The sequence below is a fragment of the Suillus subalutaceus genome, assembly GCF_016647625.1.
Source record: "Suillus subalutaceus strain FC151 chromosome Unknown DFJ58scaffold_232, whole genome shotgun sequence".
NCBI classification, from domain to species: Eukaryota; Fungi; Basidiomycota; class Agaricomycetes; order Boletales; family Suillaceae; genus Suillus; species Suillus subalutaceus.
In genome coordinates, this window is record NW_024540481.1 from 1 (window position 1) to 64019 (window position 64019).

Genomic DNA, 64019 nt, shown 5'->3' on the forward strand with positions numbered 1-64019 from the left:
ATGGTGTGACACACCATACTTACGAAGCATATGCGGAATCAGCCCATAGCCACTGGTTCGCGCCGAAAAAATTGTTTGGGGTGCGTGCGACCCTGGTTCGCCCAAAAACATTAGAGTCATGAAGACTACCAGGTACGCCAATTACATAGTCGACAATACGGAGATTGTGCGGAAGAATGACAACCTTTTGAAAGCATGAGCTCATCCAATGAAAGGGAAAAATTAACGTACCTGAGCAGTGAGAGAGTAGTTTGAATTTTTGTCAAAAAACCCCTCACCATGCCACCCAGGCTTCCGAAATAAGTTGAACGGGGTGCCATCAACGCAGAGGAAGCCACCACGCCATTCCCGGCATGTCTTCCCCTCAACCCACTGCTGCGCTCTTTTCCGTTCCTCTTGATCTTCTCGATCAAGTGGATCGAAGTGGATCGCGTCGTCATGGTGCTTCAAAAGTGCGATCATAACTCTTTTGAAGCAGTTATACACAGTTCCGACGGATACCCCTGCCCATTCGGCCAAATCCTGCGTCGTAGCAGCATTTCCATAGTGGCCTATGCCATTGAGAAAAACCACGAGTTGAATGGGGATAGGAAGCTGTGGGTTGTTAGAGTTGTTGTAGAAAATTGCGTGTGGTTGGATACGTTCTGTTACGAACTAGGATGGTTCTGACGTATGGCTACTCGATAAGAGTAATCGGCCAAGGTCAGTTCAAGGCTTCGGCGTATACCAAAGTTCAGAGTTTCTAAGACAAGACAAGGAGAGTGTCCTCGACTTGAATAACGTTCTTAGACGACTTAAGATTGGAGGTCTTAAGCGAAGAAAGTCCAGGTAAAACCTAGTAAGATTAAAGTAAAGAACTACATAGTACAGGGCGAGTTTATATAGTAAATGGTAACGACTTTAGGGCCGGTATGATGAGTCAGAGATAAGACAAGTCAGAAATAAGATGAGTCAGAGATAACAAGAATAGGTCATCTAGCGACGGCAAGATGCGATCGTGATGTAATACAATGATGTAAGAGAAAGAAATGAATAGGGGCGTACTTGACTGTAACATTACCCCGTTGTTATCGTTAAAATCACCGATTTCAACAATCAAAGTTATCGTAAGCGTCATAGTTGTCACGATCACCTGCGCATTGAACGAACATTCTCTCATCTTCTTCGATAGAGATCTGTTCCAAGGCGGCGTCCTTGTCAGCCTCCCATTTAGCAAGAGCCTCATAGAAGCCTTCATCCGTCCATACCAGTGGGATGGGTTTCTCGCCTTTAAGGTCTTTACAAAAGACCGAAAGATGCCCTGGCGCGAGGTTACGACATACACGGCAGAAATACGTTGGGCAGTTCTTGTGGTGATGACCGAATTCTTTACAGTAGCGACATTTGAAATTGTCAATAGGTTCGGTTTTCACGATGGTGACGGAGGACGATTGCGGGGGCGGGGATGGTGTTTTAGAGCGTAAAGCGCTGTTACGCGGGGGAGGGGAGATGGAGATCTCTCGTTTGAAGGGTCATAGACGAGTGGGGCGTGGGCGAGGGGCGGTTGCCGCCGGGGCAGTTGCCGAAGCAGACGGTATGATCGGTACAACAGGAGGAGCGATAGTACCAGACGTATGCTCAACGGGAGATGATATCTCAACCGGAGGAGGGATGGGAATTGCGACGTCAGGGGATGGTGGTCTGGCGATTGGGTTGGTTGCAATTCGTTCGGTGACGATATGGATGGCCTCTCTAACAACTTCTTTGGTAGAGGTAGGCATGAGACGTATCGCAGAGTTGCGAATGCGAATATGGAGATGACGGAAAATGGCTTTAAAGCGTTGGTCATTTTCACTATCACTAAGGAGGCCTGCGGTACGTTTGATGAGGTTGGCGGCGCAAATGATGTTAATGAGGAGCGTGCTAGAGAGGGCTCCTTGTTCAGCAAGGAGGCGATCTATCTCGATAGCGTATTGTTCAGAAAGGAGAGCGGATTCAAATAGCGTGTTGGTTTCGATATCGTCGAGGATGGTGAAGTAATTTGGGGATTCGGTGGTTTCGGTCAAGGTGACGGTACGTTGTGGATGGGGATGTGGCAAGGGTTTCGGACATATTATCAATGGTTCTGACGAGGAATTTGAAGCTGCAAGAGGCAAATCTGGAGAGTGCGGAGTTCTAAGAAAGACATCTGTTCACAACGATTCTTATAACTGGTGAGCTTTCTTATAAGCAGCGAGGATTGCGGAGGCGTTGCCAAGATTTTCCGTGGGAATCCATTCGTTACTGGCGGATGAATATCCTTTCCAGGATACGAGATAGCGTCTTCGTTTACCCGTGCCTTGTGTGATAAGATTGCTTCGACTTCGTATTCTTCTTCGTTATCAATGATGTCAGGTGGAGGATCAGGGAAGTTAGGACCGTGGATTTCGGTTTCATGATAGGACGATAATTCGGAAGCATGGAACGTGGGGTGAACCTTCCATTGCTTTGGTAACTGGAGTGTGAACGTGATCGGTGATAGTACTGCGGTGATGGTAAAGGGGCCGTAGCGTTTTGGAGCGAGTTTTCGTGATGGTAACTGCGTGATAAGATTCTTTCCAGATAACCAAACCTTATCGCCAACCTTCCACGGTTGGTACTTCTTTCCGTACGATCGTGCAGCCATTCGCTGCATTGCAAGATTGTGGCAAGAGATAGCTTCTTCTCGTATCTTCTGAAGGAGACGAAGTCGTTCTTCTGCGGCGGGAACGGTGGAATCTGGGAGTACATGGGGGAGAGCCCGTGGCTCGTATCCCATCATAAGGAAGAATGGGGATGCGTTGCGAGAGTCATGTTTGCGATGGTTGTGGACGAATTCGGACATGGGGATATGTTCAACCCATTCTTCTGGGTTGTTGCGGCAATAGATTCGAAGGTAGGTTTCTAGTTCCTGATTCAAACGTTCGGTTTGACCGTCTGTTTGTGGATGATAAGCGGTGGAAGCAGCGATGTCGTATTTCAAAAGTTTTGCAAGGGCTTTAGAGAATTTGGATACGAACTGTGGGCCTCGATCTGAGATTACTTTCTCATGGAGCCCGAAGCGGCGGTAGACGTATTTGAAAAATTTCTTTGCTACGCCTTCTGAGGTGATAGTTTTCGTACAAGGGATGAGAATTACCCCCTTCGTAAGACCATGGTCTACCACGACCATGATAGAGTCGAAGCCGTTACATAGGGGAAGATCAGTGATGAGGTCGACAGAGACTTGGGAGAACGGAGTGGAACCGAAGAAGGGATAGGAACCAACAGGAGGAGTTGTAGGGATGGGTATCGGATTTCATTTGTTGACAAAGGGCGCAACCCTCAACGTATTTACGGATATAGGTTCCCATGGACGGCCACCAGAAGTCGCGTTTAACCAGTTCTTCGGTTTTAAAACGACCGGGATGTCCCGCTGTGGCGTGGTCATGGGTTCGTTCTAGAATAGAGTGGCATCCGGCTGGGTGGACGTAGGCACGATCTTTGTAGAACAGGACATCATCCTTAATCGTCCAGTCAGAGAGAGCCGATTTCATGGGCGGAAGGCAAAGGCCATTTAAGGCATCTGAGGCGGCTTGGAAGATGGGGTCGGTGTCATCAGGATCAGGGTTCGCAAGAGTAGTCATGAGCTCTTGGTCAAGAAGGTGAATGAACATGGAATCGGGGAGGAGTGTCATGTCTTCGTTATCGACGGTGTCTGGTGCATGATCAGGTCGTCGTGATAAGGCATCGGGTGCAGCAAGCTTGGTTCCTGGGACGTGGTGAAGTTCGATGTCGTAACAAGAAAGAAGGAGTTGCCATCTGGCTTGGCGACGGGTTAACTTTTGCGCGGTATGGAAATAAAGGAGGTTCTTATGATCGGTGAAAACAATAATTGGATGGGGGTTTCCTTCCAAATAATGACGCCATTCCTGGAGTGCACGGATGACAGCCAGGAGTTCTCGATCGAAGATCTGATAATTTCTTTCAGCGGGGTTAAGGGATTGGGAAAGGTATCCGCATGGATGATACACGCCATTCTCGTCGGTCTGTAGTAAGACAGCACCCGTTGCAACAAGGGATGCATCGGTGGCTACTGCGAATTGTCGGGATGGATCTGGGTTACGGAGGACAGGCTGTTTTAGGAAGCACTCTTTTAGTGTTGTAAATGCTTCTTGACACGGTGCGGACCAAAGGAAGATGTTATCTTTCTTTGTAAGATCGATAAGGGGTCGTGCGATATCAGAGTAATGAGGGATGAAGTTCCGGTAGAAGTTACAGAAGCCCAGGAACGACCTGGTTTCTTTAACAGTGGATGGAGTTGGCCAATCGCGGATTCCGTCAGTTTTAGCAACATCCATAGCTACGCATCCAGGGCGAATAATCATGCCGAGATATTCAACCTCTTGCGCATCAAAGGTACACTTCTCTGGTTTCAAGAAGAGTCGTTCTTCACGGATTTTCGTAAGAATTCGACGGGTACGAGCGTGATGTTCATCCAAGGTTATCCGAAAAGATGAGGATATCGTCCATGTAGATTACCAACCATCCTTCGTTTATTTCTTGTTGAAAAGTACGGTTCATGTAGGCTTGGAATGTGGCCGGGGAGTTGCAAAGCCCGAAAAAACATGACATTTGGCTCATAGAGTCCGAATTCCGTGGTGAACGCAGCTTTCCATCTATCATCAGGGTGAATGCGGATGTTATTATAACCGGATCGGACGTCCATCTTGGTGAAATACTTTGCTCCAGTGTAACCGTGCGACAAGGGATAAGGGAAGCGGCAAGGGGTAGGCGTTCTTGATCGTCCAATCGTTGATATATCGATAATCTTGACAGGGTCGGAGATCTCCGCTCTTCTTTCCTACGAAGAAGAAACCGCTGGCTTGTGGCGACTTGGATTCCGAGATAAAACCTTTCTTTACGTTTTCGTCAATGAATGCTTTGACAGCGGTTCGTTCGGCGATAGAGAGGGGATAGATTTTCGACGTTTTGGGGATGAATCCGGGTTTCGTTTCAATACGATGGTCAATACCGGGTCGTTCAGGAGGGAGTTGATTGAGACCGTCTTTAGCGAAGATATCAGCGAAGTCGTGGAGATAGGAGGGTACGAGTTCTTCGAAAGTTTTCTTCTTCTGTTCTAAGCCCGCAGCTAGAGCGAACTGCTGAGCTTTGTTACTAACTTTCGCGTATTCCGTAGGCCGTGGCAAAGGTTTGACCGTGGGTTTCTGTTCAGAACGACTGGTACCGTCCGGGGTCAATGGCGTATCCATGGTAGTATTTGAAATTACCCGGAGTTCGGATGCGTCAATGGAATATTCCACCAGAAATTCGTCATCATCTAGGTCATACATAGAGACTTCTCGCACTGGTGCGGCAAAGTTCTCTTGCGTCCAGACGTCTTCCTTGGTATCAAAGGTCTCATCGTCTTCGTCGGGGATGGGGAGTAGATCAGGGAGTGAATCAATGGTGGGATGGACGTGTGGTGCTTCTTCGTCAACGATTTCTTCAATGGTTGCCTTAGGATAAACGACAGGGGTTTCGACGATTGGTGCTTTCCTAAGTTTGGATTGCTTCCAAGTCCGATCTATGGGTTCTTGTCGAAATAGAAGTGGAAGATCGTTCTTCTTCCTTTCTTTGTCGACTTCTTCTTCAACTTGATTACTCTTTTCCGTTCGAGAAAGGATAAGAGTTTCGGCTGCCCAGTCAATAACCGGGTTCATAGCCCGTAGCCAGGGGATCCCTAGGAGAATCTGATCTCTTCTGCCAAGACGTGTGACGTTAAACTTCCCTATCATAGTTCGTTCGTCAATCTTGATGGTGAGAACGCAGTATCGGCGTATAGCTCCGCTTTTGGAATAGCTTCCATCGGCGGGTAGTAACCCGGAAAGGTTTACTAAGGGCGTGGGTTCGGATCTTGTGTTTCTTGACGAAGTCTTCTGAGATAAAGGTTCCGGCTGCTCCGGAATCAACAACTGCGGTGGTTTCAACGGTTTTCAGACGTGTTTTCGAAATGAGGGAAAGGGGAACCCGAAGTTCTTTTCAGTCACCAACTTTTCGTACAAGTCTTATGGGTACATTGAGAGATACTGACGTTGATCCAGTCTCCCATATCAAAAATCCTCGTTGAGACGGCGGACTTCTGCTTCTTCTTCTTCTTCATCGCTGCTTTCTACTTCTTTGCGGCGTACCGGAGTCTTTCCTTTCTTCTTCTCCGGACAGTTCTTAAAAGATGTCCGGTCTTGTGACAGGTGAAACATTTTCCGGTTCGGAAATGTTCCGCGCGTTCTTCTTCAGAAAGCCGATCAATTACCATGGCATTGGGGTCTTAGATGGCACGTATCGGTTGGATCCGAAGTTCTTCTTCTTCTGGGGTTGGTTGCGCGCCCTAATGGCGTTCAGGTGAAGGCGTGAGTTGTCGAGGTTGATACAGGTGGAGAGGACAACTTCGAAATCGTCAGAGACATCGCCCGTGCCGTAAAGGCGAGCGAGCAGTCCTGGGTGTAAGTCCGTCTAGGAAGAATTGCTTCTTGGCGACGTCACCTTGAATTCCTGCCCGTCGTGTGAGCATCAAGAACTCCGAGATATAATCTTGAAGTTCGGTTCCTTGTTTCAGGTTACGGAGCTTGGCTAACGCAGTTCCCGAGGGATCAAGCGGCCTAAACGCGCTTTTGAAGTCGGCAAGGAATTCGGCCCATGTACCGTATCCTTTGACAAGGCCTACAGTAGGTTTTATTGTTGGGGTCTTGCGCTTGTCTGAGGAAATCTTCCTTCCAGTAGCGTGCGTTCCCTTCGTTCATGAAGGAGGTTACGAAAAATGATCTTCTGCTTGTCATCGACATAGATTTTCTCGTTGATATCGAGAGTAAGACATGCATGACATCAAGAATCCTTCGGATTTATCTCTATCCCCGTCAAAGACCGGGGGAGATCCGATTTTGATTTCAATAGGTTTCGTGGAAGACATCGGGGGTTCAAAGGTGGTAGGGGTGGTACAGCACCTAGGTTCAAAGCGCCAAAGATTGGTGTTAATGACGTCAGCTTGTTTTCTTAGCTTCTGGGGACCTGGAGTTCTATCTGTCGTGATGACCAGGGTTTGTTCTGTTTCTGAGTTACAACGCGTGATAGCGATGTATTCGTAGAAAGACTTTAATCTTTTGTTACGAACTAGGATGGTTCTGACGTATGGCTACTCGATAAGAGTAATTGGCCAAGGTCGGTTCAAGGCTTCGGCGTATACCAAAGTTCAGAGTTTCTAAGACAAGACAAGGAGAGTGTCCTCGACTTGAATAACGTTCTTAGACGACTTAAGATTGGAGGTCTTAAGCGAAGAAAGTCCAGGTAAAACCTAGTAAGATTAAAGTAAAGAACTACATAGTACAGGGCGAGTTTATATAGTAAATGGTAACGACTTTAGGGCCGGTACGATGAGTCAGAGATAAGATGAGTCAGAGAATAAGATGAGTCAGAGATAACAAGAATAGGATCATCTAGCGACGGCAAGATGCGATCGTGATGTAATACAATGATGTAAGAGAAAGAAATGAATAGGGGCGTACTTGACTGTAACACGTTCGACGAGCTTGTCGAAAACAGCAGGGCACACACGAAGCTTTCGGCAGAATTTGTCGGGGGCATGCATCCCCCATTCCGGCAGCAGGTGCAGTTGTGGGGCGTGGCTAAGTTTGGGTCTTGCATTAAGGACACGGCTGATCTCTACTTCGTCGTGCAAAGCACGAACAGCATCTATAAACTCCGTAAACGCTTGACTGGCCATCTGTGGCACATCCAATGAGAACTGGGAGGATGTGAGTGAATAGGCGCTTGTTATGGTGATACCAGTCATCAGGGAGTCCAAAGATTCATCCGATGACTCTGAACAAACTGACATGCCAATGGATTCGGATCCACTGCTGTCATTAGAGGAAGTACTGTAACTGTCATCTTCGGAGTCTGGTTCTTCAAGGAGCTCATCAAGTGCGTGCTGCACAAGCTCTACATAGCGGGCTAATACAAGGTCATCATGTGCATTTTTTAGGGCTCGTAGTTGTTGTTTTCGAAGCGATATGCGAGGCATAAGTAGTGGGCTGATCGTATCAGCGTAGTACAGTGATGTGTAAGCCAGACGGAGTTATAATTCGGAGTTTTAATGGTGTCGTCCAAGTTTCCAAGCGTTGTCTGTTCCGTATCGGTTTTAACTTTGAATACCACTATTAGAGCCAGTTCGGTAACCCAAGGTAAGGTGAGTTTGCCACCTTGAAACGATTATATAATGTCGGCGTTGTAGATGCCGATGACTGAGTCTCAATTGAATATCAGTAGTACTAGACTCGTTATCGATGATCTATCAGACCATTGCTCACTGTATTGATGGATGCCATCAACCCATTAATCCAACAGCTGACTCTGGCTCAGGCTGCTCAGCCGCCAGGCGATCGGGCATCCAAGCAAGATCACGCATGAATTCTCCAACATATTGCACTGGTTGTCAGTGTCCTTCTTACTGCTACAGAGTCCTTGCTAGAAGACTCTATACCCGAGCCATATCACACATCGGCCCTCTCAGGTCAAGGGTGGGTCATGGAGCTCATTTTGGGCCACCCAGAGCGTATGCGCTGTGAACTTGGGATGCACACAGATGTATTTCACTCGCTTATAGCGGAACTTCACACCTTGGGTCATGCAAATTCGCGCTATGTTTCCCTCGAAGAACAACTCGCCATCTTCCTATACACATGTGTTACGGGACTGACCGTCCGCCATGTTGGTGAGCGCTTTCAACGGTCTAATGATACCATCTCAAAGTAAGTCAATTGTTATTGTTATATATGATACTAACGAGCTCACACTTAATTGTAGATATTTCCGCAAGATGTTGACCATTTTCGCATCTCCCCCATTCTACACCAATCATGTACGCTCTCCTGACGACACCTACCACGCCCCACACAAGATCCGTAATGACCCTAAGCTCTGGCCCTATTTTAAGGACACTGTTGGCGCGATTGACGGTAGTCACATCCACGCTCACCCCCCATCATTTGATCGTCCTGCATATCAGAATCGTAAAGGATTCCTTTCGCAAAATTGTCTCTTCGCCTGCGACTTCGACCTCACATTCTCTTACGCTCTCACTGGCTGGGAGGGATCTGTTACAGATGCACGCCTTTATGATGAGGCTCGTTCAGGTGGCTTGTATATCCCTCCCAGCAAGTATTTTCTGGCAGATGCGGGGTTCCCTTTGTGTCACGAGCTCTTAGTGCCCTACCGCAGTGTCCGGTATCATCTAGCTGAGTGGGGGCGTGCTAATACCAGGTATGTTTTATTTCTTTTTACTTGAAGCTTCCTAATATCTATTCTATTTTTGCAGACCAGTCAATAAAGAAGAGTTATTCAATTTGCGACACGCATCTGCTCGAAATGTGATCGAGCGCATCTTTGGCGTGTTAAAACACCATTTTCGCATTCTCTTACTGTCACCTGAGTATCCTATGACCATCCAGGCACGTATACCTGCCGCGTTATGCGCGATTCACAACTTTATATGCGCCCACAAACCTGATGAAGGAGAGTACGCGGATGACGATGAACACTTCGATTATGATAATTCTGAGCACCAAGGGATCCCTCAAGACGAGGAGGAGTTTGAAGAGGATGGAAGCATGAAGGAAGTGCGTGAACGTATCGCGCGCTGCATGTGGGAGGATTATCAAGGCATTTTGCAGCAGCGGGGTTCGTCAGACGATTCCTTTGATGACAGCGACAACGAGATGTAGTAGCACATACAATTCATTCATTTATTCATGCAACTAGTAAGACAATTGTACCGCTAAGAATTGGACCCAGGAGGCAGTATCATAGGTTGGATTCCCAACCGCTGGGCCGTTGAGATAATGAAAGCATGGCGCATCTCCTTGTCAGTGGTTTGTGTATATATGTCAGTAGCTGCAGGGTCCATAGCAAAAACTTGTTGCATCATAAGCCGCTCCGTGAATGGCAAGTCAGCATCATCAACCTGCAACATCTGCATGGCCCTTGAGCGCTGGTCCATCACCCGATCCTCGGGATAGACCATGTGCTCAGAAATCACATCTGTTAGGCGGTTAACGGAGCTCTGGAACCCCATCACAGCTACAGCAGTGGTGGTCTTCGACATCTTGACATCCGCTGTACCACTACCCCCAGTGGCACCGCTCCGAGTCTGTGCACGGCCTGATGTTGTCTTTGCTCTTTTGAGAGAGCCTGGCTTAGAGGGAGGCAGCGGCATCTGAGGGTCTTCGTCTCGCATAGAAACCGAGGTAGAAGGAAGTGAGGTAGTCGACTCTTGAACCATGTCAGAGTGAGAGCGTTTGGAGCTAGGCCGAGATACTAAGGATGTGGAAAGGGTGTTATTGCTGTCAATAGAGGCGGGACATCGAGAAGTAGGAATAGAAGTAGGGGCAACTACTGCAGGGGTGGCGCTGGGACCAGCAGGAGCGGCACTGACACTAGAAGTAGCAATGGTGGCGCCCATGGTATGATTTTCAGCTGCTGGTATGCTAGCGCTGGAGCTTGAGCTTAAGGGAGGGGGAGCTGTATGCGGTTGGTACCCGGTACGCCCTCGCGCGCCACTGTTTTTTGGTATGATATCATCCATTTGCTCAAAGTATCTCCATCCCGATACACGAAAAGGGCGCATGTGCGAATTTCCCTAGATATAAAACAGTAAGCTACCAGTACAAAATGTAGATGACACTGTGAACCGGACATACCTTCTTTGTAATATATTCGTTCCATACCGTGGTTGCACCCTCGCTCATGATATTGGCTCCTCTGACATTATCCCAGTGGACACCAGACGTCTGGCGATACTTCTGAATAGCGTTATAGATCTGTTTTAACTATACAATATCTAATCAGTCTATATCTAAGCGATATATTGGTATATGACTTACTGCTCCCCATTTCGTCTTGCACATCGTTCCAGTCTTCTGTGGACCCTGCTGCAGGTGCGCAGCAATAGCCTCTGCAGCACCATTGTATGTTACATCTTTGAAGTTACCGGTGTCAGCGACCTTCTCCCGATTGTCGTACAGGTATTGGACAAGCTGATCAGTCTCTGTGTCAGTCCAGACCGCCCTGTCTGCATGAGATGATTGCTGAGCCATAGAAAGAATGTGGACTTGAGCAGATAACACTATAGACACGACACTAGCCCAGATGTCGTTCCGATCTCGTAGATCTTTAGTCGTATACCGAGGTATGCATGCAGACATGTCAAAGGGAAGTTCAAGCTCCATCATCGGGCTTCAAACCGGGACCACCATGCCGACATTATATAATCGTTTCAAGGTGGCAAACTCACCTTACCTTGGGTTACCGAACTGGCTCTAACTTTGTTTTCTCGGGTCACATAATAATAGTCACGTTACTGTCACACAATATTTGCGAGACCCCTTTGACCAGGACCATCCAGCCACTCCACCAGTCAGGCTACCGGCCTTCTCCACCAGCACTACAAACGGTAAACAATAATATCATGCTTTGACCAGTGTGCTGTGCTCACCTTCGACATACTTTTTCCCTCTGTCAAAGAGAGCCATTCCGAAGAAACCGAGACAGCCATGAACCGTTATGGCCAGCCTTTCGAGTGGACACGAGTACTATAATAGCCTAGAGCGACCCTCAGCTAACGAACCCCTTTGCCAAGCAGTTCTTCTCGCCACGTAGTGTCATACGTCTCCCGCGTGTCAAAGATCAAGATCTAGGTGCGACCATGTAGCAGTATGTCGTACTACTCCAAACAAATCCAGTTTTATGTCCAGTTGGGGTAATCAACCATATGTCGGTCAGTACTATCTAGTCTAAAGGGTACCGATGCATTGTGTCATGTCTGATTGTAAGGTGCAAAACTCCCTCCGGAGGTCCGCCCTGTCGCACCAGCACAAACCTCAAGAATAATATAAATTCAACGCGGTTGAGTTTCAACAGCCTCAGAAACGAACACCTCGTTTCAAGTGAGTGGCTCTCTTGCGCTACAGTATCCGCATATCACTGAAACCGGCATAGAACTCTTCTAATACCTGCCATAGCAACTTTGCGTACCTCGCACGACAAGACTTTTGTTGGTGGGTATTTTTCCTAGTACTGAGCGCCATTACTAAAGCATGGTCATGACAGGTACCATGAAGCCTATTCAGTTCGTCTACCTCGCCGTTCTTGCCGCTTTCGCTGGGGTGAACGCAATTCCCGCCAATGATGCTCAGACCTGCTTGGAGGTTTGCGCTAATACCCCTCTTTCCTGCAAAAAGGGGATGCAGTCTGTCTACCGGCCGTCGAGATATGTGGAAGAGGTGCACCTTGCAACAGTGTACGTTTGCAGCTGTAGGAATGTGACATGTGATTCTACTGTCAATGCATGATGTTCTTCGACTCGTAACCGAGGACAAACAATCTTTTCCCTTTACCACGCCTTGAACATTCACTGGTGGATGGATTTTTCAAGGCCTATTTTTTTTTTTTTTTTTTTGGATCCTTGTTTATTGTCCGTTGGGGCGTAGCCCTATGTTAGACAATACATGCAGTTGCTAATCTATCTACTTATGTGCGTTTTTATGTATGGTGGGTCTTGTACAGTGGTCCTGGCCGGGGCGTGGACGATAACACCAGCTGAAGGTGAAACGATATTGGTTACAGTGGGGGGGAAGACATGGTTCGTTTTAGTTTCTTTTCTTGTTTTTCTCTTGGGGGGGTGATACATCTCCGAAGACTGGCTTGAATTTTCCTGTGCCGGCGATGAACTTGAATAACGGTTTGAGGCATTCGGTCTCGTTGAGGATGTGTTTCACGTGGTGCGCCTTTGTGCCCAGTTCCATTCTGAGAATGTTGCGTTGTCTGGTGTATGCTGGGCATTTAAAGAGGAAGTGATGTACCGATTCGTTTCCTTCTTCGCATTGGGAGCACGTTGGTGATTCTGACTTTGCGATTCGGTGGAGGTGCTTGTTGAGGGGAGCGTGGCCTGATTTGAGCTGGAAGAGGAGTGAACTGTGGCGACGCGGGAAGTCATCTATGATGTCTGCGAAATGTTTTGAGGGTGCGGAAGGATCTATGGTGTGCAGGGTGGCGTATCTGGGGGAATCGCGTAGGACTTTTGCTGCTTCTCTTTCGATCTTCGCCCTGAAATTTTGTAGTAGCTAACCGTTTGGCACCAGAACAGATTAGGAATGTGCTCTCTTGTGGTGCGGATTCGAAACCTGCGGACATGGACAGTTCTTCGGAGGTTCGTCTAAACTTGGCCAAGAAGCGTCCTGGTCCAAGTGGTTAACACAACAGAATCAAAATTTGTTTCTCTTGTACTTCGCAGGTTCGAAACCTGCCTAATAACAAGGTTTTTTTCTATTGGAACACACCTTGAAGATTCACTCATCTTCGGAGGTTCATCTCAACTTCGTCCTCGCCAAAGTGGTTACCACAACGGAATCAAAATCCGTTTCTCTTGGACCACACAGGTTCGCAACCTGCCGAATAACAGGGTTTTTTTTCTATCGGAACACGCCCAATTCCTCGGAGGTGCATCTCAACTTAGCCCTGACCGAGGTGGTTACTACAACATAATCAAAATCTGTCTCTTCGACTGTACCAGTGCAGGTTCAAAACCTTCCAATGAATTTTTTTTATCCGAACACGCCTTGAAGATTCACTGATGGACAGTTCCTCAGAGGCTCATCTCAACTTCGCCCTGGTCAAAGTGGTTACTACAACGGAATCGAAATCTGTCTTTTGGACTGTCACTACCAGTGCAGGTTCAAAACCTGCCGACGAGGTTTTTTCTATCCGAACGCGCCTTGAAGATTCGCTGATGGACAGTTCCTCAGAGGTTCATCTCAACTTCGCCTTAGCCAAAGTGATCACTCCAACAGAATCGAAATCTGTCTCTTGGACTGCATTAGCGCAGGTTCAAAACCTGCCGACGAGGTTTTTTTCTCTCAGAACACGCCTTGAAGATTCACCGATGGACACTTCGTCGGAGGTTCATTTCAACTTCGCCTGGCCAAAGTGGTTACTATAACAGAATCGAAATATGTTTCTGTCGGATTTGCGCAAGCTCGAAGCCTGCCAACCACAAGGTTTTTTTCTATCGGAACACACTTTGACATTCACACATGGATGGATTCCTCGGAGGCCCATCTTAACTGATCTTAACCGAGTGGTTACCCCAACAGAATCCAAATCTGTTTCTCTTGCAGTCGGTTCGAAACCTGCCGACAACATTTTTGCAGTGTATAGATCCTCAGAACCTCAGAGCTCCGTCTTAACTAGGCCCAGTCATTGCGCCGAAACCTCCTTTTTATGTGATAGTCTGTCCATGAAATAGAATTCACCTTCACGCCTCGTGCGGATCGTCTCAGAAACATAAGGTATATCCCTGAGATGTGTACGTGCCAACCTAGATTCTCGACGGACTAACCAAGGTCCAAAACTGTCGGGATTCACCACCAAATGAAACATTGATGGAGCTGGAGGCCAGAAGAATGCACGCAAACTAAGGACAAATTGAGTCTGATGGTCGGGCAGATGATGTAACCTCCTCAGCCTCGCTAAAGTCTCACCGATGAACACTCCTTCGGTCGTTGGCTCTTCCAATGCGACCGAGGATGATTCGAAAGCTAAAGGTGGGAGAATTGAAAGTGGCAGACCGAGCCATATCATTCTGATATGTGTAGTTTGCGTGCGCTCCTTGTATTTTGTGTTGATGCCGGGGCGGAACATACTTTCGATAGCCGCAGCAAGCCCCGGGCAACTGGACGGAGATATCAATAGAGAGGTCAACGCGAAACTCGTTCATGCGAAGCAGGCTTAGATACAACAGACACAGCATCGCCTGCGAGTTGCTGATCCATTGTGACAAACAAGACAGGAGGGACCAAAGCCAATGTGGAAGACAGAGCAGAAGACGGACCTATCGAAGATAGTCGTTCTTTATGATCAATCTATTCAATCGAAGGTGACTGCGAAAACACTAGAACAATCGTGAGTGATTCGAAGTTCAACATAATCAACTTGAAGAAGCCGAAGAACTTGAACATACCTCAGGAAGAGATATGAATGCGAAGTTGAAGCGGGTTGAGTTACGACAGTGTCATCGTTGGTCTGGTAATACTATAGCAGTGTTGATGGTAAAGTCAATGATCCACGACACCACATTTTGCACGAAATGTGCTGTCCTGAGTCGTTTCCCTTGAAAGAGTACTCAACGGTGTCTAATATGCAAGGACTACTGTGCTGCTAATTCGGGCCACTCTAAAAACTGTTAACGGACTTAACAAGAGACATAGCATATAAAAACTGACGATGCTCAAACCCATTCCCTTGTAGCTATACACAAGGTTGCTCAAGTATTCGCTAGCAGCTGATACTGATATCCGTTCTCGGTTTCTGAGTTTATGCAATCGACAATGCATGCCAAGGTATGTTTCCCAGTACTGACAATCAGCTGAAGAGGATGCGTCAAAGCCAATAAACAAAGAGGGTCAATTTCATACCAGCACCACCAGCCATCGTTCCCAGCAAGTAAGGGTTAATTTGACTGTTCCAGATGCTAATGACCGTGTTAAAAAAGCAACAATGCTCCCTAATATGTGCATACCGACATAGCTTCCAGCGGTAACACGCGAGTCGACAGCCATAATTACGGCGCCTTGGAATCTAAACGCAAGCGTGGTTGTTATGTGCTGAATTTTGATTCTGGTCTGCATGATTATCGGTGTAACCTCAAGAATGCAGCAGGCTGCGAGAGTTGCATGTAGTTTTATTTGTGCTGAGGACAACAATGGTAATATGGCATACCCGCGTCCAGAACAGATGGGACGACAAAGCCTGGCACACTCTTCGTCAAGGTGCCGAAGCCGGCCTCAGAGTCAAAACCCCACATTGCATCAAAGAAATCATTGTCCAAATCGATCGCTCATTTAGAAAGACCTCTTGCGTTTGACCTCGTATAACGCTGTAAGATGGAGTAGTTGGATATGGGACGTAAGTAATAAGGTGGCTAACGTGGACGGTGGCTGTCGGACTCGGACACGTCCAAACGATGTATTGTGTGTGTAGTTCTGTTTGGCAAAGCCTTCTGAAAGTAACATTTACTAATAGTGTGACGGTAAGCGGCTTTAAACTCATCACTAGTTTGTACACTGTTCCAGCCACAATATTTCTAGCTTCCAGAATCCAGACTAGTCACCTTGTGTAACTGTTTTCACAAACGGTATGACTTCCATGCACTGTTCGCTTTAAACTCCTTTCGATATCTCCACCAGTGCCCTTCGCAAATCGTTCTTCAGGTCCTAAAGATGCGAATGTTCAACCAAAAGAAAACCAGTAAGTCACGCTGAGACTCGCCTCCACTTCTTCTACACCAATGCTTAGGGATACGAGAAGGGGATTTTCCTTCGGATCCACCCTGATGTACTGCTGTGCCAAAGACTCAACACCACCAAGACTAGTTGCCGGCTGAGGTACATCAGTCATCAACGCACTCACTCCCTAGTGGAAGTGTCTTACCACATGAAAATGCTCCAGTGAGTGCGGAAGCTTCTCCGCGTACTCTTCTTTTGAAAGCTTTCATTCGAATGAGGACAGAATTATGCATTGTGCGCGCGTTTACGCACCAAGAGTGAGAAATAGGCATTGAATCCACCTTCCATTTGTACCGAAGGGTTAAACCCATCGCCATCAGTCTCCTGAAGGCTCGAGTGCCAAACTTTGGTGATCACCCCACCGGGAATACCATCGTACTCCTGACCCTCTGGAACAATGGCTCTGCTAAGCCATTGTACGAGTTCCGTGCCACTTGCCTGATTGCCTTGAGACACGCAGATGCATCGTTCGAAGGGATCGTATTAAAAGCCAAGAATCCATGGACCCCATTATATTTCCCATGTGCGCACGGTCGTGCCAGAGCTGACAAAAATGGGCTTCAGTTAGTTTGGGAATTCTATAACAAATACCTGTTTACGTTCATCCTCGGTCCTGACGATAAGTATTCCACAGAACAGATCTGAGTGGCCTGCAAAGTACTTGATTCCTGCGACAGATCAAGATGTTATCATGTCGTGCTTGGGATGAAAATTACTATACCGGAGTGAAGTACGCAGTCTGCCCCCCATTTGAATGGGTATTGAAGAGGCGGAGGACCAAGAGTCGAATCTACCAACAACTTCCCTCCGACAGCATGGATCTTAGTGACGGCACATGAGCACCCCTGCTAATAATCTATGTTCTTTTGAAACATACCTTGTCCGCATAATATTGAATATTTCTGACGGGGATCCAGATCATCGATTTTTAAAAATCAAAGCAGCTCGAAGACTTGCCTCGATTCGCCCGTAGGGTGCAAGGGACTCTCGAGCCAGCAGAGATCTCCCTCTTGGAATTCGTCGTCTAGGCCAACGATCGGGGTATCAGCAAACCTCCCTTTTGTGTAAGTGGATATGGCGCCGTGACAGCCCGTGTATCCTCTGGAAATCGCAATGCGTTTGGGTTTGAAGTGGACAAGAGCCTATCAGACCATAGGGTCACATTGGTCAACCACCTGCATGTTACATCAACATGTTACGCCAACTCACAGAAAATACAGCAGCCAATCCTGATGCATAGGTGACTGCATATCCGTGCTACGCAAATCAGGCATGCTCCGATCGTTCTTGTAATGAGACCTACATTAACTTTGCTCAAGATCTGTTCCACCCTCGATGTGACATCTTGCGAATAGCGGGAATAGATATGTTTCTCAGGATCCATCGCTCCATGGCCCTTGGGATCGCCATGAGACACAATTCTGAACGCTGCATAGATGATGAACTGCTGTCCTAGCTAGCAGCGGAGAACTCACGTGAGGTGACAGAGACAGAAGGAGCTACTTCAGTTCCTGGTCCGCGATCACCATGAACGAGATGTGTACCGCTGAGTTGATATGTTGGGCTTTGGAAACTCATGCTATTACCTTTTAGTGATGAGAAGTCAGTGAGCTACTTTTTGATGATAAGATGATGATCAGCATATATATAGGTGTAGGAAAGTGACTCGCTCTAAGGCAGGCAATAGGTAGATCAAATAATATTCCGATAGGATCGTGCGGACCGGAGTGGTTATACGATTTCTTGTGGAGGTGAGGGATGTTTGTAAAACTGGCAATGAGTTCGACAGGGAATAGTTTCAAGATAAGTAGAAATAAGACGTGTGTATTGACAACACGAAGATGAGTTCCGACAAGCGTTAAAAACGATAAGAGACGGAGACTTTCGGACGTGCTTGGAGCGGGGAAATCACTGAGTGAGATTCTGCTATCGATATGAGTGTACATGGGCTACATATATACGTTTTCGAATAGCTCACTAGGCCAGAATGAGCATATGGTAAGGTAAGATCGTGAAAGGAAATGAAAATGTATCCGATGTATCCTGTCTCGGATGCGAAGATCGCATCCGAGTCGATGAGGACGTCTTCGAGCGTCTTCGTTTGAAGTCTTGGTCGGGGAGTAACGCGTAAAGGATATAGTATCCTTACATGTTTCTTTACGACAGTACTGGTGTTGAGCTAATATGCACTGTGTAGTAATGTGTCAGTTTTAGTGATGTGCAGGTCGTGATTGGGCCGCAAGCCCAGGGCCGGGCCAGGGCTTGAGTGGGCATGGGGTTCGTGAAATCATAGCCCGGCCCTGACATTGGGCTTGGGCTGGGCTGAAGCCTGGGCCTGAAGTTGTAAACGGTCCATACAAAGATTTATAAATCACATATAGCGAAGTATATGACTCAATTTTGAATAATTTCAACACTTTCTTCACTCAACTCGTCTGCCCCCCCCCCCTCTCGAGAAGCTCGTCATCATCTGCAGGATCTTCAGTCAATGACGGTCACAACTCACGAAAAATCAGGGTCGCGACGGAGAAGACATTTCATAACTTGCAATACCTCAATGACGTTGCCCTTGAGATGGTTACAGCGCTTTGTATTTGTTAACGCTGCTGACGAAAATGCTCGCTCGCTCGAGACGGATGAGGTCATGATTGCTAAGAAGTCACGAGCAATTGCCGTCCAGACTGTCCCATACTTAGTTGCATTTAACTTCCAATAAATTCAATATTGTCGTCCAGTAATTGAATCAGGATTTGAGAATGACTTACCCCCCACCTGTACAATTGTCTGGTTTTCGGCGAGCTGGTCAAATGTGTTAACATAATAGTTGAAGTCTTGAAGCCAATGTTTCCATGGATCGACGGATGCTGCCATTGTGGATGGAACTTGAATGTCACTGTCGTCATCGTCTTCGTCACTAAGTTCCCACTGAAGCCGTGTAACATTGATTCCAGATCTGCGATCTTGCTTTACAGGAGCAATGTATCCAGTGTCGCCCTGAAATGGATGGCATGGACCAAGAGGGTCTTGAGTCGGCCCGGGCCTGAGCCCTGGGTGTGGGCCTGGAGCAAGTGTGGACCCGGTCCTCAGCCCCAGTCAGCCCAACTATTGGGCTGGGCTGGGCGGGCCAGCGGGACTGAGCCCTGGCCATGCACGTCACTAGTTAGTTTGCACACGAGAGGTTGTCACCTTGCGCTGTGTGATCACAATCTTCCCAACAAGTTATTTCGACTCCTGGCATTATCCGCCCTACCCAATCCTGCACTCCATCCTTCCTGACGTCTCTCAGCCACTTACTCGAATCCTCCTCTCCAAATCTTCCCATCCCCACCTCAATTCCATTTTCAGATCGTATCATTCATTCTCCCACTCTATGACTTTGATGCATGATCGGAGTCCCAGACCCCATGCCCTACGCAAATTGATGCAACGTGTCTCGATAATTCCATTGGTCTTCACTGTCGAATCGGAACCAAGCTTTGGCGATGTCTAGAGGTGTTGAGGCACCAGCGCGTCCAAGTTTGTCAGCGCGAGTAATGCTATCATTATCGACCGTTTCTGCGAATAGGATCCAGAGATGAAGGATCGGAAAACGTGCACAATCGCATGGGCTTGAGCCTCCATGAGTGGAAACGGTGCGACCTTTATGGAGTCGTGTTCCTTTTAGTATACGGGTGGTTCTAGTCGGACTGGTGGCTTGTCTACATTTAATCAGTGTCTCGGAGCATGCTTTCGGACGTTACGCTGATTTTTGGCACATTTGCCAAAACCCTGCTGAACGGCATAGGGATTGAAATTGATTATGCACAACTTGAACCGGAAGTGTCAAACTAGACGGGACTGATACGGGAGCCGGCCATATGGCACAAGATCCTGCAACGCCCAGTACTAGCGAGGAATGTAGCGAGAATTCTGCGGACCCCAATAATGACCATGGATCAACTTGTCCATTTTTTGAGTTCGCATCGAACCATGTCAGAGGAATGGTCCAGAAAAAATGCGAGCGGATACGATAAGATAATGACGGGGCCCCCTCCACGACTGTTACTGATCTTCGTCCAGATCCAATGCTCCTCTTTTGGTACGAGGCGTGCACAATTTGAGGCACTATGAAATCCTGAAAGAAATCGGAAGTAGAAAGGCTGCCCAATAACGGATAGTGCAAAGCTTGCTTGAAGCTGCAGTGCCGTTGTCAGGTCCTCGATGTTGTATAACTCTCCATGTCCGTGTGACGCGAGAATTAAAAGCTTCGCCGTAGGAATAAAGCGGATGTCAGACATGCTACGGCCTTCGCCGAACACGAACAACGTCCCTTAAATGCTCAATCCAGCTCTTTGAATGGTAGACAGGACGAGACCTATTCAGCTGGACCTCCTTGATGCCAATTCCATACGTACAACGTCCAGTATGTCTGACCTCCTAAGTAAATTGTTCAAAATATCGCAGAGTGTAAGGCGATCTCTGAGGCAGCGGCTCACCCATGTTTTGATAGAAAGGTTGTACCACCCTTGACTTCGCGGGGGGATCTACCGTTGACTATAAGGAATTCATGAGTCAAAGGATGTCCCTCGCCCGTAGAGATAGTGAGAAGGTGAATCTGGTACTTGAAGTCGGAATAGTTCAGCAATTTCAATACCGGTGACAATAAGGTCTTCCGCCTAATCCATGCATAAATAGGTGCCACTAGACGTTGAAGTTGGAGTGAGGTCATGGTATTCCAGTTGTAAGAAGGGGCATCGGTGTGCACTTCCTGAGATCAATAACTTTGGAAATGATATCTCCCTTGTGACACGCGGTCAAACTGATGCTGACTCCTGGCTAAGTTCAGAAAACAGACATACGATGGGAGCAGGCTGTTTGCCACCATTTGCCTAGCTTAGTCAGCAGTGTATTCAATTTCACCTGGCGAGCCAGGCCTCTTGAGTTTGGGCGTAATTAATGCAACATGCTAGTCATGGAAGGAGCAGAACAACAAGCCAACCCGACGCCTTGGTTAAGGACGCCAACAGCAGGATAACTAGGCCGCCACACTCAACATGCTCAGCGCCTGGCGCTAATCACGCTGCAATGCTGAACTGGACGGCAGGAACTGGCGGATGTGCGTACCGAATAGCAGCCTCGTGGCTTGTGGTTTAAGGTGAGTAATAAAAGAGCCTAGCGATGGTTAATAATCCAACTCACCACCCAAAATGCCAACCACTCCACTCTCTTTTGCTCTGATCCAACTCTGGATCGCCGATCCAGCGCTGCCATGGTCCAATCCGGTATGGCAGTCTCTAACACGCATTCCTGGCGACCCGTGGGCGTACGACCATGGTAGGGGTGTAACCCATGTCGCTGAATGGACAGTGGACACGGCTCAGGCAGTCGAAGCCTTCATGAATAAATGTAGGGCGGCCGAGGATCCCGCAGAGCACGCTGTGAAAGGGAAGGATAAAGACCATGAAGGTCGTACTGCGTGGAATGCCTGGGTTAAGACGTCATGGGCCAAATGGAACATCAACAAACTGGTTGACTGCATCTTAGAAGAAAGTGGTTGCGAGCCGCATGTTGTCATGGCAAGGTTGAAGTGCAAAATCACCGATGATGTGAGTTATGTGCTAATCTGTTTATCTCATAATATGATAAATCCGTAGTGCTTAGTTTCCGACGATGGAAGCTGCGCAGTTGAAGCATGCCATTTCCGTCAAATTGGCCGATGCATTGTTCGGTGACGATGCATTCACCGACGGAACCTTCATTGTGCCATCCATCATGACATTTATCACCGCATTGTTGGTATTGTCGTGGAGCAGGGCATCGGAAGGTTATCAAACGGCAGGTCGACAGTATCGAGAAGAAGGGTCAGGAAGTTGAAGAGCAATGGCTAGGTAAGTGGTGCAGATTGATCCGTTAGGGCGGGGACCTAACCGTAACGCAGTCATGACGGCCGCAAACTCAAAACTTACCTTAGTCAGCATCCGCGCCTACCTGAAGAAGGTGGAATCCTTGGTCGCACTTGTTAGCTTATTCAATGACCAGGAAATGATCGAGGACCTCATTGCGCGTCGTGAGCAAGTCAACGCGATGCTGACCGCTGTCGAGAAATATCCCATCGAGGCGGAATCTATGGCATGTGAGTGGGGTTTCAAATCTACAATATAAACCAAATATTGAGTGTACTCGTTTGGATCGATTAAGTTCGACAAATGATATTGTGGGTTTTACTGATTACATTGCGCTCGGGTGCACTATAAACGTTGACATCTTGAAACCTGGTTGCAGACATCACACGTCGAACTACAAACGTCCACTCCCCAGTGATGAAGTTTCTGAGCCGGACAAGAAAAAATCGCGTTATGAAGCTGGTGCAAGTTCCTCTCTCAAGTATGAAAGTAAGCATCATCTGTCATTTCCTCTAGATGATGAAACTGACTTTTCTTACCCTACAGATTGCTGACAGAACTATAGGTTTCTTTCTGCGACTCCGTATCTTGGTCCAGTTTACGGTTACTATTTGTTTCCTCGTATCTTATAGACTCTTAATTGCAATAGCACACATGGAAGACATGAAGTAACAAACTTGTTCAACATAAGATCGACCGAAGTTGAATATTGAATGTCCAGGCAGTATTGCCCACGCAAAGCCAATGCAATGCCCAACAAATTTTACCGATCCGCTTATATCCGCCTGCGCAGGTTTTTTTTTTCAAGTGAACTCTAGATCTATCTTTCAAGCTGACGGTCTTACGCCCTAAGCGTCTGTACGTGTCCATGTTCGGAATGGCAAGTTCTTGCGGCATGTCCAGATCTACAATCTATGCTCGTGTGCTATTCCAATGCATGTAAATGTTGCCGACCTTCGAGGCCTGCATAAGTATCATCGCTCTGTGTCCGAGTTGTAAGCCAATCAAATTCTGGTTACTCAATGATATGAATATGAACCGCAGGCGCGCAGTGCAATACGTATTGCACACACTTTTCTGAGCTTTGGAGTAATTTTAAATGATGGTTTCGGTTGGACTTAGTTCGGGGCTGCGGAACGGACGTCAGCATGAACTACATACTTACAGTACGTATATAGGGTACACACCCACGTATCATACGCTTACCGCTTCCGCACTATCTTGCTCAGGGGCGTATCAGTGACAACCTGCGTACTGAGGCTCGAGCTCGTGTAACATCAGCTTCCCAACGCCACAATCAAATCGACGGGATCAAATGATAGTCTCTCGAGAATCAGATCAGAACTTTTGAAATTTTCCCACTCGAAGCTGCGAAGCTTGAACACCTTTTCAATGAATGCATGTAAAGAATCAAGACGGTAATAACGGAAGTACATAGATATTATGAATCTGGCATATATGATGTACAACGAATTGGAGTTATGTAGTCTTCGACGTAGTTACATTTTTTGTCCCGTAGCATACGAGCGCCTATCCGTATATCTGCAAGCATAAATCCAATAGATGGTAAACAAGGGGATTTGTGAGAGCGGTTCCGTCAATGGTGATTACAAGCTAAAGGCATACAAGGACATAGTCCAACAACATAACACTTGAACGTACAGTGCCAAACAATGCACCTCCGAAGTCTACACCACGATCCACGCACCCGAAATAAGTACCCCACCCAAAATGCGCGTAATCCAAGCCCACGCACCTAAAAAAACAGCCACTAATCCAATCTCGGTAACTATGAATCAACAGCATTATATGTCGAAAGTGGAGAATGCACATATTCCTGCACAGACAGCACTGGTTTGCGTTTCGTCAGCGGTCGTGAGGCCTCGTGCCGCCGGAACACCATCTGCGCGACTAGCTGGGATATGCTCCCTATGACGCCCTTCTTGCGGCGTTCAGGACTCTTCCCTTCATTTACATCCATGCCGAGCTTGTCGCCCAGCTTCAACCTGAGCAGAGCTCCGACCTCCGCGCTCCTCTCCCGCTCCCGCTTCTTCTTCGACTTACGTGTGTACGTGTCTGTGCACTCTGGGCCATCGGGCAGCCCCTGCGCTGCAGCAAGTGAGCGCTTGCGCAACTCGAAGAGCTGTGCGAGCTCAGGGTCACCGTCCATGTCGTGCACAGAAAGGCAGAGATGGAAATCCTCGGGCGAGGGCGAGCGTGGGAGGGGCACATCCCTCGGATCATGAATGAACAGAAGTGGCTGGCTAGTGACGAACGGGACGCCTTGGGATGATGTGAGGGGCACAAATGCGGATTCCCCGGGGAGGAGGTCGTCGTCTGTGTCAGCACCTGGGAGCGATAGGAGAGATGGGCCAGGAGATGATGGTAGGTTGTCTGTGTCGTCGGGCAGAGAGGAGCAGGACCGCCTGCTGGGAGATGATGGTGGTATACGGGGGTAGCGCTTTTTCATGCTCTAGCTCGGGGAGACCTGAAAGGGAGAGATGAGGGGCTCTGAGCTCTGGAGGATCATCGATGTCCATGTCTGCCAATGAGAGCGCGGAACGGTGGGGGGAGGATGGGGGATGCTCATCTAGTTGATGCATGGGTATGTGTTGGTGTGATGACCAGGGTATGTGGAGGGGCACGAGTTTGGGACGGGGCAGATCAACGCCAAGAAGATAGGGCACCTGATCAGATGAGAAGGACGTTATTTCGTTGGATACTGGTATAGACACATCGCCAATGTCTTCGCTCCCTAAACAGGGAGACCAAGAAAAATTGGGGGAGGGTGGATCATTCCAAGGGGACTTCGCCAGACCGTGCTCGGGTGGTTTCCAGGGTGGTGATAGAGGCGAGAGCGGAGAATCCGATTCTGCGGAACTATCCGACATGGCAGATATCCCATCGTAAAAATCCTCTTCGAAATCACCCTGATGAGGAGTTGTGTGCCCACTCTCCTCAAACATCGAATCATCGTCATCATCTTCATAGCCTGGCAACTCCATATTACAGAGCAATTGCGTCGGCGGTGGCGTTAGAGGTCTATGACAAGCAAGGTCCTCGCGGCGCATAACGATAGGCGAGTCCAAGACGCCTGGTGAATGGGTAGTGAAGATGGGAGTAAATTCGCCTCTTTCTTCTGGTAATGGGATGGTGCACTTTGATGGAGAAGCGCTGGAGGGTGGAGTCGGGTATAAGCTCACCGGACCAGAGTGCTTCACAAGATTGGAAGGACCAGGCACGCCTTGTGTGTGTTTAGACTTGAGAGGGGGAAAGTCCTCCTCCGAAAAAAAGGAGAACAAAGGGTTACGGTTACTGCTGCAGCTAGGAATCGACTGCCAAGGTTGCGAGCAGAGTGGAGCGAGGGTACTAAACACGGGCTGCGGTTCTGGTTTGAGCAAGGAGGAATCATTCAGAGAGGATAGGTGTTGAACTAGGGCAGCCCTAGTCAAATTATCCCTGGTATTCATTATGTCCACCGATATTCAAGCCCTACAACGAGCGCCAAGTCTGATCAACAAAAAAAAACAAGCAGACAAAAAAACAAGAACAGAGAACTTACAATTGACATCAAAGGTTGCAAGACATCACAAAAGACAGAAGAAACAGAGGAATTTACTTTGGACGAGATATCGAATCAAAGAGCGTTGCAGTGCTTGACACCGTCTCCTCGTGCCCAACCAGACGCTTGTGGCTGAGAAACTCGTGTTCGGTGATTTCCTTGATGGGCCTGCAGGAGATCCACGATGTTGAACCACTACTAAATAAAGCACTATAGATCATTTCCTTTTATCTAACGCATTTATCTTTACATCAACCGTGTCACCTGCTCTCTAACACCTGACAACGACATCATCCTCAATAATTAGGTCTTCTCAAGTGCTGAGACCCGATCCGATAATGTCTCTTCGCCCTCAGTGGCATGAGGCTCCAACTCCGTACTTTTCACCCCCCTTTTCGTCAATGCATACTCCCTACACGCCTCTATACTCTTCTTCAATTCCGGATCGTCCTGTGTTAGCGCAACTACATTGATCCCCGTAAAATTGAGTTCCAGAAGTTGCGCCACTTTAGCCAGCAGATCGGGATTAGGAGAATATGTCCCAGAATCGTTATCAATCACCAACTCCCATCTCACACTGCTATCGTCCGTATAATCGGAGAAGTTCTCCCAGCCACCTTCTGGGCGAGGGTGAAACTCCCCTCCGTACACTACGCTTTCTGCGCAGTTGCTATGCAGTGCATGCTTCGATGCAAAGTCTACGAAGAATGTCGCCCCTGTCTCTGAGAAACGGAAGGTCTCGTCTTCCTCGGTGATAACATACGTGTATACTGCGGGTTTGATGCGATTTTCAAATGCGCTATTGCCGTCACCCGATGTTCGACGCGAGTTGCCTCGCAGCAGCTTGAACACATCATCGGCACTTGTGATAACCCCAAAACCATTCAAAACGGTCCGGGCGTATAACATGCGGTGGCCAGCCATGATGCCGGAACGCACTGCAATTGATGTAGGTCCTTTGAACATTGCCTCTGCGGCCTTGTAATCGTGGTTCCATCGTTGCACCGTATCCCCAAAGATCTGTGGAATGCCTTTCATATAGATTTTCCATGTCGAATACAACCGCGTGTCCCTGAGATGAGTAAGAACACCCATTGTTGGTGAGTCGTGTTGAGAATAGTGGATCGGGCCATCAAACGAGTATGGTAGTGATCTTGAATCATGAACCGACGGAGAGGATTCGATCTTGAGAGATGATAGAATCAAACGTTGATAAGCACAATCTATGGCGATCAAATGTGGGGCAGACATACGTTCAACCAAAATGACCCTTTATTTCGACCAAGACGCTTGCCGACTATTTCGACCTCTTTCGTTCCTGGAGTTACAGTGGTCTGAAACACACCGACATCATTATCTAACAGTGCTCCAGTCTCTATCTCTCGTACTACCACCGACAAGGTAGCTGTGGAAGGAACCGTCTTTACGATCCAAGTCTCATCCCAAACAGGGGAGAGGGTATTCGGCTTGACAGACGACCTGCGAGAAAGTAGGCCAGTGTCAATAAACAGACAGTAAAATACTCACGTGTACGAAACCTTGTCGTCAAGTGTAGCGTGAAAACACGGGTTCATCGTGCCAATAACATGCACCCTTGCAAGATCCGACGCCCCAATAAACTTCAGAACCCTTCATTTGCACCCAGCACGCCTCAATGAAACAAACGCTTACCCTGATAACCAGATCCACGTATTTGGTATCTACATGGAACTCCTTCGCCGCGAGCTCGATGGCGTCGAGGTGACTGTGGGACTTGCCTTTGGCGCTCTGTAGAGTGTGGTGAGCGCTTTCCATGGGGTCTTAAAGACAAATAGTGTGAGAGGACGTCGGTGGTCCATAGAGATGTTTCAGGTTTTCAAGCTGCGCACACCAAGTACAGCCTGAGGATATTCGGTTATTCGGTTACGGGAAGGTGTATCCGATGAGCTCAAACCTTACTTTAGGGTTAGGGTTACATAACCTAATAACCGACAGCTGCTCCAAGGTGGCTAAGACTAACGAGCAACGAGCATGGCCTCTGTGGTCTACAAACGAATACTGTTTCAGTCCCGTAAAACGGTGCGTACAAGTAGTAGAAAGGGAGTCAGGTGGAGATCTCGCTAGCTCGCAGTTCCCTCAACAAATCGACCCTGAAGAACATGTTCACGCTGATATATCCGCGCGGCATCTGAACACCATGCGTCCTACTCCCAACTATCGTTCCCTAGCGCCTGAGAAAGTTCCTCTAAGTGTGCCTTACACGCTGTCAGACGATCACGATGGTCAGGATGAACGAAACTGTGTGATAAACACCATCCGCCACGAATGCGCAGCATCATATCTGACCGCCCATTACAGTTCTTCATCCTGCGATAGCGGTTATCGCATTCATTAAACGAGAGCGGCAATAACATCACGGGCGCAGCACACGCGGATGACTTTTGATACCCAGGATAATAAGCTAGTCCGAGTTGTTGAGTGTCACAGTGTGGTGGCTCTTGTCATACCGATGACATGGTCAACAGGATCCGCTGTTCATTAAATCAGCGGTGATAACCATCCAGTAGAGAACGGCCCGCCGCCCATTGAGAGGCGAAGATAACAATTAAGTAATCGAGTGATGCACGTGTTGACGCAAGATCCAGCCTGTTGGTGAATGCGCCAACTTGGGTAAGTTCATGGGGACAAATCAACTTGTGGCTGGATGGACGTATTTGTATTTGTCGAAATGAATGATGTTCGAGGGTGTTGGCTAGCTGATGGAGTTAAGTTCCAACCAGACTGTACATGACCGGCGCGCCGCGAAACCTAATCACCACTCGAACGGGAAAACTACCAGCTGGAACTTATCCATCGGGATATATTTGATGCTGACGCCAATTATAGCAGCTGTGAGGCCATATCTGTGACTAGGGCACTCCATTACGGTGAGGTATATCAATACAAGTCAGAATTTACTGATCGAAATTTGATCTCGCACAGCTTGGAGAGCTGTGAGTGTAGTTGTCCGTTGAGCCATGCGACATCATCGTCAAATAGAATCTAGAGATGATCGATGATCGCTCAGGCGGTTGTCTGTGGCAGTGGCGAGAGCCGGAATGGGCCGTCGGGTGCATGCAATGATCGTTGCGGAGAAACGTTTGCTGGCTGAACGGGATTGGTACGTTATTTGAACCCCTACATCTTCGTGAAGGTATTGCTGGAACGCGTTGAATTCCAGTCCTAAAATCTATTGTATGAGGAGTGAAAAACTTGAAGTTTGAAAGAACTTAATGACATGGACAGATGATAATATTGTCGCTTTTCAGAAAATCATGAAAAGGCTCAAGGGGGACCGCCGTGACGATATTTTGAATTTGGGGCGAGTGATGTGCGCATTCTATAGCAGTCGGGAACAACAAGTGGTTATCCGATGATGATCCTCAGTGAAAACTTTGCAGCTCTAAGTTGGCTTCCCAACACAGCCACATTCACAACACGAATCTCCCAAGGCACGACACATCAACGATTTGCGGGGTATTAAGAAATGGAAGAATACATCATTAGAAATTCATACATCAGTACTATACATGGCATTATATGGTACGAACTTCGCTCAAGGTCCTCAAGCCGATATGACAGATCTTCCCAAAACGAAGTTCGTCCTTCGTGACATCATTCAATCAATTATTCTCTATGGTCGAGAAACCAACATCCACGCTGGCTCTCATACGACCCCCATAACGAATCGTCAGAAAAATGATCCTATATAAAAAAATTAGTGTCAGTCTTCAATCGTGCAGTCAAAAGAACCCTGACCCTTGTCCGAGAAGTGCAAGAACAGCCACAATGACGTCCGTCCACGCAACACCAATGTGTTCGATCGATGGGACAACAAGGGCGGTTGCAATAGATAAAATGAATGATCTGACACCGCTGGAAGACAATTGAAGATGAGTTAGTGAGTTGCGACTGCGTGGGTCACGTCATATGATGAAGACTGACACGTTAGCAGCTGTGATTTCTGCGCTTCGCGAATGCACTACATCCACATTATAAGAACCAATTGGGTTTAACACGAAGACCACCTTTAAGAAACAATGAGTTGAGGGAAGACAGACTAGCCGCGAGGACCTACCCCAATTCCATTGACAAAAAGACACAATAAATTCAACACAAGACCGATCGGACCGCCAACATACGCTGTGAGCAGCCCCGACACTCCAATGGATAATGGAACCATGAACATCCCTCCGATCCACGTCGCTCTCAATCGGTCTTCTGGAGACCACACTCCTTTGCGCTTCTTCTGCCACTTGCTGATTACAACATCTGATAAGCAGCCAGCAAGCGGTGCCCCGACTATCAAAGATTGAGTTGATGATCTGCGACCACAATCATTTATACCTACTGAAGTTTCCGAGTCCATTGGGGAGGAAGCACGCTCCAATAATGGCTTTGTTCGTGATGCCATACGTTACACCCTATATGTACCGCAATTAGTTTGCGATATGGAAGATGACTATCAGCTTACGATAGTGTACGCCAGCGGTACGAGGAGAACTGCATCATTTTGTGTGAGAACGCACTGAGGAGTTGTATCGACTCACCATAGTCACTGATGAGCGCTAGACTCGACGCAAGCATCTACAACGCACACAGCCAAGAGTTTGTACCGACGCAAGGTACGGGTTATACGCACTCACAACCGCAAATAGGTTCGGACTCCGAAGTAGCCAAAGACAACTCAGAGGATTCACCCATGTGATATGGATCCATCTCCTTCGCTTTAGTTTATCGATGCCCAATGTGCCGGGATGGCTCGTCTCAGGAACAGAAACGTATATTAGAAACAGTTCGAGCAAGCCCCACACAGCAAGGGAATAGTGCAAATTGCGCCAGGACCAATACTGCGCTGCCACACCTGTTCAAATACCATTGCTAGATTCAGCATGCCTAAACATCCCAGAAAAATATTTACCTCCAAGGAACGGAGCAACAGCAAACCCGAAAAGCATGGCCTGAAATAGCCGTGTCAGTATTGCAAAATCAATAGATCATCCAATCACAATGATCCCTCACACCCAAGAATATCCCAATACCAATGCCGCGCTCCTCCAATTTGTATATGTCACCAATGACGCCAGCACCCAACGACAACCCTCCAGAGCATCCGAAGGTCTGAACGAACTGCCAGAATAGTAGACCCCACAACGAATTTGCCATCGCGACACCACAGCTACCGACGCATAAAAACGGTATCCCGCATAAATACATTTTTCGGCGTCCATCTGCACGATATTTATAACTTGAGACAAACGACCACATCATGAATGAACGCACAGAAAGACGAATACGCAGCCCAAACCAGCGTTCCGACGGCAGTCGCAAAGGTCGACAGACTGACCGTCAAGCTATATTAGAAAGGCACAATTTAAGCGCTAGTTGCTACATCGTTTAGCCACATTACGCACCTGACAGCAGCATGTGTGGAATGAAGTTCTTCAGCTACCTGAGGGATGGAGGGGACGAGTGACGCTGCAACGAACTCTGATAGATATCGTTCATCAGCATGTAGTGTATTCGAACACCTAGACCACCTACTTGGTAACAAACCCGCACAAGAGACAATGAACACGATCCACCTCTTCTGACCTCGCGTAAACCGGTCATAAACCACTTCGTGCGAAGTTTTATGGTCATCGCTGCTTGACGTTAGGAGGGGGCTTTCTTCTGTAGCCATGATCCCGCGGGATCATGCACAAACGCTGCGGAAGAAACGTATACCATGATAAAGGTTTGGGTGCTTGAAAAGAAAACGGCATCAAATGAGCTGTCGCGGGCCGGGAACAGATATGCACCAATAGGACTGCTTGCACTGCCAAGAAGATGGTAGCTATTCCGGTGTACTGCCTTGAGGTGCTGATCACCTGTGACGTAGCGAAGAGCGGCTTATCGAGTGGCGTATCGAGTGGCGTATTCGGCTCGGAAGTTCTTGAGTCTTGACACAGTGGAGTACAATTAATATTACGTATATTAGTTAGGCTGCAAACAACTTGAAGTCTTACTAGAAAAGTACATGACAGTCATGTCATGACTGCAGTTGGAACTTGGCAGTCAAGCATTGGTGCTCTACTGAGATCCTAAATTGGGACCCAACCATTAATTGGCACGTCAGTAAAGCTGAGAATATGGATGAAGGTGCAATGAAACAGATTCACCGACGGCGCGTAGAAAATTTGCGCGAACCGGACTCGAATCGGACTAGAACCGGACTTTAACCGGCTTTTTATTTGCTTCCGAGTCGGGGCCAACTCGGATGCTCTCCAATCTTCAATACAAATTGTCCATTCTCGAAGTTCCATTGTTTTTACATAATGAAGCTTCATATATACTCCGAATTCACGACAGCCTCCCCGAAATCTTCTCGCCCCATACCGGCAGCTGGTTCTGCACACTGAAGTGTTTCTCAGACCTTGATGCCATCGATGGAGCGATAGATCCAGATTAAAGTGTTGTTTTCTTGCGAAATGTACTAGGCTGGTTACGTCTGGCTATCACCAATGGCTTCACTTCTAGGCACGTTGATGGCCGTGATAGATGACGACGACGGTATTCACCGACCATGCCGAACACACATCGTACGAGAACGTTCACGTTGAATGGCGCAGGCGCACTCTCCATCACCCTAAAATCACACCTCCAGATGGCCTTTCCCTCCCATACGCCTTCGCACTAGACAGTTCGAACCGATTTGCGTCCAATACCGATAAGACTAAGCATGTAATTAAGTTTCCCGGTGAACTGCGCCACCGGCATTTAGCATAATGCATCCTGCTCAAGATGGCCCCGACCCGATGAGTCTATTGGCAATTTGACGAATATATTATCCATAAATCTTGATTCTAATCTGTTGCTTTTCTTCGAACAAACGAAGATAAATCTATGAATTGTTCTCTATCGTCGATAATCCAACATCCACGCTGGCCCTCATGCGATCACCATAACGGATCGTCAAGAAAATGATCCTGGAAGAAGAAGAACCGAAGCAATACGTCATTATGCTCATCTTGCATGAAAGGAGACTCTCACCCCTGTCCAATAATAGCAAGCACAGCCGCGATGATGTTCGTCCACGCAACGCCTATGCGCTCGATCGATGGAATGATAAGAGCAGTCGCAGCAGATAGAATAAATGACCGGATCGCTCTGGTAGTTAAATCATTGAGTTTAACTTTGATAGCCGCACTGTATCATAGAGACTGACGCGCTAGCAGCTGTGGCTTCTGCGCTTCGAGAGTGCGCTACATCCACATTGTAAGAACCAATTGGATTGAACACGAAGTCAACCTATAAAAACCAGTGAATCACTTCGCGCACATGGTGAGAGCCTAGCTGAAAGAACTTACGCCCATCCCATTCGTAAAAAGACACAATAAATTCAAGCAAAGACCGACCGGGCCCCCAACATACGTCGTAATCAGCCCCGATGCCCCAATAGACAACGGGATCATGACCAGCCCTCCGATCCACGTCGCTCTCAAGCGATCCTCAGGAAACCACACTCCATTGCGCTTCTTCCGCCATCTTTTGACTACAATGTCCGATAAGCGGCCAGCAACCGGTGCGCCGACTGTTAAAGATAGTGTCGGTGAATAGTGATTTCCATGGTGCGCACTTACTGAAGTTTCCCAGTCCGTTTGGGAGGAAACATGCCCCGATGATGGCCTCGTTCGTGATACCATACCGGGCGCCCTGTGCCATGATCAGGATACGAGATGGAAGATGACTGTCAGCTTACGATAGTAAACGCCAGCGGCACGAGGAGGACTAGTTTATTTCATGTGAGAATGCACTATACAGTGGAAGTCAGCGCACCAAAGTCAGTGATAAGCACCAGAGTCGACGCAAGCATCTACATCCCACATAGAACCAAGAATTTGTAACGAGTACGCAACGTACACCATGAATGCACTCACGGCCGCAAATAGATTCGGACTCCGGAGCAACCAGAGACTGCTCAGAGGATTTACCCATGTGACTATGGATCCATCTCCTTCGCTTTAGTTTATCGATGCCCAATGTGCCGGGATGGCTCGTCTCAGGAAACGAAAGGTATACAAGAAACAGCTCGAGCAAGCCCCATACAGCAATGGAATAGTGCAAATTGCGCCAGGACCAATACTGTGCCGCTGCACCTGTTTAAATACATCGTTAGATTCAGCATGCCCAAACATCCAGAATATATTTACCTCCAAGAAGCGGTGCAACAGCGAACCCGAAGAGTGTAGCCTGAGAAAGCCACGTCATTCACACAAGAGCGGTCAACATCTGATAGGATCACTCACACCAAAGAATATTCCAATAGCAGTCCCCTCTCCTCCAATTTATAGATGTCACCGATAACACCAGCACCTAACGGTATTCCCCCAGAACATCCAAACGTCTGTACGAACCGCCAGAATAACAGACTCCGCAATGAAGTCGACATCGCGACACCGCAGCTTCCGATGCATAAAAACGGCATGCCCCACAAATACATCGATCGTCGTCCATCTACAGGACTGCACTTAGGAATCGAAACTACGGCGAGTTCACGACACGCCATGGATACACGCACAGAAAGACGAATAAGCAGCCCAGACCAACGATCCGACAGCAGTCGCTAAGATCGACAGACTGACGGTCAAACTGGAAAACCCGCTCAATAATAAAATATTATATTCAATAAACCTACGACACGCACCTGACAATAGCATGTGTTGAGCCAAGATCCTTAGCTATTTGAGGGATGGAAGGCACGAATGTCGATGAGACGAACACTGTTCGCGTTCATCAGCATCACACCACCGTATAAGCAGTACACTTTAACTACCAGCACTCACTAGGCAACAGACCCGCAAAAGAGACGATAAATACGATCCACCTCTTCTGGTCGGGCGCAAACCTGTCATAGATAGTTTCATGCGCGGTGGACGTCAACAGGGGACTGTCTTCTGAAACCATCGTGAATTGCGAACAAAACCTCTTTGACAGTGCGGGAAAGATTTATATGCATGAATTTATATGCATGCCCAGCCCCTGTCAAGGACTCAAGGTCACGGTGATAGCAAACGAATATATAAAAAGTCATCCTGTGACCAAGATAAGTGCTACGGACCGGAAGAAGTAGCAAGACGTACTCGTGTTGGCACTAAGCATTAGAATAGCTCGACGAGGTAAATTTTGCTGCCTCGAGGCGAGGAAGAAGCTAGAGATTTTCTCAGCCTGTTGGTGCCGGGCTTGTCACGTTGAAAGACGGTGTGCGTTCGCGGTAAGCCTTATCTTCCGATTCGTATGGCGCACGTCTGGGAAAGCTCTCAATGAAAATGATGGGAATTGTCAAACATGCATACATGTATTCATCTGGCCTGCGCGAGCCAGGAATGATTGTGTCACAGAAGAAGAAAACAAAACGCAAGATGTTCGACACCAATCGATACGCAATCTCACCACCGAATGACCATCAACTTCGCCTCAGCGCTTTGAGCTATCAAGCTTCTCCGAGTCTAACAGGCTGAGACGCGTTGAGTTGGGGTATTGAGCCACATAGTTCTGAGCTGCTGCACAATTTATGAACAAAATCTTCAATATTGCGAGACGTAGCTCGATGAGATGAGCGACAGCCAGTGAATCCGCAATCGCTGAACTTGTATAAATTCATGAGCGAGACCTCATTGCAGACGTAAAGAACAGCAGGCCGCCGTGTGCACGGTGATTGTGAAGACTGAGGTCCGAGGCAGCTCCCGTGGCACCAGGGCCGTTCTTGTGCGTCAGGAACTGACCATGAGTGTGCATTGTAGAGAAAGGAAACATGCAGGCATGGGTTCATTGATAGGCGATCATGATGGTGTGAAATTAGCGATTGTCAGTGTGAGGTGGGCGGAATGATAATCATGATTACCAAGGTACCGGCCAAAGTGAGACGATCCCCTAGCAGTCGCATCTCTGCATTTGTTGTAATTCCAAGAGTAAGGTCACAGTTTTCGCAACAGGGTGAGCGATCCAATGTGTATTTACATGATGTTCAAGCTTTAAGTACGAAATAAACATCAGGAAGCACAGCACTGTGATGCTGCACACAAGGTATATATGATTGTGAGAGTGTCTAAAAGCAAAGCCCTACTGCAAAGGCAGGCCATCGCACCTAGCCTGAATGGTATTGGGAGCGGATGACATTTCTGTGAAAAGTCTGAAATGAACAAAATGACCGAAAAGTGTATATATACTGACCTGCAATGACCTGACCGGGGCAGTAACGAGCACCCGGGGCGAAATCGTGATAGGGACTGAGAATATCGGTGACGCGAATACGTATGGAGCGGGCGACTGCCAGTCAGTGAGCAGGACGTCGAGAGGCGTGGAAGGCCAGGGGCTATCGTCGTTAGTGGCGATAGCGCGTTCCATGCAGTCTTGCGACTCGATCCCGATAAGAGGAGATAGCGCTATACGAAAATCAGTTGAGCTATGGTTTAGGATATGTGCTAAATCTGCGTACTCACCATTCCTTGCCACCCAACTCCACAGCACGAGATGGCGTGCAGGCAGCCCGTTCTCCGCCGCCTCAAGCATGTATCAGAGAATCTTGAAGTTGGTAGTTCCCTGGTGGTGTCGTCACTGACGTCGAGGAGGGATGAGCGGGGTAGGTCGTGTGCGCGAGGTGTTACGACAGTCTGTGCGTGCAGGTCTCGACTCTCAGGCTGTGGTATGTCGTCCCCTAGGTCAGGCTTGGTCCCACAGTGTCGTCCAAACGATGCGAATCCCACTGCCTCACGTATATCAGGAGATGTTGAAGTAGACGGCTCCGTAGTGGTGTCTGCATCCTCGCCGGCGTGGATGGTACTTGTTGTAGCCTCTGCAACTGTGAGCGGCGGCGGTTGACGCGGCGGTGTCATAATGGGCGTAGATGTGGAGAGGAGATAGACACGACGAAGAAAGAGAAAGAGTATTTATAAAAAATAGCATACTATTGGTTTGAATTCCAATCATTCCACGCGTGTTGCCGTGACCAGTTAAGGCAGAGCGAAAACTTTGGATGTGAATTGGAATTGAAGTTGGATTGTCCTCGGCGAGCGCCGAATTATGGTTTTCCTCCCTCCGATCACAGTTTCGAAGGAGAATCACGTTTGCGTGGGGCAGATCACGGTTTCGGTCATGATTTTGGTGGGTGGACAACACTTCTCCTCGGGCGTTTCCGACCACCGATCACTTGGCAGGCGTACAGTTGGTTCTGCGTGGCTGTTTAGGGGGAAGTAACCCTCTTTGAGTTTGTGAGCGCCGGGGCCAAGTCATTGATTGTCATAGTACGGAACTTAGATACTCAACTACAAGATATGCGAGCTGGGCACAATGAGTAACAATGATTACGAAGGAGATATTAAGTCAAGGCAGAAAGGATACTCGGTTTGTAAGGTCAATCATGTATAACACAAATGATTTATGGCAGAAGCTCAGAAAAAAGTACAGACGCCGCGGCCGAGACGAGGAGATGATCAGCAAGCATCAATAGCAGAGTATACGCTTGCAGAAGCCTGCCACTTGCTTGCACTACTGGTTCCTTGTCATCCTGAATATTTCCAGCTATGTGCTATCGCCGTCCACGTTGTCGCCTGTGATGCCTGGAATTTGCAGCTGAGAGTAGCACTGAGGGTAGAGAACTGGCTGCTGGGATGGTGGGTGTGGTAGTAGAAGGCATGGGACTGCAGATGGAATGCCAAAATCGGTGAGAACAATGAAAATAAAGGGGAAACACACCTAACATACCTTGGAGGCACTGCAGCAGCGAGTCGCTCGATAAGGCCACCTTTCTCACTCGCACGTTCAACCCATGCTCACGGCACAGCGCTTGCAGTTGCTTCACGGTGAGGGTTTTGCTGCAGGAGGGGAGTGTCAGTGTCAGTGCATGCACTTTATCAGCGATGAGAAATCTGAGTCATAGACCTTGTAGTATCATTGCCTCTAGCATACGATGGTACAGACTCAGGATTCCCTGGGCGCAATAGTTTGTTAGTGTAACGTACATAGTGGAATATATTAACTCACCTTGTTGATGGGAAGAGTGAGGACTTACGTATGGGCCCAAGTCCTCCTGCTGGCTCGAGTCAGTGAGCGCTTGTCAGGAAAGCAGGGCACTCGCCGCTAGTGTTGTTGGCAGAAGTCGGGAGTTTTGCCGGGCCCATAGCAAAACTCAGGTGCAAGGGGGTGCAGAACCTGGCGGAACTCCAGGGCATCTGGGACTCGCAGAGATATAGTTTAGATATGATAACACAGATGGTTTGAATTCAATGGAGCACGAAAACCGACTGTTGACTCCCTACTTGAAGTAAGATAGTGCTGGCGGCCAAACAGATGACCTTTCATGATGGAAGGGCCATCCAATCAATTCTGAAATTCACCCACTCAAGATCTGATCCTCTTGATTGTGGGGCATGCAGGCGAAGTAGAGCGTACATTCTGTGATCTCAGCACAACACAATCTGCGTGACGGTGTAATCTATCAGTCAACACATTCGAAACACTCGGAAAAGTTCGTGTAAACCTTCGACACCACAGCGCCATGAAAGCTGCAGAGGCTGGGAAGTCCACCCGTCATTGACATGCTCACATGTACACTTGTGAAGAGGTTGGCACTACTGTCGAGATTGCACAGGGTCTTGAAGCATCCTCCATGTGGTCACCTCCGAGTCAACTCTCGACCGAGCCTTGTGACGCAGATGACCTTCTTGAGAGAATATCTCGCCCGACGATGTGGCCGCTGAATTTGCGGCTCTCAAAGGACGGAAAAGTTCCGAGCATCGACGAACTTGGAGTTGAAGTGCTCGAGGGAAATTGGACAGCAGAAGCAAGCCTGGGTCAACGACAGCATCGGAGCCAGTAGTACTAGTGTTGACGGCCATCGGATGGGCATCCATGAGGAACGATGACACAATTCACGTGAACCGTGAACTGGTAGACCTGGTGAACGACGAGGGCGAACGAACGTTTTCGCCTCAGTGTCAAGGGCGGGATTCCCTTCTAAAAAGGACATTTCCCGGGGGAACAGCCAGGTCACGTTTCGACTGTGATTTTACCTGCCAATCACGTAAAAGCGTGATCTCCCGCCAAAAACATCGTCTGGGGTTTCCAGATGCCCTCGTAATTTTACGCAGATGTACTTCCTACTTAGTCACTCTTCACTTCTTAGTACTGTATAGTGATTCACCATCGACACTCAGCCCCCCGTTACGTAACTTGTCGGTACTCATAAGCAGCGTGCTTCGCATTGTTTTCTCCTCAGCGTTTGTTCTGACTCACGCTGAGGTATGTCTTGTTATTCTTGTAGACCTCACTCGTAGACTAATGTAATCTAGACTGAATTGTTCTAGGTACATACCAATATTAGCGTTTGTTCTGACTCACGCTGAGACTGACTCGTTCTAGTCAAGAATATTCACAATGACTCGGAGGAAAGGCAATTCGTCGAGGGATTCGACTCAACAAACCCACACATCTAGCGAAGGAACGGCTCGTGAAAGTTCGGTACGTGGTTTTTGAGCACTTAATTCACTCCACTTCAGACATTGATATCGATGAATCCTTCATCTAGCACCGACCCCGTAGCAGAGTCAATCGGTTTCTGGAGAAGGTTAAGAGCGGCGTGAACAAGTGAAGAACCTCTGTGAGTCTACGAGCATGCGTAATGAGTGTCCTGGAATACGATTGCCATAAGCGCTCGAGGGATTCCCGCAGCGACAGCCCTATTCCCCCAAATGCCAATCATGAACGTGCTTCATTGACCTCGGTAGGTTCCCACACTTGCCCTCCAGTTTCTGCGCTCTCTCTAAATTCTGGTGGTCGTGCACGTTCAGGCGGCTCCGTCTCGTGTGCAAGTGGAGGCTGAAGCCCAATCGGCACTTCAGGATACTCGAGAGGCTGCAGAGGGCATACATTCACTTTCAGGACATGCGACAACCGTGGTTTCTCTTGTTCAAGACGCACAAGAGGACCTCGATGCTGCAGACAAGTTCCAGGAGACATATCTCAAACCCCTCAGGATATTCGATGCTGTTATCGGAGAGATCGCGGATGTATGGGACCCTCCTCTCAATCTAAACTGAACTAATTCCGTTCTACAGGTGCATCCATATGCAAAGATGGCACTGGGCGTGTTGTCTTGTGCAGCTAAAGTATGTTTTCCTTTTCTCTTTCCCTATCTCCCACTGTTATTTAACAATCATTCATACAGATTATTCTAGTGCAAGTGAATCGCGACAAAGCGGTACGCGAACTTCTCGAGAAGTTAGGTGAAGTTTACAGCTTCATAACGCAAGACGAGATGCTTGGCCAAATCTCGTCGATGCATGCTATCATTGGAAAGATTTCTCAGCAGACCCGTGAATGCGCTCATTTTATCAAAAATTATTCGGAGACCAAGAGCTTTTGTGAGTGTTACAAGCTTTTGCGCTCTGTACTGTCTCGAGCTTCCACCATTATCATAGGGAGCAGACTTGGAAAGGATGTCCTCTCGGAAACGGACGATACGATCAAAAAATACAATGACGTGTTCGATGGGCTCATGCAAAACTTCCGGGACCAGGTTGCTCGCCACGTAGCCATAGGCGTCTACGACATAAGCACACACGTCAACGACATAGCCATACACGTCCACCGTATCGGTAAGGGTTCGGACGTCCTTGTGACTTGACATATATTCATACTTTTTCAGAAGAAATATTGGACCTCAGCAGTATGACTTATGCAGATGGCGCGGGACTAGATACCAGAAAAGAATGCCTTGAAGGGACCCGCACGGAAATCCTTTCCGACATCATGGAATGGGTCAACAGCACTGAGGACAATGTTCAACGCGTGCTGTGGCTATCTGGCCCTGCAGGCAAGGGCAAATCGGCCATCGCTCACACCATTGCCAAGTGGGTCAACGACGTGGGAGGGCTTGGTTCGTGTTACTGTTTTGATCGCCAGCGAGAAGCAGACCGTCGCCATGAAAAGATCTTTTCCACGATCGCGCGCGACCTGGCTGACCGTGACCCGGAGATGAGACGGGCATTGGCGGATGCAGTTCAGGCTGCGAGTTCGCTCAAGAAGACGGCGGATATCATCCAGCAGTGGCAGAAGCTTCTTATCGAACCACTGGAGAAGTCATCTGGCTCGTCTGGGGAACCCATCGTGATCGTGATCGATGCACTGGACGAGAGCGGTGGAGTAGAGACACGGAAAGACCTCCTCAGCATTCTGGCTGGCAAACATCAAAACACCGCCGTTCCCAAAATCACAGACCTCCCTGGCAACTTCCGATTCATCGTTACCTCTCGCCCGCTTCATGACATCAAAGACAAGTTTCGTGGTGTTCAGCATATTCGACAGATGTCGATGGATGATATTCCACCAGCAGACGCAAAGCGTGACATCCACACTTACGTATCCAAGGAGTTGGAAGGGCTGGATTTCCGGGACAGAGAGTTCGCAGTCCTCGCTGAGAAAGCTGATGGACTTTTCGAGTGGGCGCGTCTCGCCTGCGGATACATCAAAGAGTCTGGTATGGTATATCCAAAGGATTGCTACGAGGCTGTGGTGTCACGCAATCCCGCTAAGAGAAGCCCGCTGTTGCATGACATGTATCGCCTCTCGTTAACAAATATCATACCCGGGGATACATCTCTGCATTCGCAGGAACTGCGTTTGACTGCATTAGCGAGATTTCGCTCAGTGATGGGACAAATACTAGGCACAGCTGAACCCCTTCCTATAGCTTCTCTGAACGCCATGAGGCGCCATTTTCCAACGCAAAAGGACGATTCCGACGTGGAGCTTGTAGTAAAAAGGATGGGCTCCCTCCTCAGCGGCACCACTAACCCAGATTCCCCAATCCGACCCCTTCACGCATCCTTCCATGATTTCTTAACGGACGAAATATCCAGCGGAGAGTTTTTCATCGACATGTCAAAGGCGCAACGTGACCTTGCATTCGCGTCACTTCGAGTGATGGAACACGGCCTTCGCTTCAATATATGTAATTTAAAGTCGTCGTATTTGCCTAATAGTGAAGATCCCGGGCTGCAAGAACGAGTCCAAACATGCATCCCCCCACATCTGTCATATTCCTCTCGATTTTGGACTTCGCATGTACGAACCACAACCTTCGACAAGGAGCTCGCGAAGGAAGTGAAATCGTTCTTCAACCACGAGCGGCTGTTTTTCTGGCTCGAGTTACTCGCCTTGATCAATGCGCTCAGCGGTGCAGGTTCTGCCCTTCCGCCCACTGCCCAGTGGCTGAAGGTGAGCACACTGCTACTGGCTGTCTGATAAAGTGCTCATGCGCGACCACAGGGTCATTCCGAATTCAAAGATGTCTCGTCGACCGCAATGGACGTACAGAGGTTCATTCAAGTCTTCGGTGGCTTAATTTTACACAGCACGCCACATCTGTATGTATCAGCACTCCCATTCTCGCCTGCCAACTCTCCGCTATCGAAAACCCTTTCTGCACGGTTTCCGAATACTCTTCATGTGGCATCTGGACGTGATATGAATTGGCCAGCTGTTCAGACCGTGCTCAGGGGGCACACTGATGGAGTTAGATCGGTCTCGTCCTCGCCGGACGGCACTCGCATCGTCACTGGTTCGCAGGATAAGACTGTTCGGCTATGGGATGCAGGGACTGGGGAGCCAGTCGGTGAGCCCTTGCGGGGGCACACTGATTCAGTTTCGTCGGTCTCTTTCTCGCCGGACGGCACTCGCATCGTCACTGGTTCTTCTGATAAGACTGTCCGGCTGTGGGATGCAGGGACGGGGGAGCCAGTTGGTGAGCCCTTGCGGGGGCACACTGATTCAGTTTGGTCGGTCTCGTTCTCGCTGGACGGTACTCGCATCGTCACTGGTTCTTCTGATAAGACTGTTTGGCTGTGGGATGCAGGGACGGGGGATGCAGGGACGGGGGAGCCAGTCGGCGAGCCCTTGCGGGGGCACACTTATTCAGTTTGGTCGGTCTCGTTCTCGCCGGACGGCACTTGCATCGTCACTGGTTCAGAAGATAACACTGTTCGGCTGTGGTATGCAGTGATGAGCCAGCCGTCGCGACAGCGCACCAAGTCAAATCACACAGCATGCTCGGATGAACATCGTACGATCGAGGCTACCACTACCATGACATCGAGCACTTTGAACAATCGTTTCATTTGCTTCTCGCCAAACTCCATCCACGCGCTGCGCAACACCTCTGAGTTAACGGAGGGAGCATCCCATAGCGACTGTAGTTCGATCCCCGTTTTCCTGAATATTGATAGTGGATGGGCGGTAGGGCCCAAACGTCGGTTGTTATTCTGGGTACCACCCGCTTCTCGACATTCACTTTGGAACTCTGGGACTGCATTAGTGATACCCAGAGGTCCTGAGCTTGATTTGAGCCGCATGGCACATGGACAACACTGGCAAAAGTGTCGAGAGCAGTGGGTCTCTTCAAAGCCCTTTCCGTTCACTAAAATCAACACTTGCAGACCTTAGTACCACGTTGAACAATGATCACAGCAATGGATATATTATGGAGATTTCAAATACAAATTAGATTTGACCGAGTGTACAATGGATCATACTTCGTATTCTATTCTATTCCGAGTTTAAGGTTGTCCATGCGAACAGCTTGAGCTGACTGTATGACAGTCATGATGTTAGCGCTGGTTTGTGAGCGCACGCAACGACGGACAAGGCATATCAATTCCATCAGAGATGTAGTTGCTCGTGCGCTGTGGATTGCGTAAAGGTGGTGCATAGCATCAGTGCTTCCTCATAGCGGAAACAGAAGGATATCGTTGTTACGGTCATCTGTAGTCGTTCAAGTTCCCGTTGCACCAAGTACATTCAAAGTGGGCTAAAATAGGTTGGGACGAAATATGTAGTTCATTAATGCAAGTGTTCACTGTGTAATCGCAATATCTACGACGAAGGCAGTGAGAACGAGGGCACCATGAAAACGATGCGTGTAAGGATGTTGTGAGCTGTGCGGTATGAAAAAACAGCTGGAGGAAAGAAAGCACTGACCAAGAGCAAGCGAACAGGGGATGACATTGAGGCTAGTGCTGCCGTGGTCTGGTTCCGAACTGTGGTTCGAACCGACCAATGGTCAGGTTCGTCCATGGTTCGGTTTATGGTTCCCCATTTTGGCCGGACCGAACCGAAATGAGGTTCATGGTTCGTTGTTCCTGGGACGGTTCAGTCATGGGTTCGGACCTTTCCGCACCGTTCCGAACCGCGAACCGAAACTTCCTCAAGATATCAGCAAAGCTGGTAACTTCTCTTCCACACTCATGGGTACTTCGACTTCTGGGATCTTCGACATCTGCATTGACTTTCAATTCTGTCTGGACACTCACATTTTGTGCTCCTGGTTGTCCAATCAAGCTCAAAATACCAATTAACCGTCAATCAAGCTCTATGATGAACTAACCGATATATTACTTTGATATATTTTCCAGGATTCTCCAATGCACATGGTGGAGACTGGTTGTGTTTGCACTGGTCTGAATCAATCTTGACACTATGTATGTACACTGCGCATGTAGACTCGACTCTGGATGGGGGACTTATATGTTCTTTGTTGGGCACTCAGCACTGTCCTCAATCAGGTCCGTCTGACGATCGATCAACAGATTCTTGATCTTGGTGAAATCAAACCAATCATCATTGACCGCTATGAAAAATGCTCAACTCCCCAACGAATCAAACCACAGCGTCTCATCATGCAGCTCCTCCTGCAAGCCCATCGTGCCTCATTCGTTGGCGTTGTTTGCTCAGTTCCACACATTTCGGCACACAGCCTCTAAATACATCCCAACCAATCGACGACAGTCCTGACATTGAAATTTCAACCTCGAAGTTGTTTCTGAAGGACATTCCACACGCACTGACGATCGTCGAAGTACCTCTTGCTCAAGATGAAAATGTGAGTCACTCCTCGTCCCTCCAATTTCATTCTATTAAAATACACTGCAGAGATATGGCATTGTTCCTGAAACTGATGCGGAAGCGGCTGCAGCTATGCGACGTACACTGACTGAGATAGCTCCTGATTAGTGCCGACATTTGATGATCAGGAAATGCTGCCGGAGGTCACCATGTTCATGCTCGAGAGTCTCAGGTGGAGACCTCTTGGAGGTATGTCTCATTTGAGTTGTGATGACGCAATAATGAACGACCCACCAGAACTTACACCTTCTCTTGAACGATTCTCTCAATTATTGTTATGGGAGTACACAATCTTGATTCCTGCATAAGCTGATGTACAGATACTAATTTGACTGGACAATCTTGTTCAGGAATTGGCGCTAAATGCTGCTATGGTACTTGTGCAAAGGTCAGTCAGGCTATGAAACACACAGCACTTCCTTGGCTAATCTTTTACAGCTTCCTGGAGATTGCTCTGTCTTTTGCCATCCATCTCCACACCTCTCCTCTTTCGATATTTGAGTTCACATTCAACACCGAGAAGCTGCCGTGCACTTCTGCTGCAGCAGAGGCTGAGGGAAATGCAACTTCGTTAGATATGTTAGATACATAGTTATCAGTACAAGTACTTCGAATATATGTTTTTTTTTGCTAGCTGTAAAAAAATTGGGTCCAGTTCACGTTCGAACCAAAAAAAAACCGAACCTGACCGGTGCGAATCGTCCGCAAAGGTTCGGTCCAAGGTTCGTCGATAAAGGTAGAACCAGACCAAGGTCTGGTTCTCGGTTCTTGTCACACTGCCTCTGAACTGGACTGAACTGGACCACGGCAGCACTAATTGAGGCAATGCGAAAAGTAGGAGCTAACATGAGAAGTTCCGGCACGATAGATGATATTACAACTACACGTCAATGGTCACTAATACAGTCAGCGTTGCAGCATTTTCACCTTTACTTCTAGTGATTCTGCGCTTGTGTATCTCTTTCGTGATGTCTTTCAGTATACATTGTAGTGTTGCCGCAGGCTCCGGCTTGTGGCCGGCTTTAGCTGTGAGCGGAGCTACAGTTAGCCAAGCCATGTATGCAGTTACACATTACGTAATCCATGGTCTGGTCTAGCCCACGAAGCTGTGCTTGCAGGCTTGAAGCCAGCTCAAGCCAAATTTAAATTAGAATATATATATATAAATACATACACTTAATTTTAAGTTAATCAAACATTGAGTGAAAGAGGAAATGTGCTGTCACAATCAATCAGACTCGCATCGTACTGCACAATCATACTTCACATTTGATCCAAAGTAATATCAATGATTGCAATGGGTCCTCAAGCTGATGTAAGTGTCGTTATCGAATCCGGCATTCGGGAAGCTAATGCCGATTAGTTGTATTGCAGCTTGGACCATGCTCGCAAGCAACAGGCAGTAAAGGCGGAGATGAGGCAGATAAGGGCAGGGGAGCCAGAAAGGGTCTTGCAATGCAGCAGATTGGTGGATACGAGGGCGGCAGTAGATGTCCGGGAACGGCCAAGGACGAAATGGTGGCGTGTAGTGCTGAGGAAGTTGGGTTGGAGGGCGAGGGGGGAATAAGCATTAGATGTGCAAGTAGAAGAGGATGTACTCACCTGCGTTGCATTTGTTTCCAATATCATTCGTCACTAAATGGCTAGAGGTCTATAGAAATATCAGCTGAATCGTAGACCCACACACATAATTGAAATCATGCATACCTCGACCCTCCAGACCAAGCAACTTTGTTTAGCTTCCTGCACCCTTCATCCCTACATCACCGTGTTCCTTGAACCAGGAGATTTAACGTCACTTGGAACAGAGCTACTGGTCCTCTCCCAAAAGAAAATCTTGATGTAAGTTGAGCGCCTTTCTATCGCATACCTGGTTCCCCGTTATTCTGGCAGAACTATGACTAACATGGTATGCATACCAGCCACCTCCGTTGTCGTTAAATTGCAGACCATAACTCTTTTTGTTGTTGATCTTGACCCCACACCTCACGTTGCCATTATCGTATGCATAGCAATCTGTACCATTGACGGTGCTATATTCAATTTTGCATCAGGACCACCAAATACCTAGAGCCTCAATAAACGACCTGACCCTGTCATTGAGCCAGAAGAGGGCATGGTGCAATCTGAAGACCGATTTTAGTACCCATAATTTTCCTCCTTTGAATGTGATCTTACTGGAGCCTGTGTGTAGACTGCATTTATTGGGGGTCTGATCATTGACGCCTTCTATGATATCCACTTCGCCCTGTGACCCTAAATTATAACAGAAACAACAGACATCAATCTGAACATACTTGATTTGGCCAGTCTGCCCCCACTTCCTGTGATGAATGTTATTAAAAGAAATTATCCTGTGAATGAGACAAACCCTGTTGAATCAATTGCATCATGGTGCACTAGTCAGACATCAAAAACTGTGACAATGAGTCATGCTAACCCTGACCCATAGTCAGCTTCAAGTCAACAGACCACAAGAGATTGCACACACAAACAGCTAGCCATGTTCCACAACCTTGCGGCATATGCGCAATGTCGAAACTGAATAAGAGTAATAAGATTCTTCGCACTCGTGCCACGAGTCCATGTAGACATACATTGCCATGTGAGTCTTGTACTGGGAAGTTGACTTGATCCGAAAAGATTTTCTTCCCGAGCCGGAGGAAGACAATTTTGTTGTGTAGTCCGCTCGGAGCGTAAGTTTATTATTAGCCACTGAAACAAGTCCATCGACTTTGGCAGTACTCTCATTGACATATGTCCTGGGATGGTGGTTTGAATCAGCCCTCAGATACTGTAATTCAAGAGATGTCTTACACTCTGCCGTGGGTGGGGTCTGAGATGGCTCCGAAATTAAATGTGTCAAGGAAGCTCTGGCCTGTGAGCTGGCTTGACCTTTGGTACGTCGCACCCAACGTCATTGTTGCAGTGAGGACCAAGGGAAGGAAGAACAGAAAGTCAATACACATGATGACTAAATGAAGAATCTTCAGCCAGTGACTGAGGGATTTCTGAATCATGATTTAACTGCCTTTATAGCAATGGCTCTCCAATACTGCATACATGTTTGAGTCACCAGCCCACACGAAGCCCATGCCCGAACCAAACACCTTGTTCCGCCATGCGAGCGCTGTGTAGATGATGTATTCTCCATCACTGACAACAGTCACGAAGTGTCCATTCAGCTGAGTGTAGCAGTGCTGTCGCAAATATCTCTGTGGTACCGAATCTCCTTGATCTTGTGTGTCCTTCCATCGTTTGCACGCAGCTTTTGCTGAGGTAGTCCCAAATCTTGATAGTCCTGGTCGTCACCTGTCGTGATGAGGTATGGCTTATCCGAGCCAGGGTAAAAGTTGACATAGTTGACGCCTTTGTCATGCGTGTCCATGGTAAAGTTTGCTGTAGGGGAGGCAAGGGACCACATCTTGATGGTCCGATCAAGACAAGCAGATGCGAAAGTATTTGAGTCTTTGGGGTTGAAAGTGATGTTCATGATGTAGTGCGTATGTCCTTCATAGACCTGGCACGAGTTGTGAGGCTGAGAGTAGCACAAAACATGGTAATGCACCTGAATACATTTCCACTGCTCGTCCCAATTCCAAGCTTTGATATTCATGTCATCACTTCCAGTGAGCACGATGCTTGCAGTTGGGTGCACGGTGAGACATCGTATATAATCAGGGTGAGCCTCGAACACGGTGACCTTCTCATGCGTATTGTAATTGAAGACGTGAAGCTGGAAGTCGTCTGAGCCAGCAACAAATTAGTTTTTTCGGGGAATAAATTTAACACAGCGTACGGGAACAGTAGAGACCTCGAAAGTCTTCACAAGTGCGCCAGTTTCATGATTGTAGATGTTGACAGAGCCATTGTACAGAGCTGTTAGCAGCCATGGCTCAGTAGGGTGCAAATGAGCGCCTTTGACCAGAACTGTTTTTCAAATGTACTATTAATAGCTCAGGAACCGAGTAAAAGTTCATTTACCAGAAATTAAAAACACCCGTCCCAAGGACACTTGACATCCAATGACATTGTATGCCTGCGTTGCCATATGCTCAATTGAAGCATGTAGCTTAGCATGTCTGTGGGTGATTACTGAAATGAAACATGAGAAGCATAAAACACATAAACTCACCTGAGCAGCGGTGCACACAATGGCAGTGATGATGATCTTGAAAAAATTTGCCATCAGTAAGCTCAAGCTTCTGTCGTCGTCAATGAGTTAGCAGCATCTCTGGTCAGCATGACTTGAGCTCAACAGATATCAAGGATCTGACCCAGTAGTGGACTGAATAATCCGGATTGCCTAGACCAAGAGACTGTGAGATAACAACTGAAATTCAATGTACAAACATTGAAAGAAGAATCATAAGGTGCGTGATGGTAAACAAAAAGTGAGAAACAAGAATGAAAGATCAAAGAGATGTCAGGTATCATAGACAACAACATCGTCATCAATGTCATCGCACTCATGCTCTGCAATGGCTTTGAGTACAGCGTCGTATGCATGGCTGTCATCTGTGGTTCCAATTGAGACAGGTGCCAGGAGCTCGTCCGAGCCATTGTCAGATACGATAACACTTTCCATGGCCCACTGCGACGCCGCCCAACCTTTTGTGAAGTTAAGTTGCTCCTTCTTTAAAGAAAACTTTACCATCTGTAGCGCCTCCATGAGGACCGGGCTAATGCAATTACACCTCTTTGTGTATGTTTCGCTGCTCGACGAGAACACTCACTCACAGGGAACAGCAGATGCCTGGATTGGGAGGTAGTCCATAGCAATGGCGTAAACTGTTGGGAACATTGCCTCAGACATCTGGTCAAAACCTCATGGTCAACAACAAAATACGTCACTTGATGGAGACGACTCTCACCTGCCAGAACGAGAGTATATTTGTTCCCTTGGGGCTGAGATTAGCTGTGCTATAAGCCCCAAACTCCTGATTGATTGTCTGGATGATATCATCACAAACTGGCAGTGCACTCCCCTCATGAACTCCGTAGATACGGGAGCCTAGCGTGCGCGACTGTAGTCTTGAGGGTTGTTGGGTTGAAGCCAGTATGTTGGAGGTCTGCTGTGCTCTCTTGACATGCATCTACAGGACATATGAGCGCATGCTGTTGCTAGATAGATAGACGTACCAGATTGAGAATGAATTCTTTAGCTGACTTCAACCAGTTCTCATCCCAATGATCTGTAGCCCATGACATTCGGCATGTTGGATCAATGTCTATAGAGTGATCATAAGACATGAAATTTTATAAAGATGAAAGGGACTGACACATTGCAATGGCATAAGTGTTTGTACAGGCCATCCTGTTGTCATACTTATCTGCCCAAGTCAATCCAATGTTGATGAGTGGGGCGCAGTGCGGGGCACTATTGGCCAACTGCTTCCAATCCTCAAGTAGGTATTCAAAAGCTGGAACCGTACAACCCAACATGAGGAGTGCTCTTGCTCGACATGGATTGTTGAGCTCTGTGTGGGGGCTGAAATTACATAGTTAAATGCAACATAGGTTACGAAGGTGTCAATACTTACTTCCAGAATCACTTTGAAGTCCTGTAGGAAATGCCATTCAATTGGAGTCAGCTGTTTGTCACGTATGGAGAGTTGACTGGCAGACTGGAAGAACATATCAACCGCCTGGGCAATGGTTAGCCCACCACAAATATTTAATGAGATGAGACCTCACCTGATGTATATTGCGCATACGATTAAGCATAACAAACATTGAGTCCCAGCGGGTTTGCTCGTCGAGCAGGAGTTCGACTTCAGGGAGCTTTATAGGCTTGCCTCTGTCTCCTCGGAACCAACCCTTGTCGTTACCTATAACGATGGTATCCCTGAAATTCACTCGTCGTTGGTTTGATACATGGATGGAGCGCACAAGATTGATGGCCCGTTCAAGAGTTTTACCAGTGATGGCGCCAGTGTAGTCGATCTTGGCGATGTCCTGACCACAAACCTTCCAGGTATTCTCCACGTCTGAGAAGTCCGCTGTCGGGTAGTCATCCAGAATATGTTTCACGCATATGTTGATCACGTGCGGAAAACAAGGGATCCTGTTTTCAATTGGATTGTAATCAATCTGGTGTTCTTCAAGTAAGTTAGAAAGCTCCTTCATACACGTCTGATTGTTTGCTGCATTGTCCAAAGTGAAGTGTCCAGGCTAAACGAAGTCAGAGCACGTCATACAATACAGGTGAACACTTACATCCTTTGCAACATCAGCGCGATCAAGGAGATGCAGTATGACTGAACCGAGAGATTTGCCAGTATGACTTCCTGGAACATGGTGAAATGCAATAAGGGCTGCCTTCAAGACGAGCACTGATGTCTTCTCTTCCTTGGCAATCCAGTGAGCGGTGAGTGCCATGAAGGGGCGGAGCTTCTGATCAGACCAGAGGTCAGATGTAAAGGATATTTTTCCTTGCGCCCTCTGTGAAAATATATAAGACGTATGACAGGATTCTCGATAACTAGACACTCACGGCAAGATCACCTTTCAACACCTGGAAATACTCCTGCCAAGTGACTATGATGAGCTCACGAAGTTTTGTGCGGTGGGGAATGTCTGAGTCAGTAAGATCCTTCCACAAAAAACGTATCAGGCGTCGAAACTCCACACATTCGACTATGTTTATTGCCTGCAGAAAATGAATTAGCAAGGGCATGTAGAAAGTGAATGACACTCACTTGGTCATCTGCAACTATAAACTTCACCAACTGATGGTGCATCTCGTCGATGCTGAAATCTGGAATATGATCTTCCGGGGTGGTTCCAGGCGGAAAATTGTTGTGTCCCTGATTAGGGATGGTACCGAGTGATTCAATGTGATACGCAGGGTTGTGGAGTCTTAGACAGATAGCCGCCAAACTCCAGCCTTCAGCAAGGCGCTCATTGAGTGGCTGTACATAGATAGGCAGCCTAGGCGCTCTGCCTCTTGCAGGAAAATGTCGGTATGGTGATAGAAAGCGTGAGTACGATGGGCAGAAGTGCCGGTTGAGTGTTTGTATGACATAATTTGGTGTGAACTGTCCACCTTCTGCAACTCCCTGGACAAGGCTGTAAGAAAGAACGACATGATCGCAGACACAAAACTTACTCGCAGATTCGGCAAATCCTGCGTTTAGTATCTGAATCTTCCCGAATGAAGTATGTGATATCAGCAGTACTTTTAGGCTGCTTTGCTCGGGCACCCGTGGCCAAGGGATCAACTTGGGTAGAGTAGATTGTGCTAGTCGCTGTCTGCATAGGGCTGGGAACCGGAGGAGCCCTAACTCTGGGCGCAGGCAAGTCATCCTCTTCACCCCCAGAGACATTGTCGATGTCGATATATTCACCATCATATGGCATATGGCCAGTACGAACTGAGTTGTTGTCGCAGTACATTAAAGGCAGTTGCCATTGCCTTTGAGGGTGTTGAAGCATAGTTGCATTCAATGCAACAGCGGCAGTAATGGGAGCAACAGTGGCAGCAATGGGGGAAACAGCTGCAATGATGGGGGTAACAACAATGGGGGTAGCAATGATGGAGGTAGCATCAGTTGGAGTAGCGACAATGGGAGCAGCGGTGGGAGTTGCAGCAGCAGGAGTAGGCTCAGTGGTAACCTGGGACCCCCGCCCTCATCGACGAGGAGGCATGTTCAAGTGATGGTGAAGATTCAAAGACAGAGTCTTTATGTATCTTCGATGATTCTTCGTCATGGGGAACACGGGGAAACGCCAGTGCTGAGTCAAATAATGACAAGGTTGAATGTGTCCAAGTCTGCACAAGCGAAGTAATGGTCTAAACAACATCATTAATTGTGATGACCCAAGGGGGACAATGGAACATATGCCCAGGGGCCAGGGTACGTACCATGAGATCTTGTTCATTTGAGTGGTCCTATGCAGCACAATATGTGTGGGATTTCCCCGATGCCCACTACCTATGAAGCTTCTCCAATGAGAGGGATACTATAAGATGTGCGTTCTGATGGGCCCTAGATCTTGCAATCAGTTGGTTATATGAAACACAGTAAAGCTTACCTACATCCTCAAAGTCATCTGGCTGTCCAGAAGCCAGATTGCAATATAGCAATGACATCTGGCAAAAGGGACATCTCATGTTTGCAAAGGGTTGTCAGGGTAGGTGGTTTGACGGTCACTAAACGGGTGTTTCAGATGACAACCAATGGGTCAAGCAAGTTAATGCTTACCTTCAGTTTGGAAGTTTACGACTGATTGATTGAGCATTGAATTCAGATTGCAATACAGTGCAAGGAGATTGGGGTGTTTGTGGAAAATCCCCCTTGCGTCATCCAGCAGGTTGGCCATGATGCTGATAGCATTTAATGAGGCAAAACTGGTAGATGTTGGGACTCACACTTTAGGAGTTAGGAACATGTACCCAGAACAAGTTTGTTTCTGTAGCAGGCAAACCGATTTGCAGAAAAACAGCACTTGCAAGTTGCAAGGAGGGTGGGCAAGGAGATGGGAGGGAAAGGGTGTGAAAAGATAAGAAATTGTGTGACTCAGTGTGACTCTGTGTGAGAGTCGGGCATCGGGATGATTAAGTTTGACTCAAGGCAACATGTAATTGACCACATTGAACGTATGAGAAACACAAGGCTTGTACACTATAATTTATGTAGAGATAGAAGTACGTAGTCAACAGCGTGATCTAGCAACTAATGACTTTTTCCACGATGCAGTTGGATGCATGGGAGAGCCATTATGTTGTTGTAAACTTGGAAATCACATTAGCTTTAGATTGTGAATGGAAAATGAAACAAATTACTCACACACGAGTAGATCTGTGAAGTGGTGTTGCATCCGGCAGACATGGGGCCGCTTCGGCCATCCAGTGTTTATTGGAGATTAGAGGGTGATGAGAGACGTCTGATGTCTGACAGATGTATGATGTGATCATCAGGCATGCTGAGATCCAGTGAGCATGTAGATGGCGCAGCCAAGGTGGCTTGAAGACCACAAAGCAATGAACGAAGATGTTCATAGTCAGGGTCTTCCGAGAATGCAAGAGAGCACATGTAGATGAGAACACTTGCAAATTCGACAGGAATTCCATCGCATAAGACTTCGATGGTGGTGTTGACCTTGCGCTCGAGTATGGAGGAGCTGGAGATTTTCTCGTGGTCACTTGTCAACCAAGGAAGGGAGCTGCGTAACAGATAGATCAACATGTATGTAAGTGATTCAAGGTCAGTCACGACGACCCGGGTCAACTCCTAAGTGGTTATTTATTGAAGCAAAGGCAGGTGTGCCAGTGAGACGTTGATTCTGGCGAAATGGTATATGGACTCTGGTTGCAGTGTCCCAGTATTCCTTCACAATACCAAAATCGATTATAAATGCGGTGTGCTTCAAATAGCCAAGGCCCACCATGACGTTCTGTGGTTTGATATCGCAGTGAACATAATTGTGTGAGTGGATGTACTCAAGACGTGAGATCTGGGAAATGGGTTAGCCTATCTGCAAAAACCCAGCACAAAACGACTCACCAGTTGGATTCCAAGATTTACAACAGTATGAAGGCTGAACTTTCGATCATGTGTGAGGAAAAGATCGTGCAGCGATGGCCCAAGGAGGCCGAGAACCAAAGCATGATATTGTGACTCTCTACTGAACCAGAGAGCGTGCGGGATACCAACTCCACCTTCAAGTCATTTCAGAATCGTGCATTCGCGCTGTACAGAAGATGGCTGGGTAGTGATGGATTCGAGTTTGATGGCAACTGCATCATTGTTCATGATGTTCCTAGCGTGGTATACAACAGCTACATCAGTAAATCACTCGGTTCTGTACAGAACTGTACAGAACTGTACAGTGTGACAGGCCGACAGCTTGGTCCCTTCTATACAGCTCACTACAGTACTACTTCACTCTGTAGATCTCTGTACAGATAACTCACAGACACCCAGAGAAGGGCTCTTGTACCAATAAAATATAATTGTGCCGCTGCTGCTAGCTGCTCGACTGTTCACACATGTACACACAAGCAAAAAATCGACAAAATCAATAATAGCATTCAATCAGATGCATACTACACTAAACGACGCTCGAGATAGAATCAATGCGGGGCAATAATGTCAAGAATAGAAAGACGTCAATCAAGGATGATTTTCAAATGAGAATGTCTCGAAGCGTCATTCACATTGCCGTCGACTTTGTAGGACTCCGCCCTGTGAGAACTTCATCAGCATGCAATACTTCGAAAGCAAAAACTCCTTGCCATCCAGCTGCAGCCCAGGAACGAAGTTGCCGCGCTAATTTCGGTCCATGGTAAGGGTCACGCATGATCGATTCCAGGTTAGTGAGCATAGCAGTATACAAAGAAGAGTATTCCTTTGCGGTGAACTTCGGAAATGATTTTCCGCTGCCGTTCTTAGCAAAGCCATCTAGGACACAATTAACCTATCAAACATGTGGTCAGTGTGTTGTTAGTAGGACATGGAAGGACGAAAAAATACCGCGGTGCAAACCAGTGCCAAGCACTCTAGCGGTAAAGACTTCTGGAAGACCTCAGGTCTCCTGCGAGCAACACAGTAAGACCCTGTATAGAAGAAAGAGATAGAAGCCTCGCGGAGCACAGGATGAGAGGCGTTTTCGGTTTTCCCATTTTCATCTACACCGTTGCGTAAGAAAATAGCGTCTTTGAGCAACTCCGTGGCAGCTTCTTCAACCCAGGCAGCACGTTGTTGGGGTGGGACATGAGATGGAGGTATGAGGTCGTACATGGAGGGCACAATACTGGCAACGGTCTTCTTGAGGTCCGAGCGCCACGTTGATAAATCCTCATACAGCTAACATAACAGCACGTTAGATATCGGATGTGTGCCAATGAATGCACACACCAGTTTTGCCATATCATGCTTGCGATCAGGCCAAATACCTGGTAGACACGTCAGTAAAATATCTCGACAGCAAAAAAGACCTACCCTCTTCGACTTGTTGACCACCCTCGAGCCATTCGACGAGCGAAGCCATGAGTATCTCATTGATGGAACCTGTCAAATCTTTCGCTAGTTTGGGGAATGGGTTCTCTATCGCGTGTTGGGCGCGGCACTCGCTCTTCGTAACCTCAAGGAAGTTTTTCCATCGTGGACCATACCAGCCTAGTTGAGTGGCTCTAGGCCCATCACCTGATTCCTTCACTTTTGCTGATGTAGTCTTGACGTTTGTTGTCCTTTGACTTGGAAGACTTTTGTCTCGGCGTGACGTAGGAGGTCAAGAACTTGTGGATCAGGAAGTCGAGGGCGTCCATTTTTCTGGTGGTGGCGCTGTAAGACATCATCTGGCTTAGGTTCAGCCGGCTGCCAAACAAACAGAAAATTAGTAGGCTTTCAGGAAACTAAATAAACTATACCTTGGTCGTGGTATCATCAGTACTGGAGATATCATCTGCCAAAGATCTTTCTGCGTTAATGTCACCTTCATCACGTGAATATTGAAAATCGAAGTCGGTTGGAAGAGCACGAGCGACATGGGGTTGAGACGGTAAATCTTCTTTTGAGAAACCTGTCGCTCGTTTAGTATGTCATGATGGTGATCATTGATTTGCTTACCAGGATGTTCAGTCACGCCCCCTGCGCTGCTCCCCAGCCAACTTCAATCTTCGTCGTCGTCGTCGTCGTCGTCGTCGTCGTCGTCGTCGTCGTCGTCGTCGTCGTCGTGTCGTCGTCGTAGTCGTCGTCGTCGTCGTCGTCGTCGTCGTCGTTGTCGTCGTCGTCGTCGTCGTCGTCGTCGTCGTCGTCGTCGTTGTCGTCGTCGTCGTCGTCGTCGTCGTCGTCGTCGTTGTCGTCGTTGTCGTCGTGTCGTTGTCGTCGTCGTTGTCGTCGTTCGTCGTGTCGTTGTCGTTGTCGTCGTCGTCAGTATTTCCATCGCCACCCTCACTAGATGTCTCCGTGCTTTCAGCTCCTGAATCTTGCGGTCCGTTGTTGACTGGCCGAAGGGTAGGATCCAGGTTCTGGAATAAGTCTGAGTTAGCATCAGGCTGACGTGCAGCTAGACCTGCTGAAAGAGCCTGCTTCTCCCTGGCTGCAGCCACAAAAGGGTTGTTGAGTGCCTGCAGGTCAGGCTCTGTACCAGGGGGAACGATGAACTGAGAAAAACCAAAGCGTGCACCCGCTTCACGATGTACGAAACTGGGTTGGAGGTTTGGGGGCTCGACAGTCGAGGCAACGGGAGTAGTTTTCTTCGTCAATGTAGCTTTTTTTCCCCGTGGTTTCGAAGGCGCAGAATCCATGGACTCGACAGTTGAGGCAACGGGAGCAGGTTTCTTCGCCACTGTAGCTTTTTCCCCCTGTGGTCTCGAAGGCGCAGAATCCATCGGCTTGCCAGAGGCACTATATGGTGGAGGGGGCTTCTGATGTATTCAGAGTGATCAGTCTGTTACTACAAGTAAAAAACGAAAAAACCTTCATCCGGCCTCTCTTGCGAGGCGGTTCTGGAGCAAGCGGATTGGTAGGGATACTAGAGTCGAGGGAGGTGGAGCCTTTGGGCTGGCTGGTACGTGTGGGGCACCCAAGAGTGCTCCAATGATCTCGAGTTGACTAACTCTACCTCCTGTTCCAGCACCAGGACGTCCAGAACGTTGAGTAGGCTGCTTGCGAACACGATGGGTGCTTCAGCCTCAGCCCGCGATTTCTTGGGTGGACACATCTTGCCCATCAGAATCCGCGGCTTTGCGCTTTGTCTTCCTCTTCTTAGGGCTAGTGCGAGCTGGGTCCTGACGTTGAGATGGCATCTGAGGCTGACACCAGGGAGAAAACTGGCACGAAGGAAACAAAAAACTTACCTTGATGGCTTTTAATAAGGAATGTATCGCAATTACTTGACTCGAGCTCGGCGTGGGTAACAGCGTGGAATTTTAGTGAAGTCAGAATCAACGTGTTCAGAGATATTAGTCGAGTAGGTTGGCCTGCAGGCATGATACAAATGATGTGGGTGAGTATGATGTAGTCGTAATGGTATCATGTTGTGCGGAGGTTAGCGCGATTATATATATCATCAGTGCCTCAAACAAATCCAATTGAAATGACATACATAATGATCAGATGCGGCGTTTTCAAGTTCCTATCCTCCGATCTTGGACTTTCCCTCTTCGGCTTGGGCATAAGCTTCCATCCGTCCCTCTATAATCTATGACTCGCTGTGTTCTTGTTTGCCCCGGCCAGATCCCAGCAACCGACTGTGGACATCTTTTCCTCAACACTTGGGCCCTCCTTCTCATCTTTCTCATCCTGTTCCTTGAGTGCCCTGAGCAACCACCTTGAAAACCAGGAGTTCGGGTTGAGGGCTCATCCATCGGAAGGTCCGCAAGATGTTTATTCAACACCGTAAGCACGTCGTCGAAATGCACGTTTTTCAGGTTTTTCATGAGCTCATACCAATCCAACACAACAGGAATGAGGCTTTTTGAAGTATGGATGGATTTGTTCAGTAAGCTCCTTGACATAGTTGCTCATCGTGCCAAAAAAAATGATGTTTTACTATCGCAGCACGTCTTGAACTTCGAGGCAGACCACTCGTGCGGTATCCAATTGTGGCTCTTGTCGAGAATACGCTTCATGCCAAGGGGACCCCTGAACTCGATGAGAATCCATATGAAGACATAGAACATGGACTCGAGGTCGTCTTGGGTAGCAGTGCTTGATTAGGGGGGGTGGGTATGGTCTCGAACTTGAGGCCCCCTTAAGCTCGAGCAACATCAGTTGGAGTCTTGAGGTGGAGCTGCAGGAGAAGTGCTCGGGACATGAAGGGTAATGTGCCCTAAATACAACGTTCAACATTGATTTCTCAACTAACTCAAAAGAAATACTGACGGTGCCCCCAACAGTGTAACTCTGATTCTTCAAGATCTTCACGGCAAACTCCCCAATCTATCAGCATTCCGTGGGTGCCGTTACCATCGTACTCGATCATGGCATTGAAGAGACTACAATCGCGGTGAAGAACATTGGCATTGTTCAACTGCTTCCTTCTGAACTAAAGATAGGTCAGTAAATGCTCGCGCATCACAATGTAATGATACTTACTTTGCACGATATCCCGTACCGAGGCCAGCAACTCGTACTTTGTGCGGAATTTGTGTAAAGGTCGTCCCCGGGGGTTTCAAGACCACGCGAATGTGAGTACGGAATGTACCTGCAGACTTCGCAACGGACCTGTTAGCGATATTCCACTGTTTGATCCACCTTGCCAGGGGTGACCTCAACGAGCCAATATTCAACCGCTGGGGGACACCACGGACGCTTCATCTTCTCCATCATCTGATTTTCATTCAAGGCTTTCTTTATTTCCTCCAATGGCCCAGTAGTCCTTGATTATAAACTCCTCATCATTCTTCCTCACATGATAGCAAACAGTACCCGCGGCCCACAAGGACCCTGCCTCGAAAAATAATATCCAAAAATGTCATAAAATGGTCGTTGACCCGTATCTTCCCGCATTGGCTCCGGCAGAGGTTTCGAGAAGAGGATCCTGAGGGATCTCTATTGGGAGTTCCACTGGGAAGCTACCGTCATCTTCATCGGCGTTATCCTCGGTAGGCTTCTGTCTCCAAGTCAATCTGAGGAGTGGTACTAGCAAGTGAAGATGTACTCTCGAACTGGGGGGGGGATGTGCTCTCGATCTGGGCCCGGGGAGTGAGTTGGTGCGATGTCCTGGGATGAACCTTCGTTCTGCAGGAGGCAAGTAGAATGTTTTTTGAGAGTCTGCGGAAGTGTATGCGCGAATATGCTGATTGTGGTGTCGTATCCGATGCACTCCAGATTACCAAATACAACGCATGACAAGATATACAAGTATCTGTCTGGTTCTTTGATCGATGTTAGTGCAAGGGCTTACGACACCCTCCGGAATGGTCGTACAGGTGGACACGAAGATCGCGGATACCCATTGCACAAGGATATCAGCAGCGCCAAACCATCTCCAGGGTTGGTGCTTTAGAAGAGGTTATCTGCTTTGGTATCGAGAGTCTTCGCAGGGTGCTCGAAGGTTTGTATGCGCTGGATGTCAACCGCATACACTTTGATCGATCCCACCTAGCTTCAACATCGTTCTAGTAGGGTAAGATCTGGTTTGCGCGGGATTTTTCACAGTACTGGGCGTGATGAATTTGCCGCACTCCAGGTGCGTGATAAGTTGCGTGTATGAGCAAGATCAGGCTGCAATGCAAGGAGGGCCGTAGAAACAACATTGAAGAATGATGAGAAGATGCGTTCTGTCGTTAATGGACCCTCCGAGGCTACAGCTGAGGAAGACAGGCAGTCCAAGTCCCTGTCCTCCCCGTCGTCTGACTTCGATCCTTCATCCGTCAAAAGGTCTGCATCAGCGAATGGCAGCATGCTCTCGGTAGCTTCACTTGTAGATGCCAGCGGTGCATCCAGCCCCCCAGAGGCTAGTAACTCGGTTTTGTTCGTTTCATCGATCAACACCCATTCTCCCGACTTCTCTTTTGTGCCACTCTCAGTTCCTCCTCGCTCATTTTTTCGTAGTTCGTCCCTGTCCATGCATTGTTGGAAGGGGCCAATTCCATCGACGCTTTTGAGTGTTATATAGCGGGCACCCTGGGAGCTCCATCTGGAGCCAGAGAAAAAGCTTCCAGATCATCGAGCTGACGTCGGGGGGTATCTTGCTTAACGGAAACACAAGATCCTCCGCTTTGGGGACTTCACGGTGCATGACTGGAATATAAGAGATAAGGTATGGCTGAGCTCGTCTTTGTTGGTAAACGCCAGGCTCATGGAGTATCAAGCGGTTGAGTTCAGAAGTTGTGAGTTCATCCATCACTTTTATATTATGGATGGGGGGAAGCTGTCAAGAAGGATGACAGTTTTTCCCTAGGTCGATTGTTCTGGCGTGTCTCGCAGTTGGCATAACGAGGCATAGAACTCCGAAAAAACCATGCTAGCATACATATGAAAGTTAAAGAAATGATAGCACACAAAATGGTCTTATCTCGAATCAAATACTATGCTGATAGGGTGAAGAATGTGTGTTTTTCCCAATACTCATTCAACCAAAACTCCGCGGCATGCTCCATGCTATTATAAACAGTGAGGCGTTTATCTGCAGTGGCTCCAAAGCGAGGAACACAAGATTTATAGGCGCCCTTAGTTGAGAGAGCGGAATCACGTCCCCATCCGAACACCATTTGAGCGTTTTGAGCGTTTGAGTACATGAAGTTGCGTAGTTGCATCACGATCATGCGAGATATCGAAGCGTTGCACGTAGCTGAGAAATTGGTCTTTCCATGACCATGATGTGCCGCTCTTACCAATAGGCCGCATGATCAGTCTGATCTGGGCGACAGTGTGACCTATACAGGGTACAGTTGAGGCTGAGACAAGTATTGTGACACAAGACAGAATTCACACCTGAAAGTCCACTACTAGGCCATGAAAAGCCCGCACTAGTTTGAACGATAGCTGTGTCATAACGACCTAAATTCCAGGGGTGGCAGGGTGGGGCACAATTTAGTGTTTGAGCTGGTCTGATAGTGTGAGCATCGTGAAATTCTGTTTCTTGTAAGCGAACTTTGAACCAGACTTGAACCCTGTCAAAAGGAAGGATAGCCGTATGTGCCCCTCTTCTTGGACCGCCTATTGCATGGATGTGTTGGTCTCCACAAGTCGCCTCACGCTGAATGAAATCAGCGATAGCTGGTCGCAGATCTGGAAGGGAAAATTTGATGGCGACGTCGTCGATAGAGATCTTCCTAATGGACGCATCGTATGCAATATGAAATGCAGTGCGGCCGACGACAAATGAACGTAATGGAAGAGGTACGGAACCCAGGGGTCTGTACTGCAATGCCCTAGCAATGGCAAAATAGCTGATGACAGGACGACGTGGGAGTTCCTGCACCGCGGAAAGTTCGATTGGAGTGTCAGCATCGGCATCGGCATCGTCAGCGTCAGCATCGATGTTGATGTTCTCCAGCTGCTCAGTAGTCTGTTTTGCATCCAAAAGGCTAGTGGCGAGCTCAAAGCGCTGACACTTTTCGGCACGGTCCAAGTGTCGACATATCTGAGGATCGTAGTTGTGATTGTTGCTTGCCCTTGCAGGGTCTTTGATTTCAGTCACATGCGCATGTTCTGTGACATCCGCAGACCACTGTCTGATGACCCCAGAGTTGCGAATGCTTGGAACAATGTTCTGCATTAACTCCAACTTGGGTATATGCCAATTGGCAATAGGTCTATTACCCTTCCCTCGGCGAACTCCCGCAGCGATAATTGAATCCTTGTTTGAATGAAACTCGTCCAATGCGCCTGATATGCGCCTGATATCATCGTCGTCGATGCGTGGTGACTGCACACGATAACGGAACTGCATGAGTGCGCGTACGGCAGTGAGAACACCAGGAGCTGCGTCCGCACATACTGCAATGATGTATCGTTGAACATCACGATGACAACGACCGGTAACCTGTTTCAGTTTCGAAATGCCTCCGTGGAAGTGCTGATAACCAGTGATCGGCTGCAAAACAGAAAACCGGAAATCAATCTCGGACTCTCCGACTGCACAAATGAGCCATTGCGCGTCATGGTCCCAGAATTCTTTATGAATGTGGTGAAGGTCTTCCGGTGTAAAGAAATGAGATGGTTCCGCGAGTATCCAGTCTCGAAAGAACGGCTCAGCAACCCCATTCAGGCGGAACTTCTGTGCCTCGCGGAAGAAGGCCTCGATATCGAGGGGATCAGCGCGTGAACGCACAACTGTAAGCTGCGCAAGAGTCGTGGATTTCGTCCGAGGTTCATGCTGGAAGGCATCCCCGAACTGCTTATACATTGCCATGGTCACTGGCGATGTTTTGCCACCGACCGTTGCTAACATCATGGCTTCAGGGGTGTCAGCAATATAACTGGCAAGCGGGGTGAAGCAATAACGACTGTTGCCAATGGGATCCGATAGCATGACGCCATGTCGAGCTGCCTGTTTCAGAGGTTCAAGAACGATGTCCAAACATTCATGTATGAGGCGATCCTCCAATACACCCTTCATTCGTTTCTTCTTATGCACGAACTTCGGGACCGGTAGTAGAGCGGTGAGAACGAAAGCACTCGAAGACGATTTTAGACGTATATTCATATGTATGTTTGCAAGGCTTATAAGAAGTGGGTGAGCAACGCGATCGCCTGTTAAGGCAGTGATGTTCGTCTTGTCGGAGGATAGGATGGTACCGAGGAGGGTCGCACCACTAGGTATAGCCGCCTTCAAGGATAAATAAGCCAGAGACACCGAAAGTCAACATGGTACGCACCTGCATATCCCAAGCATCATTTCCCGTCATCCATTCAGTATATACACGACACCGCTTCTCTGCAGTAGTGTACACCTTGCGAGGCCTGGAATCAATACGATTGTGAAATATGGGGTTGTTGAAGATGCTGGCGATGCATTCTAGAGGGTCGCGCCAATATAAAACTACCGGTGACTTTGTTGCATGCGATGTGGGTATTACTTTGGACATCCAACGCGGACCACTGGGGAGCATTTCAGCTCGACCCCGTAGTTCTTTAGCTGAGGAGAATGACAAAGGTAATTCTTTGATCTAGAAAGTCCAACAGTTATGGAATGGTAACCAGTATGAAGTTCGGACACTCACCATTTCAAGCGATAGGAAGGAATCGATCTTGCCCATGCTCAGGCCCGAACGAAGCAGCCATGCCGCAACTTGCCAATCTCTTCGACCACTAAATGGATAGTAAAGGTTGTTCTTGCGATACACACTATTTTCGTCAGCGTCAAATAGGTTCAAAAAGGTGTAGCCATCCTGATAGGCAAGTGGAGGGTCAGGATAGTATTCGGTTACTTCACCGCCCTCATCTGTTAAGACCGTAGCTCAAGGGTAGACGGATCCGAAGGGCTTGGCCTCAGCTCATGCGCTGTGCCCCTTACCCGAGTACGTGCCCTTAATTTCAGAATGAAGTCCAGATGGAATCCGACGAAGTCCGAAGGACTTCCGGAGGCTGGCTACTCTGGTTGAGTGCTGGAGGACTTCCGGATGAGCGCGGGAAACTTTCGGATGAGTATAGGAAACTCTGGAAGAGTTTCACCCGCTGCATTAGATCCGAAGGTAAGCTCCCTAGATGGAAACACATAGAAGATAGGCTGCAAGGGACAGAGTCCAAAGCAGGATAGGGTAGGAGGAGTGGTCCGAAGGACGGACGTCCAGAGGTCCGAAGGTTGCGTCCATCCGGAAGGTTGCGACGTCCGAAGGTTGCGACGTCCGAAGGT

At 48.0% G+C, this 64019-nt stretch overlaps 14 protein-coding genes across 14 annotated transcripts; 2 read left to right on the plus strand and 12 right to left on the minus strand.

The window, feature by feature from the left end:
* Positions 1–14949: 14949 nt before the first annotated feature.
* Positions 14950–16084, minus strand: DFJ58DRAFT_917983 (uncharacterized protein; the record flags this gene model as incomplete). The annotated part of the gene is made up of 6 exons (XM_041395563.1): positions 15802–16084; positions 15602–15742; positions 15498–15553; positions 15306–15437; positions 15044–15114; positions 14950–14974 (listed from the first exon to the last, which is right to left on the minus strand). The coding sequence occupies exons 1-6, from the start codon at positions 15884–15886 to the stop codon at positions 14950–14952; spliced, it is 510 nt and encodes a 169-aa protein (XP_041236243.1). The 5' UTR covers positions 15887–16084.
* On the minus strand, positions 16056–18254 carry DFJ58DRAFT_821401 (Cys/Met metabolism PLP-dependent enzyme-domain-containing protein). The gene is given in 15 exon segments (XM_041392022.1): positions 16056–16098; positions 16121–16157; positions 16206–16295; positions 16351–16461; positions 16513–16569; positions 16620–16768; positions 16788–16911; positions 16959–17035; positions 17089–17188; positions 17245–17269; positions 17325–17509; positions 17577–17624; positions 17671–17795; positions 17843–17978; positions 18038–18254. 12 exon segments carry the CDS (start codon positions 17943–17945, stop codon positions 16242–16244), a joined length of 1158 nt encoding a protein of 385 aa, XP_041236244.1. The 5' UTR covers positions 17946–17978; positions 18038–18254; the 3' UTR covers positions 16056–16098; positions 16121–16157; positions 16206–16241.
* Positions 18255–21277: 3023 nt separating this feature from the next.
* DFJ58DRAFT_821412 (uncharacterized protein) lies at positions 21278–22925 on the plus strand. Its single transcript, XM_041392023.1, has 5 exons — positions 21278–21952; positions 22008–22142; positions 22171–22234; positions 22285–22738; positions 22796–22925. Exons 1-4 carry the CDS (start codon positions 21554–21556, stop codon positions 22506–22508), a joined length of 822 nt encoding a protein of 273 aa, XP_041236245.1. The 5' UTR covers positions 21278–21553; the 3' UTR covers positions 22509–22738; positions 22796–22925.
* Positions 22926–23640: 715 nt separating this feature from the next.
* Positions 23641–26004, minus strand: DFJ58DRAFT_821419 (uncharacterized protein). Its single transcript, XM_041392024.1, has 3 exons — positions 25812–26004; positions 24701–25741; positions 23641–24678 (listed from the first exon to the last, which is right to left on the minus strand). The coding sequence occupies exons 2-3, from the start codon at positions 25717–25719 to the stop codon at positions 24039–24041; spliced, it is 1659 nt and encodes a 552-aa protein (XP_041236246.1). The 5' UTR covers positions 25720–25741; positions 25812–26004; the 3' UTR covers positions 23641–24038.
* DFJ58DRAFT_691517 (uncharacterized protein) lies at positions 25998–27796 on the minus strand. Its single transcript, XM_041383390.1, has 5 exons — positions 27750–27796; positions 27483–27691; positions 27339–27430; positions 27065–27290; positions 25998–26996 (listed from the first exon to the last, which is right to left on the minus strand). The coding sequence occupies exons 2-5, from the start codon at positions 27603–27605 to the stop codon at positions 26115–26117; spliced, it is 1323 nt and encodes a 440-aa protein (XP_041236247.1). The 5' UTR covers positions 27606–27691; positions 27750–27796; the 3' UTR covers positions 25998–26114.
* A 1508-nt stretch (positions 27797–29304) lies between these two features.
* DFJ58DRAFT_217848 (major facilitator superfamily domain-containing protein) lies at positions 29305–31678 on the minus strand. Its single transcript, XM_041379296.1, has 13 exons — positions 31374–31678; positions 31244–31319; positions 31113–31183; positions 30852–31060; positions 30751–30790; positions 30476–30693; positions 30380–30416; positions 30304–30332; positions 30181–30253; positions 29908–30131; positions 29775–29857; positions 29589–29705; positions 29305–29534 (listed from the first exon to the last, which is right to left on the minus strand). The coding sequence occupies exons 1-13, from the start codon at positions 31510–31512 to the stop codon at positions 29453–29455; spliced, it is 1398 nt and encodes a 465-aa protein (XP_041236248.1). The 5' UTR covers positions 31513–31678; the 3' UTR covers positions 29305–29452.
* A 1034-nt stretch (positions 31679–32712) lies between these two features.
* On the minus strand, positions 32713–34903 carry DFJ58DRAFT_917990 (major facilitator superfamily domain-containing protein; the record flags this gene model as incomplete). The annotated part of the gene is made up of 13 exons (XM_041395564.1): positions 34655–34903; positions 34516–34591; positions 34390–34460; positions 34120–34325; positions 34022–34061; positions 33732–33967; positions 33648–33684; positions 33571–33599; positions 33452–33524; positions 33179–33402; positions 33037–33119; positions 32862–32978; positions 32713–32797 (listed from the first exon to the last, which is right to left on the minus strand). The coding sequence occupies exons 1-13, from the start codon at positions 34773–34775 to the stop codon at positions 32713–32715; spliced, it is 1398 nt and encodes a 465-aa protein (XP_041236249.1). The 5' UTR covers positions 34776–34903.
* A 902-nt stretch (positions 34904–35805) lies between these two features.
* DFJ58DRAFT_821442 (uncharacterized protein) lies at positions 35806–36960 on the minus strand. Its single transcript, XM_041392025.1, has 3 exons — positions 36311–36960; positions 36042–36253; positions 35806–35989 (listed from the first exon to the last, which is right to left on the minus strand). Exons 1-3 carry the CDS (start codon positions 36701–36703, stop codon positions 35956–35958), a joined length of 639 nt encoding a protein of 212 aa, XP_041236250.1. The 5' UTR covers positions 36704–36960; the 3' UTR covers positions 35806–35955.
* Positions 36961–38412: 1452 nt separating this feature from the next.
* On the plus strand, positions 38413–40083 carry DFJ58DRAFT_917992 (uncharacterized protein; the record flags this gene model as incomplete). The annotated part of the gene is made up of 8 exons (XM_041395565.1): positions 38413–38659; positions 39085–39107; positions 39228–39326; positions 39394–39452; positions 39537–39588; positions 39656–39874; positions 39923–39973; positions 40033–40083. Coding segments are annotated over 8 exons (801 nt in total), but the record flags the coding sequence as incomplete, so codon positions are not given.
* A 6458-nt stretch (positions 40084–46541) lies between these two features.
* Positions 46542–47710, minus strand: DFJ58DRAFT_869026 (concanavalin A-like lectin/glucanase domain-containing protein; the record flags this gene model as incomplete). Its single annotated transcript, XM_041394250.1, has 8 exons — positions 46542–46635; positions 46685–46798; positions 46858–46891; positions 46944–47013; positions 47063–47089; positions 47255–47306; positions 47363–47527; positions 47583–47710. Coding segments are annotated over 8 exons (684 nt in total), but the record flags the coding sequence as incomplete, so codon positions are not given.
* Positions 47711–47946: 236 nt separating this feature from the next.
* Positions 47947–48658, minus strand: DFJ58DRAFT_869030 (WD40-repeat-containing domain protein; the record flags this gene model as incomplete). Its single annotated transcript, XM_041394251.1, has 3 exons — positions 47947–48285; positions 48334–48512; positions 48628–48658. The coding sequence occupies 3 exons, from the start codon at positions 48656–48658 to the stop codon at positions 47947–47949; spliced, it is 549 nt and encodes a 182-aa protein (XP_041236253.1).
* Positions 48659–53623: 4965 nt separating this feature from the next.
* On the minus strand, positions 53624–57443 carry DFJ58DRAFT_735815 (uncharacterized protein; the record flags this gene model as incomplete). Its single annotated transcript, XM_041386697.1, has 10 exons — positions 53624–53933; positions 54928–55187; positions 55244–55576; positions 55628–55665; positions 55712–55902; positions 55950–56086; positions 56140–56291; positions 56355–57138; positions 57191–57278; positions 57331–57443. The coding sequence occupies 10 exons, from the start codon at positions 57441–57443 to the stop codon at positions 53624–53626; spliced, it is 2406 nt and encodes an 801-aa protein (XP_041236254.1).
* Positions 57444–58482: 1039 nt separating this feature from the next.
* On the minus strand, positions 58483–60286 carry DFJ58DRAFT_847612 (uncharacterized protein; the record flags this gene model as incomplete). The annotated part of the gene is made up of 8 exons (XM_041393491.1): positions 58483–58544; positions 58598–58760; positions 58811–58919; positions 58940–58984; positions 59209–59343; positions 59376–59455; positions 59622–59717; positions 59879–60286. The coding sequence occupies 8 exons, from the start codon at positions 60284–60286 to the stop codon at positions 58483–58485; spliced, it is 1098 nt and encodes a 365-aa protein (XP_041236255.1).
* Positions 60287–60907: 621 nt separating this feature from the next.
* Positions 60908–63978, minus strand: DFJ58DRAFT_735817 (uncharacterized protein; the record flags this gene model as incomplete). The annotated part of the gene is made up of 7 exons (XM_041386698.1): positions 60908–61095; positions 61154–62993; positions 63043–63333; positions 63388–63608; positions 63681–63751; positions 63802–63893; positions 63952–63978. 7 exons carry the CDS (start codon positions 63976–63978, stop codon positions 60908–60910), a joined length of 2730 nt encoding a protein of 909 aa, XP_041236256.1.
* Between the last annotated feature and the right edge of the window lie 41 nt (positions 63979–64019).

Excerpts from the sequence above, each read along its gene's own strand:
- DFJ58DRAFT_821419 (XM_041392024.1), bottom strand. The coding sequence starts at position 25,719 with ATGAATACCAGGGATAATTTGACTAGGGCTGCCCTAGTTCAACACCTA.
- DFJ58DRAFT_821401 (XM_041392022.1), bottom strand. The coding sequence starts at position 17,945 with ATGAGTTTCCAAAGCCCAACATATCAACTCAGCGGTACACATCTCGTT. Across the intron at positions 16,462-16,512 it reads CACTGGAGCATTTTCATGTG|CCGGCAACTAGTCTTGGTGG; the intron begins GTAAGACACTTC and ends GATGTACCTCAG. Across the intron at positions 16,296-16,350 it reads TTGGTGTAGAAGAAGTGGAG|GACCTGAAGAACGATTTGCG; the intron begins GCGAGTCTCAGC and ends TCGCATCTTTAG.
- DFJ58DRAFT_821412 (XM_041392023.1), top strand. The coding sequence starts at position 21,554 with ATGCCAACCACTCCACTCTCTTTTGCTCTGATCCAACTCTGGATCGCC. Across the intron at positions 21,953-22,007 it reads AGTGCAAAATCACCGATGAT|TTTCCGACGATGGAAGCTGC; the intron begins GTGAGTTATGTG and ends CGTAGTGCTTAG. Across the intron at positions 22,235-22,284 it reads AGTTGAAGAGCAATGGCTAG|TCATGACGGCCGCAAACTCA; the intron begins GTAAGTGGTGCA and ends ACCGTAACGCAG.
- DFJ58DRAFT_217848 (XM_041379296.1), bottom strand. The coding sequence starts at position 31,512 with ATGGCTACAGAAGAAAGCCCCCTCCTAACGTCAAGCAGCGATGACCAT. Across the intron at positions 30,791-30,851 it reads GTATTGGGATATTCTTGGGT|GCCATGCTTTTCGGGTTTGC; the intron begins GTGAGGGATCAT and ends CGGCTATTTCAG. Across the intron at positions 30,417-30,475 it reads GTCCGAACCTATTTGCGGTT|ATGCTTGCGTCGAGTCTAGC; the intron begins GTGAGTGCGTAT and ends TGTGCGTTGTAG.
- DFJ58DRAFT_821442 (XM_041392025.1), bottom strand. The coding sequence starts at position 36,703 with ATGACACCGCCGCGTCAACCGCCGCCGCTCACAGTTGCAGAGGCTACA. Across the intron at positions 36,254-36,310 it reads GAGTTGGGTGGCAAGGAATG|CGCTATCTCCTCTTATCGGG; the intron begins GTGAGTACGCAG and ends ATTTTCGTATAG. Across the intron at positions 35,990-36,041 it reads CCCCGGTCAGGTCATTGCAG|AAATGTCATCCGCTCCCAAT; the intron begins GTCAGTATATAT and ends GACTTTTCACAG.
- DFJ58DRAFT_691517 (XM_041383390.1), bottom strand. The coding sequence starts at position 27,605 with ATGGAAAGCGCTCACCACACTCTACAGAGCGCCAAAGGCAAGTCCCAC. Across the intron at positions 27,431-27,482 it reads ACGTGGATCTGGTTATCAGG|TTTATTGGGGCGTCGGATCT; the intron begins GTAAGCGTTTGT and ends AGGGTTCTGAAG. Across the intron at positions 26,997-27,064 it reads AAGGGTCATTTTGGTTGAAC|ATCGAATCCTCTCCGTCGGT; the intron begins GTATGTCTGCCC and ends TCATCTCTCAAG.